We start from the raw sequence: 72,089 nt of genomic DNA on the forward strand, positions 1-72,089 counted from the left end.
GTTGCAGATAGATACTTCTAGATATACTTTCTTAACAGATATGGAAATTACAGAAATGCATTGTGTTTCTATCATTTGTCTGTGTCTACCAGCAGATATGAATACAACAGAATATTATAATTCAAAAGAATCACAGTAAATCAAAAGTAATATTATGTATGAAGAAAACGGTAACATGCACACATTTGTTTTGTTTCTCCGGTTTTAAATGAAATTTGAAACACTGGGGGAGTATATCCCACAAAATAGCTTTGCAAATATAAGCACAGATGCTTTCAAACTGCAAGGTAAGCTCCCAGGGCTTTGCCCCAAATCTGCCTCCAAGTCCATGTTAATAAATGTTTTACAGTGCTGGTGTGTCTTACCCATATCCAACATAGCTGCAATGTACATTCCAAATATATATATATATATATATATATATATATATATATATATATATATATATATTTGGAATGTACATTGCAGCTATGTTGGATATGGGTAAGACACACCAGCACTGTAAAACATTTATTAACATGGACTTGGAGGCAGATTATATATATATATATATATATATACCAAAAGATTATTAAAACATAGCGATTTCCAAGTAAAACTATTATTTGACATTATAACAAAGTTTTAAAGTTTCACTTTTTAAAAAATGAAGAAAAAAAAGTCACAAGACCTTTGTTCATCTTCGGAACGCAAATTAATGAAATCCGAGAGCTCTATGACTCCTCAATACACAGCAATTTAACCACCACTGTCAAGGTCCAGAAAGGTACTAAAGACATTGTTAAAATAGTCATGACTGAAGTGGTTCAACCTTAATTTTATGAAGCGACGAGAATACTTCTCGTCTTCTGTGTCATTCTCTTACGCTGTTTACATCCAACGCTTCCAGTTTCTGACCGTTCTGACGCAAACAGTGTAAGAGAATGACACAGAAGAAAAGATATTGTTGAATAAATTCATTATTTCGTTTTTGCGCATAAAAGTTTTCTCGTTGCTTCATAAAATTAAGGTTGAACCACTGTAGTCACGTTGACTATTTTAACAATGTTTTTAAAACTTATTCGGACCTTGAATGTGGTAATTTCGTTGCTTTCTATAGAGAATAAAATCCACTTGGATTTCATCAAAAATATCTTAATTTGTGTTCCGAAGATGAACAAAGGTCTTACAGGTTTGGAACGGCATGGGGGTGAGTAATTAATGACCGAAATTTCATTTTTGGGTGAACTAACTCTTTATTATTATTTGCAAGTACATTTTTTAAAAATATATTTTTAAGACTCTAATTCGTGTAATACAATTAACCACACTTCTTTTTCACAAGGGTATATCGGTTCCAGAATACACGTCTTTAGATATTATTTATTTGAACGTGGCTGTTTGGCATTTGTTCATTGACAGTTTGACAATTCATTTATATTCGAAACCTGCTGTTCATTTAGGCATTGCATGCCATCAAGAACTACAGACTCGTGACAGGTTGTAGCCTACACTCTTTCTGGAAAATATCTCCTCTTGGAAACGTTCAGCTGCCAGCACGAGGAAGAAAAAGAAAACAAATCAAAATCCATTTAAAAGGAAATCACAACATAGTCATATTTTTAGCTCGCTATTTCTTAATTGCCATAAAGAGAACAATCAGATAAGGCTTGCAGCATGTCTGTGTGAGTAAGAGAGAGAGGGAGAGCAGAAAGCATAGAAACAGGAGAGGGAGTCACGTGCCTTTACTACCATACAATGAGCAACCAACTATTTTCATCCCCCCAGCTCCAGCCTTGATTACAATATGGCATCCGTGTGTTGCATTAGTATTGTGTTTACACTACCATGTAAGAACCATCTGAGATAAGAGTGGTCGCCTGTGGATATAGCCTAGGACATGTCTTCATTACACTGACATGGGATCAGCTTCCTCAAATATATAGAATACACATAAACAAACCTATATATTTTCACTAGGGGTTCTATTTAAAATAGGCTATACAAACTCTAGCAACCACTATTTGTTCATACCCCACCAACTCTACATAATCTAAATTATATTGCTCAGTGTTTTGGTCATGAAAACCGATGATGCAGCTGAAAAATAGTGGGCTTCCAGCTCTCAAAAGTGGGCGGTCATCAGTGGTCGAACTGCGTTTTGTTTTGACTGTCTACAAACCTCGTGTTTTGGTTTTCTCTATCTGTGTTGCGTATACATGAACTGTTGACACTGTACACCTCGTCACCTGCTTCTTCCTGGCGTTTGAGTGAGGAAGAAAATCCGTTGTGAGCGCATTACATTATCTTTCTCAGCCGTTATGACTCTCCAGAGCAGCCAAGCCGATGCTTAGTTTACGACGCCGGATGGAAAGTGTATCGCGTGAAGGGAGAGAGGTGGGGGTGCTAAATGTGACACGACATCCAATGAACTCAAAATGAAGTCAGTCCTCAGTCAGTCTGCGCGCAGCCCAGCGTAGCCTATATATATATACCATGAAACAATATTTGAACACACAGCAACCCCCTCACACACTCCTGACTGTGCGCATTCGAGTAAAGAAAATGCCCCGGGGCTATATAGATTCAAAGTATTCTGTGAACCACCATATAGTCTTCCTCACAACTTATCGACCGTGTACTCAAATAACAAACCCATTTATCCTGTCTTTATTTACATTATTTTCCGTTCGCATTGCTCGGAGATGAACGATACCGCCGCAGATTTGCTTAATAAAGAGGCCTAGAGCAAGTATTTACTTCGGTGAACGAATGTAATTAGGATTAAAAGCTTTTCTTAAGCGGACCAATATAATTATGATGATATGGCGAATGAGGAAGCTGTTCACAAGAGAAAAAAATAATAGCGTATCTGATGAATGCACTGATGGGTAAAAAGTCCCGCCAGACTCGTAAATTATCCCTCAGACTGCACTGACCGATGTTAGCTTCTAAACAGGCAGAATTTATGTATTTGTTTTATGTTCGTGCATAATCAGTAGCCGCTCCAAAAGGATTTGATTCACTAAAAACAACCGGTGTCATTCATTCGGTGCTGGTCACGCTGTTGGCTATTTGATTCACTAAAATGAACCGGCTCATAAGAGTCATTCGTTCGGGAATTGAACTACATTGGTTCCGCGCGCTGTACATTCAGTATAGTGGCACCGCTGAGTATTTTAATACATATCGCGTCAGTCTCGGAGGAAGAACGCACGTTTTAAAAACATTAATGCAATCGAAAGTCATACAGTTTCATTCATATGTATTAAACAGGACCGGTTCTTCGTTCCTAACCCTATCTGTTACTAGAGGCATTTTGAGAGGGGCGAGTGGCTTTATAGTTGGGGAAGATTTACTATGCGCGTGCCAGACTCCGCCCTCCTTACAGTACGTCAGTGGCGAGTAACAGCGAAGGGGAGTCACTCCCCTGCCTACTTTTAATAGCTTTGTCATGTGATGGAAAGCAGTTGTAAGACAGGTGCCCTCGGTTCATTGTCAGTGAGGGGCGCGAGGGAACGAGTGGATTTTCTCTTTTGTCCGTGATTTATTTTTTATTTTTTCGTACCGTCATTCAGGGGCTGGATGGCGTGGGACAGGTGTAATCAGGACTCGGTGTGGAGAGAACTAGAGGTGAGAACTTATTTTTCCAGGGCTGGAACACTTTTTTCTTTTTCTTTTGAGGAGACGGAAACGGAGCGCAGTAAACGTCCAAGACTGGCTTCGGTCGTAGTTCCCCGTTATGTGAAGTCGACCGCTCTTGTAAGATGCACGGAAGAGACGGACGCTCTGAATGCACGGGAATACACCGGGTTGTGAGAAAGTCTAATATGTTGGCAGAAATTGTGTGTGCTGTGATTTATCTGGTGGTAGCGTGTGGCTTTTCTCAAGCCGTGTCGGAGTTGAACAGTGACAGTCTATTTAGGATGTCTTGTCGTGGGAAATTGTTGACATGCCCGTGGATGGAGTGCGCTCGCTCGCTGTAACGCAGGTGATGATGAGACAGGTATCTGCTTCAGTGAGAGCCTAGTGCCACTGCCGATGTGCTGGAATTACTAAAATGTACTCGCGTCAGGTATTGTACATTGAAACTTTCCTATCAGAAAACAGATACAGTCTCGAAGAAGGCTATTTGCATGCATGCGGACGGAGCGCGTGCTGGATTTATTATTGGAGAATGTGCAGGAAATCGGCAAAAAAAAAAAAAAAAAAAAAAAAAAAAAAGCTGCTGATGAACCTCGTTTACTTTGTATTTAGCAAAACCTCATCGCAAGGTTAAGTGTTGCTCCAATGCAATACATTAATAACGATTGCATAGCTGTGTAACGAATCACTAAAACATGCTGTTCGGGACATTTTAGGTTTGTTTAAACATGTTTTATCTGTTTCGCTCAGCGAAATGTAAGGTAACGACGCACTTTCATGTAGATTATCAGTGCAGTCTATCTATCTATCTATCTATCTATCTATCTATCTATCTATCTATCTATCTATCTATCTATCTATCTATCTATCTATCTATCGCGTATTGGTTTATTCATAAAGCAGTGCTTTCAGCATGCTTAGCTGAAACTTTTTACTCACTATATAGAAATATATCGCTGCGCATATGCACCTGTCTACGTTGCAGGGTTTATGCACGTGCGCTGTTGTTATATTCGTTTTAAAAGGTTATAAGTGTCTCAGTCGGAGCATAAATCCATCTAAATACAATCAGCAAATTGCTTCTCGCTTCCAATTGTAATTATATCAGTTTCAACACAAGTAGATATTATTCTCTCTCTCTCTCTCTCTGCATGTGCTCGTGATTAAGCGTGTCCATATTTTTGAGAGGAAAGAGGGGATGTCGAGGCAGAAGCATTTGATGATCAGATTGATGTAACCGCTTTGCATTGCGTCTATAAATCTGTGACAGCGGAAGGACATGATTTGTGTCATTAATAGATCTAAACTAAATCAGATACCAAGTGTGAGGTGCGAGAATCATCTTTGATTTCTTTTGCATAAACTGTATCGTGATGCAAAGTTTCGCTTTTCGTTTAGCTACTGTGATGTTACATTGTGTCGGTACCGAGAAAAGAGCACAGTAGCTAATATGATTTGGGACGGAGTATCAGTATTTAACGCGCGGTGATGGAATCATTTCGACAATTGTTCAAAATAAACATTTCACTGTTCACGAAAAGCATCACTCTACAGCACCCTCCGCCGTCTGTCAAAACTCTACACACCTGTGCGCGCAGGCTCTCCGCTGCTGCTGGTTTAGCTTCTACCTCGTCTCTATTTTACTCACAACGTACTCATTGATATGAAGTACAGTATTCTGACCAATCAGAGGGCGTGGCTGTGGCGCTCTTCCCTACGACGGTCCGCCCCTCCCCTCTCGCAACCAATCACAGAATTATTTGTTTTCTGGTTGGTTATGTTGTTGTTGTGGTTTCTTAAATGCAGCAAACGCGTCTGAATATGCTATTTGGTTAGATTTATGTTTGTATAATTCGTTTCTTTGTATATCTAACTGTTGTAGTTCGTGATAATGAAACCTAAATGAGTACTGGTTATTCAATTCAGCAGTGAATGGAGTAGGTCTGATTTTTTTTTTTTTCATGCTAGGCACACAGGTCGCAATTACGTAGGCAAGTTACACTCCCTTTGAATCAAATAAAGGATGAGCTATTGGTGGTTACATCAGTCACACGCTGTGCAAATAGACAGGTGCAGAGTTTTGAGATATTGTGGTGCATGCTGTGGCGCAAGTTTTGCCTATAAACTGCTAAATTGATTGAATTAAGTCAGTGTGCACAGTGATTCATTTTTTATGGATGCTCAAATAGTTGTTTTATGGAAATGTAATGTTTTACTTTCAGTGTTTCAAATAGTTCATTTTTTTTTGCATTTCAATAATTCTGTTCAAGGAAAAAGATGGGTACATTTTAAAACATTTTCTCATCTTGAATACTGCAAATGCCATCTTGCGAGAACATTTCTTTTTTACATTGTCAGAATTAGAGATACTGTAAAAATGCAAAAAAAAAAAAATTATTGGATTAAACAAATCAAAAGCAATACAAATATAGGTTTTAGTTTAAAAAGAAATAAATAAATGATAAGCGATGAAAAAGAAATAGGTTTACAAGCTTATTCCGGGAACATATGCTGTCCATATACATTGTTTTGCAAAGCCTGACCAGTACTGAATGATTTAATATCTGTTGATCCCACCATCAGCAATTTGATGCTGTTTATAGTTTGTGATTTGAGCTCACACAGCTGCTGCAAAGTTAGAGAGTAAACACTAAATGTTAACCAATGGTAAAATTCCATTTGAACAATTGTACTATCATTATAACTAGTCCTGCAATTAGATTACATCATGACCGAATTGAATAGTGGTGTATGTCAAGCCATGAAACATGGCTTTCATTTCTACATAAGCGCTGAATGAAGATGTTTAACATCTTGGCAAATATGTGCTCAACAATCTCTTCTCTCTTGCAGTGTGCTGCCTTGGTTGGTGAAGACCAGCCCCTTTGCCCTGACCTGCCTGAGCTTGACCTCTCTGAGCTGGATGTCAGTGACCTCGATGCAGATAGCTTTCTGGGAGGACTCAAGTGGTACAGCGACCAATCAGAAATCATTTCCAGTCAGTATGGCAATGAAGCATCAAACCTGTTTGAGGTAAAGAGGGTCATTGTGCTGTGATCTTTACTTATCTGATCATGCATGCTTGTCTTTTATAAAATAAGATATGATGCAGTTTATTGTGCGAGATTGTAACTGCGAGTGTGGAATTCTTCAAAGATGGACTTGCCAATCAGTGCTGTTTATTAGTTAATAACAGAGCTTTACTTATTGGGAATGTGCATTCACCCATGCTGTCTGATAATTGGGGTGAGGTATCATGATAAGCACCCAACCTTTGCCCAGTACCTTAAGGTCAGCGTTTGTACCTTTTACTACAATCTTGGGCCCAAAGCACTGAAATGTATGGCTGTTTGTATGCTTGTTCCTCTTGATGTTCCAGAGTAATGGTCAGTAATAATAGAGTGCGACAGCGTTTGCCCAGTTTTTCAGCGGCCTTGGTTCCGGAAGTATTTTTCCCAAAGGGATTTTAACAAAGTCTTTGTTTAGGAGTTATAAACCATGAACCAAACCAACCTGCTACGATCATCACAAACTTTGATCAAAAGCAAAAATATATATATATATATATTCAAATCAGACAAAAAGACATAGGTACAAGAACTTCACGTGATGCATTGGGAATGTAAATTAAAAATGATAGTGAAATTTGAGAAATTACAAATTGATGGAGGAATTGCAAATTATGCATATTATGCATAGTAATATTTAAGCAGTTTGAGAGTATGACTCATTTGCAGCGCTTCTTGGGATTGGGTGGGCGCTAAAGTATTCTTTTGGTGTGATTGGTGGAGATTGGTGGAGATTTCTCTACAGAATCATCGGTAATGTAAAATTGACAGCTTTAACAAAAGCATATACATTTTATATTGTAGCTCACAGGTCTGTCTTTAAAGGTTTATAAGTTCAAAATCAATTCCCCTATTCCTATGGAGAAAATGAATGGCATTTTTTTGTGCAAATTGATGGAGAAAATGCAAATTATGCATATTATTCATAATAATATTTAAGCAGTCTGAGAGCTTAGGGAGCATTGAGAGCAGCGCTTCATTGGAGTGTGTGGGCGCTAAAGTATCCTTTTGGTGTGATTTGCTTGTTGCAATTTTCTGATGGAGATTTCTTTGCAGAATCATGGGTAATGTAGTTTTTCACCAGGAATTCCACTGTTGAACACAATCATTTTAAAAATAAGTTGGCAGCTTCAACAAGCATATACCTTATAAAAATGTTGTTTCAACGTAAAAAAAACTAAGTGATTATGCTGCCACAAAATTTTAAGTTTATTCAACTTGAAATGTGAAGTTGTACTAAGTGACAACTTGGTTATTTGAGATGACTAAACTTAAATTTTAAGGCAGCATGAACACTTACTTTTTTAAGTTTATTTTTTATTTTTTACTGTGTAGCTCTTTCTTTAAAGGTTTATAAGTTGCAGAACTTATAAATAAATGCAGAAAATGAGTGGCATTTTTACTAATGGAACCTGACTGTTGCACTCTGGCGGTGATGGTACCATCTCCCAGTGAACAAATCAGACAAAATCTGGCCCATTCAACTTAGTCACCATCACTGTTGTAGGTTATTTTAATTATACAACTGATCTCATATCTGAATCATTACCTTAATCTAGATGGTCCACTTTTAACCGGCTTGTTCCTGCGCAGGGTTGTCATGTTGAAAAATGGCAGAGGTAAAACTTTAAACCTGTTGCACTTGCGCTTCTTCGTCACTGACAAAGAAAGCAAAGTCCATAGGAAAAGAAATGAGGCGGCTAAAACAAAGCAGCACTGGCTCTGGCTAGTTCATTGTCTTATCTTGAAAGATAGAGAAGAGAAATGATAATGCCACATTGCTCTGAGTGCTGGCAAATATAGTGCAGGGTCTGCTGTGCAATTTGAGGTTTTGTGTCATGGTGTGATAGGGAATTCTTCCACATTCCTATCCTGGACCATGTGGTGAGATAATGATTTTAAGGGCCCACATGCAAGTGCCAATAAACCAGATAAAAAAAATACTGTGTGTAGGTGGATGTTAATTAAACATGTTAATAATTTACATGCATTACTGCTCCTGTGATAGAAGCATATTTGAAATGCATATAGATATAGAATATTTTTGACAGTTTGCTCTTTTTTTGTAGGTCCTCATCTGATTTAAAATTTTTGTGGTGACGGAATAAGCACAAGGTGCTAAAGCAGCTGGTCCTTGTTCAGTGAGATGGGACATGGGGTGTCAATAGTGATGAATGTGTGAATTGTATATGCATTTCCAATACTGGCCTATGTGGGTCAGTACAGTGCCCAAGAGCAGAGTGAAGACAGGTTAATGAATGGCCAGCTCTTGTGTAAAGCTAGTTGGCAGAACTTTTTCTTCCTCCCCCTGCACTCATTCAAACCCCTGGCAATGTTTTCTTAACCTGTCTGACTGCAGCGTAGTTAATAGGTGGCCTGGTGAGTCCTCTGATGTCACACAACAAGCAGGCCACACATGGATATAGAGACTCAACGCGCATGTGCTATTTAGGGTCTGAGAGAAAAATAAAAAAAATGTGTGTATATATATATTTGCACATTAAATTTACATTGAAGGTCCAATGAAGTGCCTTGTAATGGATAGCATTATTCAATGTGTTGACATAATTTCCACTGAAACAAGAAAACAAGGTGGGACATATCGAACAGATCCTCCCCTTTTTTAAAATGGTCAATTGCTGTTTGTTTATATCACAGCTCGGCCAGAGCCGTTGAGCACAGTAAAGCCACAGTTTCCTTCTAATCTCTAACCGTTTCTCCTTCTAATCTCCTCAATATCGCTTTAAAATACTGCATTCTGTGCAGAATACAAATGGGTCCGATACATTTTCTGGGATGCGCAGACTCGCGCATATGATCTGCTCTGTGCTATTGTGTCTCTGGACCGGAGCAGACTGTGTGAACTGCGGTGGTTCGCATGACACTAACGTGGAACCACACTTCATTCACCCCAATAGAAAGCATGTCTGAATAGTTCCCTGCCCGCTATAGGTTGCACTATGTTCTATTCGCCATTTAGAAAATAGTAAATGTGTGAACAAGAGACCGATTTTAGCTGCAGCTTCAGGGATTTTAGATTCTAGAGAGCATTTGATTGGACAGAAGATCTGATGAGAAGCTGAAGTGCCCGGTGACGGCATCAAAAACATTGATTCTTATTAGCGGAAGTGAGTGACTGTAAGTTTTCAATGCCAATATCTTCTAAATGTGAATTTAGTCATTGTTTTGGAGCACACTAGCTTATACATAACAGTAATTTTCATACTAGAAGCCAAAAAACTTTCATTTTGATTTCATGGGAACTTTAAAGCACAGGTCTCCAACCCTGCTCCTGAAGAGCTACCTGCTCCAACACACCTGCCTGTAATTTTCAAGTAACCCTGAACACCTTGATCAGCTGGTTCAGGTGTATTTGTTTGGGGCTGCAGCTGAACACTGCAGAATGGTAACTCCCCAGGAGCAGACCACTGCATTAAAGCATATGGCTGCATCCGAAAGCTTAAAAATGCTGCCTTCCGAGGATGCATTCCAAGGTAGGAAGGCATCAAGGCATGTCTGTTAGCTTCACTTCCTGTCTCCTGAGATACCTTCATCTGATCGATTTTTCAAGACAGCATAGATGTATCTTTCACTGCTTTTGATATCCCACAATCCTGTGCTTTCCATTCTTAAAATAAAGATAGCGTCAGAACGTTGCGGTTGGTGGTCAGTTTGTGTGTAAATGAAAACGTATTTGACCAACATTTTTTCACTTCTGATGTCATTTCTAGCAAGAAATTACTATTGTAGTAATGAAATATTTGCTTAGTTGTCACCAAAGCTCACTCTATTTTGCTGAAGATTATTAAATTGTTACGCTGCCTCAGATGTCTGTCTGAAATCAGTTTTGTGAGGTACTTTGGTTCACAAACACTGCCTACAAATTCATTGCCTGATAAGACAGTGAGGCAAGGCGAGGTGTCTTTTGTTGAGTATCATATTTGTTACATCAGGCATTTATGACTCAGTGGCCCAAACTGAGCAAAAATATTCAGTTTTAATGCTGATATTTGATATGAAATTCAGACTGCTTACATAAAAATGCATCTAAATATCATTTGTCACTCTATATCTCCAATAGTATGTCTCTGTAAGATGATATTAAAATATGCTTAGTTTTATGATCGATACAATGATTATTGAGAAATGAACAAATAAACGTTTCTCAGTGTTGTTTGCTTCAATCCAGTAAATATTCATCGTGAAATATTACTAACAATAAAAAAAAAACTTATTTTTTCATTTACATAAAAATCAGTAAAGATTTCACAGCAAAAAGACACATGCATGGCCTGAAAGGAGATGTTTTTACAATTATACTAAAAGGCGTTTTACTTGCTAAAAAAAATGCATAAACTATTGTAAGGGAAATATGATTAATAGAAGGCATGCAGTAGATTGTGTAAACAGGTTTTTCAGCAAAGTTTTGATTGTGGTGATCATTTAGAGGACTTAGACAATTACAGCTGCGTATACATGAAATCACGACAAATATGTGTATATATGCACAACAGACACATGGCATGTGCATTTAAGCACGCTCGCATTCAACACAAAGCTTTTCTCACTATTATTATTCATTATTTCATGTCTTACGCTTTCCTGACATTTTGTACATGATGTTCCATTATTGCAGGGCCATGTGGGGCAAGCCGGCAGGCAGATGAGAGTGAGCGATAGCAGCGGGCATGGAAACGCAGCCTAGAGATTTTGTGTGACGTGACGGCTTATGCCTTTCAGTGGCAGTTCAGCCCTAGTTATCAAGCGCATCTCAGGGGCTAAAATGGATCTCTGGAGGTGGGGGCCGACAGGCAGTTCGCTTTGCCCCAGGGAGAGGGACTGACAGCACAGTCAACCTGTCACCGGCAGCCCCTCTCTCGGGAACAGGGCTGTAGGGAGGTTAGAAGTACTCAGACATGTAAAACCATGTTTTGTGTCCAATAGAATTGCTCTTTTAGGCATTGGTTGAAAGTCTACGGTTGCTACATTTGTATTAAGCCACTAAATGGAACATTTAGTTCTCATGCATAGTGATAAATGTGAAGCTGTGCACAAGTTTATCATACAGGATGTTATCTTACTCTTTTTTTCCAGAAATTTCAAAAGCAACATCACATTAGATAGTGCTTTTAAGGATATTTACAGACTATTAAACACATTCCATGGCAGATGATTTAGTATTAGGCTGCTGTGACGAATATTATAACTTTTGTGCTTACAAAAAAGTGCTATGGTGGTACAGTGAAGGTAATATCATTATACATAAATGCCATGGTACTGATAGATTACCATATTTACATACTGTATAATGTAATTTATTATTATTCAACTTGTGCTCATTTGAAAAACATGTCTGTTGTGAAATTTTTGCAAAATAAGATATGATGTTGCTGCTGCATGTTTCGCGACAATTTCAAAGTGAAATATACAAGTGAGTGGCACTAAAATAGATCAACATGAATCTGGCAACATTTTTATTATGCTGGTTGTTGTACGTTTTGCACCAGTTCAGAAATGAAATGTCCGGTGAGTGGCACTAAAAGGTTATGATCAGTGTTGGGGTAACACATTACAAGTAACTTGAGTTACGTAATCAGATTACTTTTTTAAAGTAACTAGTAAAGTAATGCATTACAACAAAATATCTGTGATATTTTTAAGTTACTTTGTTTAACCATGTATTGACTGACAGCTCTCCTGTCCCCATTTTGAGAGAAATCGAGAGCAAGTGCAGATGTGTTGTGTGTAAACATGTCTGTTATTGTAGGTCAGACTAAATGTGAGCATTTACTCATCTTACTTGCAGAAAAAGAGAGTCAGTATTCTGTAGTCATTTTTTTGGAGAGTAGCGCAATATTGTAATGCTTTACTTTTAAAAGTAACTTTCCCCAACACTGGTTATAATGAAAACATAAATAAATAAATAAATACATATGGAGCTGTTTATGTGATGACTTATTGAGTGTTTTGCGGTCATAACATAGTAATATGCAATGAACCACTCAAAAATAAGTCTTTATTAATTGATAATCTGCCCGGTAATCATAATTTGTGTGAAAAGTAATAAAGGCTATTTCTGTATTACTGCCACTAGTGTTTATTTCAGCTGGAAACTGCAGTGAATTGTATGTATAGGTACGTTTTTGGAGTTTTGCAAAAATGTAGATATGAGCCTATGTTGTTTTTATTACTTGTAATATAAAAATAAACACATATTATTTGTAAGACACATCAAACTATATGTCGAAACATGATATTCTTATGGTACCATATCCAAAACACTGGTAAAACCTTTTTACTTTCTGTTAGTGAATAATCAAACAAAATATAAGAATTTGCAATAATGCATTAAGTTGGCTTGATAAATAAGTAAAAAAAAAAATATGTTTGTATATAAAGTGTGTATTTTTTTAAAGCCTTTGTCAATAAAACGTGTAGTCAAGTTTCAGAATAACTGATCAATTTTCAGCCATTAGTTTGATGTAATTCTGCCCTCAACTCCAGCAGTCCTGTGACTAAAACGGCATGTAGGTCTGATTGTGTCGCCTTGATCCCTCTCTGATTTGATAAACAGGTGACTGGAGTGTTATATGATGTCTTTTTGGATGGCCTTTAGCTCTGAATCCTGGTAAGAGTTCTCACTGTTCTGTCCACTGCATGGACAATGTGTGGAATGGAACACTCCCTGACTCCAAGTGATTGCCGCAGCCTTTTATTTTAAGAACACTTGACACCTAGTCAAATTAACTCCCTATTTAAGACTGTACTGTATTAGGTCATCCAAAAAGGGCTGTGCGGTCGGGTTGTGTGATGTTTATATCCAAACACGAAACTATGCTGCCAACGACTGTTTAGAATTACAACTTGGTTGTGGGGTGAAAGCACTGGCTGTGCTTTGTAAGGTGAGTGCAGTTACTGATGACCGGACAAAATTTTGACCAGACTTTGACCTAGCTATAAGAGGTGAGCCAAAGTATGTGTGTATTTGGGGGGGGTGGGATTGTTCGGATGTCCAAGTGTGAAAGGGACTCCGCAGATTAATTGCTGAAATAAATCACACTCGCACTCAAGTACACACATTCACTTACACATAAACACATCCATGTAAACAAGTCCTATTTGCTTCTTGCTTGTCTAGTAATTTGTAAATCTATCAAACAGAAAACTAGAGCAACAGCAAGGAACCGTGATTGATAAAATTGGCCAAATGTACTGTAGGCCTACATCTCTCAGAAGACAGAAAAATGCTCACAAGCACATCCACGCCAAGACACACACGCACATGGTGTTAATGGTGACTGCTGATGGCTTCGCATTTTTAATTTGCAAATTTATGCTGACATTTGAAAACACACCATCAGTTTAGCTGCACAAGTTCAGCTGGGCCAAGCATATTATCATTTTGTGCTGTATAATGTGATTTCCTCAAGTGAACACTTACATGCACGCGCATTCACACACGCACACACGCACACACCACACTTTGACTTATCTCTCCATCAAAACCAAGACAGTTTGCATGTTGTTTGGTGTTGGCCTCCTCAAAAGCACCACCAAAGCATCTTTCGTCATGTTTTGTTAAGTGTTATTTAATTAGTTAAATAACTATAAGAATATAAGCGCATTAAACAATATTATTTGTGCTTCAAAACGATATTGATGATTTTACATTTTAAATAATGACAACAATATTGGTTAGCATCAAGTTTTTCATCTAATATTTATATATTTTATTTTTTCTACTTTAATTTGTTTACCAAAAATTATTTTTTAAAGTAAAAAAAAAAAAAAATGTGGTAAAGTTTTTTCTTTGTATAGATGACCACGCTATCAAAATGATCCCTGTTCACATGGATCCATGGAAATGACTAAAAACACTGTATTATGCATGCCAGGCCAGTAGTTGGCGATGTCACTTTGTAAAGAAAAACATACGCACACATACGCATTCTTTTACAAAGCACTTGCGCCAAACGCGCATGCCTATAGACTACACACGTGATATGAATGCACAGATCCATGTTTTTGTTGTTTACATGGAGGCAGTATCATTTTCAAAAACTTGCACTTTGAGAAACCTGTTTTCAAAAGTTTGCCTTTTCAGGCCCCCAAAATACCGTTGTCATGTAAATGAATGGCCAAAACACGTAAAAAATTTTAGTTGAATACGGTGTTATGTAAACAGCCCAATCAAACACACCTGATTCAACTCATCAACTCATTAATAGTGACTCCCAAGGCCTCAAATATGTGTGTAGGATATAAGCGAAACAGCAAATATGTGCACTGTTGGGGGGTACTCCAGGACCAGGATTTGGAATCACTGGTATAGTGAATTTCACTGGTTATATCTCTCATTTTGCATGAGCTGCAGTTATATTTATAGGTATATGTCATGACTCCATCTTGCTCCCAGAGGGCCACCTTCCTCCAACACACCTGCCTGGAGGTTTATAGTAATCCTGAAGACCTTGAGTAACTGCTTAAGGTGTGTTTAATTAGGGTTGGAGTTGAGCTCTGCAGGATGCCAGATTGGACATCCCTAGCATATGTAATATTTTTCTGGAATGATAATGTCTATGAGAGCAGTGACACTGGGGCCATGTACCATTGGGCAGATCCTTGGTTAGGGCTGTTTTGTCACACTTTTGCAGTGTTTGACTTCTGGTGTTTCTCATATGCAGTGAATCAAAAAAAGAATTGAACCAGGCTGACCACTTAGTTGCAATGGTTGTGAAATGCAACAGAGCCTTGTCATCAATAAGAAACCTCTGAAGTTTTGGAAGAGAAGCTTGTCAAACAACCGTCGAGAGTCTGAATTCCAGTGGGTATAAGCAAATTTATTCACTTTGCCATGAAGGGAGGGGAAAAAGCAAGGGAGCGCTAGGCAAGGAGGAGGGAAAGAAGAGGGAGGGTAACATCACTTGCAGTTGGAAAATAGTCCCTGCAGGGCATGTTTGGAGAAGCACAAGTTAACATAAAGCTTGTTGCTCGGCTTGCTTGCGTACTCTTGCATTCTGCTTCTTTCTCGGGCTCTGGTTTCCTGTCCTGTATTCATTTCCGTGCTTCTGTCATCTTTCTCTGTCCATACACCCATCTTTTATTCTTTCATTCTTGCTTTTCCATTCACTGCTCTCTAAAGTGGTGTGAGACCTTTCTTCAGAGGCCTGTAGCATCAGCTGATCTTCATTCTTAGCCACCTGATGCTCATCACAGAGCCAATTTAACACCCCACACACACCTGTGAAGGAGAGAGAATGTGGGGAATTTGTTACCAAGAGAAATTGAAGTCTGTATGTGCAAGAGAAAGAGTGGGAAAGTAGGAAAGAGTTATCATTATTATTATTATTATTACATTTTGTGCCTATTATTGGTGTGTGTGTGTGTGTGTATATATATATATATATATATATATATATATATATATATATATATATATATATATATATATATATATAACATTATACATTCATTTCGGTGTTGGTCTTTCTGTAAAAAAATCATTTTGATGCATCACTGAATATTAGTATAATTAAGAGTCTTCATTAATGACTGCAAACAATTACTGCATTTCGTATAAAATGCAAAAAGGCACAGAAAACTCACTTTTTCTGTAAATATATCTTGACACAGACTTGCTGAGCTATTTTAGTCAAGTATGAAATGAACCTTGTTTTAGCAAAATGCTTGATTGACAGGTGAGGAGGCGGTCTTTTCTGGAGCATATGAGGAAGGATTTCCATTTACACTACAAATGTAATGTGGTTGCATCTGTTTCAGACTACCTCTGAGTGAACCGATACCATGATATTCTTTGAAGTACTTTGGAGTACCATGTAAATACCTTGGTAAATTAAGTACCATGGCATATGCTGCATCAAAGTATTAATGTGCTACCACCCCAATACGTCTGGCTGTCATCTTTATGTTGTAGACACATCTGATTACAAATATAGGTAACACTTTATTTTACAGTGCCTTTGTTACATGTTAAATGTAGTTACTACATTTATTACTATAGATTATTCTTAATTACATGCAACTAACCAAAACCACATCCTAATCCTAACCCTAAACCTAAGTACATGTAGTTAATTATTATTACTCTGTACTGAAATGTATAATTACACTATAACACCAACACTTTAAGATAAAGTGTAACTCACATGAATCTAATTCCTTTAAACTAACTATATGAATTTAAGTTTTGATCTTAACGCATATCTCCTGTGTTTGTTTGTGTACAGCATTTCAAATGGCCGTTACAAGGTTTTGCTTCCTTTGCTCTGGGACACACTATGTCCTGCCAGTTAAGTGTCAGCTGAAGACCGCTGCCCAGAACTGAAGCACCACAGGTGGTGTCACACATGAGACCGTTTTTCCATGTCTGGGGACAAGTTATACATGGGATTTCCCATGGACATGGTGTTCAGCCCCTTAACTCCCGTTTTATGAGTCTGGCTTAGACAGCTCATGGTGGAAGTTGCACTGATCTGGTGCCAAAATTCATCATGGAAGTGATAAATATCCTACATCGACAGTACAACCAGTACTATCCGAGGATTTAATGGTGACTTATATTATGCTGATAAATGTAACAATATATCATGTCACAATATATATTACAATACAAATATTCAACAGTACTGATTATAGTTTACCTAAATAAAATTTCAGACAGATTTAATTTTGCATCAAATACGGTAATGGCACGTCAAATATGACAAGAGTCAATAAATTAAAAATTAAAATACATTGTTGAATAACATGCAATATTTAAAATGGTTTAAATGGATCCAAGCATGTGTCTAATGTAATTCTGTATTTTTAGCTAAGCAGAATCATGAATATATCTATTCTGGTATCACCATTGCCTTGTACATGGTGGAGAAGGACCAAGTCCAAACTTATTAAAGTCTATTCCTGATTTAATACCAAATGTATCATTTGAAATAACAGTACTTTTGTTAATGTCATATGTTTGTCATATGATTTAGAATGAATAAAAAAAAAAAAAAAAAAAACTTTTTAACTTTGTTTAAAGTTTAGTGAGAGTATCATATCACGAGATCAGTTTTTGCCTATCAAACCAACATGAGTGTATTGTTACACTCCTACTGATACTTTTTAATGACTTGGTATGTACATGCTATGAACATAAGCCTCACAGTGTTGTGTGCATTGACGTGCACAAACGTCCAAACACACATGCAGTTGCCCTGTACAGTAATATTCACATTTTGAAACGTGTCACCAATCGTAAGTGCGGGATAGCCATTGTGGGCTATTTTTAGTCTGGGACGGTAATCTCTTCTAAGAGCCTTTCAGGGCCTGTCTCTTTCTAACCTGGCCGGAAATGCTAAGCCAATAAGCCCCAGGCGTGTGGCTCAACTCTAGGCCGGGAGAGAAAGTGAGTCCCGGTACAGGCGTTTCCTGGATTATTTAATACTTCAGCATTGCAGGGAGGGGGAGTTTGAATCTCTGAATTCCAGGAATGCTGGTTCTTTTAGGGCTTACGCACTGCAGGGTACAGAGTGTTTTGGACATAGCTTAGTGGCGTCACACTGCACAATTTTATGGAGTGGGTAAATTAACAAACAAATGCTACATTTCTGCAAAGAGGAATGAGCTGATTGAGTGCATTGCAGTAGACAAATTTGATACATGCTCAGACTTGAATGGGCACTTTTTAATAGCTCTGTTTGCAAAGTAAAATGAACCACTGTAACATATATTCACAAAGTTTTGATTGAGGATTCATTTTCCAGTTGCCAAGAGACTCGTAATTTCCAGTCTTACTCCTCCGTCCATCTGTAGTTCATCCTTTCATTCCCATGATATTCAATCAAGGATAATAAGTGTGAACATGCATTTTGAGCAGCTGTGACTGTGAATGATGCATCCTTGTCACTTTTTGATGGTTAAAAGATGATTTCAGTGCTGTACAAAAATATTATAAAAAATATATATTTGGTTGGTGTTTTAATTTGTGGCCCAGGCGAAGCCAGACCTTTAAAATGTTTACATGCATGCATATACATTGCCTCCAAAAGTTTAGAAATGCTCAATATGAGCATAAGTACTTATCATCTCTTGGCATAGATGTATTTTAAAAAATTTTTTAAAAGTAAATTATCACTGAAGACCAGCAGATTATTACATAATAATGGCAATATAGACACGTCACAGTCAGACTTGCCCCTTTGGCAGCTGTAATGCCTGATTAAACTTGGCCAGATTTCTTTTTTAAAGAGAATCGGGTCAAGCACACCTTTTAGCTTTACTGATTGATTGCCATTTAAACTTAGCATCCAATAGACCAATCAGAACACAGTGTAGAGATTTACATTTTACATTTACATTTATTAATTTAGCAGACACTTTTATCTAAAGTGTCTTACAAATTAGGAATACAAGAAGCGATTCATCTTAAAGGGATAGTTCATCCAAAAATGAAAATGTTGTCATCATTTACTCACCCTCATGTTGTCCCATGAGTTTCTTTCTTCTTTTGAACACAAAAGAAGATATTTTAAAGCTGCAGTCCTTTTTTTTCTTTTTGCTTAAAATTATCCAAAATCAATTTTTGAGCAAGTACATAACTAGGCATGTGACGGTATCAAATTTCCATGTTGCGATTAATTGATGAAGCTTTTATCACGGTATACGGTATTATCACGATATTAAAATAAGTTGCAAAACCATTTTTGTCATAGTTTAACAGGTTTAAGAACTCGTTTTGTAATAAAACAAAAACAACTCTGACTAAAATTTTCAAACAGATTAAAATGCAAAAGAATTAGGCTATAAAGAACAACAGATAACACTTTACTCTATTTAATGCATCAACTAAGATTGAGCAATAGCTACATTTGTTACAGAAAGTGTTATCTTTAGAAACACAACTGATCATTGTTAGTTTTATCTCAGGTCCATTAAATAAGTTATTTTGATTTTAGTAATGTATTTAAATAGTAACTAAGAAATTAACATTAATTAATAATAATTAATACTTGATAAGTATTTTTATTGTCAGTTTAGTGATAATGAATTAACATGTTAACTAATGAAGCTGTATGTTTTCAAAGTTTTACTGAACAATAACAAATAATCCGAACATTTCTAATTATTAGGGCATGCTGTAGTCCAGATTAAAATATAAAAATGTTTAGGTTTGAAAATAAATATCCTTTTAAGTCTTTTTTAAGTATTCAGTATTTGGTTCTGTGATGAACAACACTGAGATTACAAAAAAATGAATGGCTGTTTGAAGCATTTTAAAAACTTTGTTTGCACGGTTTCCGTGGTAACCGCTGCACGCTGCTGTTCCATCAGTGCCCTCTGCTGTCAGAGAGTGAACGCGCACTTTCATTCAGCTCATCTCCTTGTTCCACCATGTGCTTCTCGTGCACATTGGGATTGTTTACATCTGAGCGCATGTCCTTTTGACGCAGAATACAGCGGTTTTGTGCATTTTATACGATTGATGGGTAAAGTATTCTTAATTTCCCTATAAAAAATTAATAATTGGTAATAAATTATTATTTACGGTATTCTGAAGTGCAGACGATTACAATATCGTGCATATTCATTATCGCGATTTATCGCATTACCGAATATCGGCACAAGTCTATACATAACCAGCCAGTGTTCAAAACTATCTCCTTACCCTAACCTACAACGGTAAACTTGTAATAATGTTTTATAATTCGAGTGGTACTGGTGGGTTTTCGTGAGAAATTAGATTATGCGGCCGTTCGTCTTTGCATCATTATGTCACGTCTGTTTACATAAAGAACGAGTCCCAGCTAGTAGGCTATATCTCATGTGAGGATGCTGCAGGTTGCGGATCATTTATAGCCTTTTCTCACAGCAGCTGAAATAATTAAACTTATCTTTTTGATGGCAGATTGTATGGTATGACAAATTAACCTTAGAGATTAGACTGTACAGAAATTGAAATCTACAGGTAACGCTAATGCATACTAAATACACATAGTCATGAAATGCTGATGTTGTTAACAATAACAATTTGAGAACAAAGTATAACAATAATAATTTGCAAGGTTTGATGTGATATGAGCTAAGCGATCATTAGGTTTAATCACCATTGGTAGCGCAATTCATTGTAATGCCTTTTTTTTCTCAGTTGTTCAGAACAAAACTGGCAGATTTGTTACTTACTTGTTCAGATGACATTCTCCGGTGAAAATTCTTATTTTGGTCATACTTCCAAGACTACAATCTGTGATTCCGAAGTACAGTATCCACCAGTGACTGACAGTCACACATTCTCCTCAAAACATTAGATTCATCCGCGCCGAGGAGCCATGCCAATGCACAATCCATGTAAAGATGATAATTCTGAAAATAACTGCAATTGCCAGTTTCAAACAGAGATGGCACCAAAGAGACAAAACTTACAGACTGCAGATTTAAAGAATGTTGGTAACCAGAACGTACCAGTTGAACGTAGCCAGTGAGTTTCATAGTATGTATATATATATTTATATATATATATATATATATATATATATATATATATATATATATATATATATATATATACTTTTTGGTTTGCCCATATTATTCAAAATGTCTTACTTTTTGTCCAGCATAAGAAAGAAATTCGTACAGGTTTGGAACAACTTGAGTGTAGATAAATTATATAAATAGATCTAGTATATATATAAATAACTCTAGTGTGTGTGTGTGTGTGTGTGTGTGTGTGTGTATTATTATTATCTAAATATGTTTTCATTATTTGGGTTGCAAAGTGATGATCAGGATTTATGCTGATTTTGTCCAAAATTTGCGTGGTACATACGTTACATACAAACCGACAGAAAGGGGAAAAGGGCGAAACATGTTTGACGTGTAATGGGAATAATCGTCTCACAAAGTCAAGGTCTGGTAGATCTTCCCTCACCTACAGGAGATGGAAGTCAAGGTAAAAGATAATGCATTTATTTAGTAATCAGCAAATAGCTTTTTATCCAGTGTGGTGAGAGCGTTGCGGTGGGTTCTGATAAGATCATTTGCTTTCAGGTGTTTTGCTGGCTACTGTACTCAGCATTGAGTGTAAATTGAATAGCATGACCTTTTGCAGCCAAATCAAATTGACTGCATTTCCACACACATTTGGTGGTTTCAATTACCATACATTTTTTGATATTGGAGTCTGTAACCCCACTCGTTTCTCATGGATACTCGAATGAGAGCAGGTGTTCATGATAAAACACGCACACATGCAGGCATGCAATCTGTATGTGCTTGTTTTGCTCTCTGCTTTCATACAGATATATTCAGGCAATTGACTCTTGTGCAGTTAACACATATGCTTTATTATAGAAAGAGAACTATAGTCCTGTCTTTCTCCTTTGCTGTCGCTCCTCCGCGCACTTGGTGCAGTGCCGGTGATGATGTGCCCTGCTGCTGATATCAGGGTGACAAATGACAGGCCGCCCTGCGATTTGCTGCTTATAAGCCTGCTAACAGCCGAAAGGTCAGAGGGGGATTCGGAGGGTAACAAAGCACTTTTAACAAGAGGAAGAGGACGACTTTACATGCTTAAATACTAGCTTTATATGTCCACATTTCCACATACATGGCTGTTCCTCTGCCCTGCTGCATTGGAATAAGACAGGACTCTGTTTCCTTTTATCCTCCCCATTCCTCTTTGCTTGCATTTTCTTCGGCTGTCTAGCACATCATAGCATGATCACCATCCTATATATGTTTATTCTCACAAAAGATTGCCTACCTCTGCAGATTCTGCTCTGTTCACATGCACGTTTCAAAAAGGAATAACGATGTGTGTTTTGTTTTGTTTTTTCTTTTCTTCACTGCATTAAAATATTTAGACTCCAGCCCTTTAGGAATCCAAGCACCCTAGTGTCAGCATTATTGGGCAAGCTTCTAAAATAAGTAGTGCATCAATATGTCTGAGCACCGAAAACTAAGTTTATTCTAATTGCATTAGAAACAGAGCTGTGGACCATCTGTTGCACCACAGCTAAGAAACAGCATGCAAACTCATCTTTTCTCTCTTCATGTTCAGTGCATCCATTTAGATTATGTCAGTTTGTTGTAGTCCCTTTCATCTCTTTCACTTTGTGTCTTTCTATTTGTGAGAGTGATTATCTCTCAGTAGAAATTGTTTGTTTTTGGTTCTGAATATCAGGTCATGGACACTTGCAAGCACATATAAATTTGCAATATTATATTTTAATGTCCCTCTGATTACTCTTCCCTAGTATGCATTATTCTGATTGTTTACATGCTAAAATAAGCAATGGTTCGTGTTGCTGATGAGTTTGACTGGTACCTGTTCAAGCTCCTGGTTGTGGTGTTCAGACAGAGTAGTCAGGGGGGTGGTAATGTTGGTGAGGGTTATGAAAAGTTAATCTTTGCCATACTCCGTCTCTCTGTGATCATTGCCTCTGGAGCAGGCATGCCTCGGTGCCCAGCTTGCAGGATCATTTGCGGGGGAAATGAGGTTTGAAATAGTTCTAGTGATTCCACTGGCAGAATCCTATTTTTGAGTATGACATATGACTGCTGTGCCATTTACGTATACTGTGACACAATCTGGTTAGGCTTATTGAAGGAGGCTTACATTGGAATGTTTTTGATAATGTCAATATAATGTGTGACTTATAAAAAGTATGGTGGTCTTTTTTTATTACAGTTCTAGATTTTTGACAAAAAATGCCTTTGCAGACCATGAATTAAATTAGTGTCGTATTCAGTGCTCTGTACAATAATTCTCTCTCTTTTCCTGCACACAATGATATGACCAGACCCAGCTCACATTGTGCAGCATGTTACTTGGATTTATTGGATTTATTTACCTACTTGTAAACGCATACTATTGTCTATGCTCTAGACAATGATAAGCCCTTTTCACCATCCAATAATCCTTCCCTCTTTCCATAAGGCCTATAATCCTTCACAGTTTTTAAATCTTTTTCAAAACTTTCAGATGAGGCTTTGTTTAACCAGCATTCAAAGTTATAATGTACAGTTATAAGAACGACCAATTCTGCAATCTCCATCTTGCATACCACCTCTATTCAAATTCAGAATTTGAACTGAAATTTAAAAGGCATTCTTAATCCATTTCTGAATGACATACAAGCTTGTTTGTCACAAAAAGAAATGATAGACATATTGAATGGCACAAAACAATTTTCAGAGATGTGAAAAATATTTTTTTTGGTTTCAGAGAGAATAAAAAGAGAAAGAAAATTCCATCAATCTTCACTTTAAACTTTTTCCACATATTCTAGGTCATCCATATATTCAATGTTTTCCTTGTGATGGTGCAAGGCTTTGGTTGTAAAACCCACTCTGAGTAATTGACTTTCTAGGTTTTATTACCTGCAGAGTTTTCCTTCTCTGTCATTGCAAGGCCGCAGACACGCAGAAAAATACAAACCTCATATTTTACTATCTTTTTATTCTTTCGTTACCTGTGGGATATTGGCTCAGATCCGCAAATAATATTGGGTGGATTTTTTTTTTTAGTTTGCAGTGAAGTTGCAATTAAGGGGTAAAAGAAAACCTACTTGTTATCAGTGGCATAAGTTATATCTTAGGAATACAATGGCTTAGGTGAAACTCAATAAAAGAGTTAAAGCAAGGACAATTTCAAAGACAACCTGTCTGATAACAAAAGAGCGCACCTGATAATGAATGAATGGTTAATACTGGCATTCCTCTGAAGTACTGGGACAAGGACGGGAGCTAGATGGACTGTGACTACCAAGCGCTTGCCAGTGTGTTTTATGGCTAATTGAAGCATTTGTGGTAAAACAGCCATGAATGGCACCCTTTAGAATTAGAGCAGGTTAATATATTGTGATCCCACAATTAGCCCACGATTGTTAAGATCTGTTTAATTCGGTTGGGTCCATTAAGCGGAATGGGAAAGGTCCTTTCTATTTTTCTTCCCTTCTTACTCAAGGCCATTTCTCTTTGGAGCTGCCAGAGTCAATCGATGGCTGCGGACACGGCTCAAGAGGTTGCCAGGCAAATCCGGCTACTCTGGCACTGGGCTGGATGTACTTTGCAAGTGTTGGTTACACTTTGAATTATGTGTCTAAAAGGAGGACAAAGGTCATTGAGCCTGTTTCATAGAATACTGAGAGATAACCAATGTTGTAAGAGGAGTGCAGGTTTTGGCAGGACTTTTGATTGCTGTATAAACCCTGGAGCACCCTCTGTCATTCTAGATAAAGTCTGACCTAGAGTTCACACTTAACAAGTAATTTTTCTAACCACTAGTCCATATTTGCATGCATGCTGCTATTGAGAAGTCTCTTTCCGAAAAGAAAATCCTCAATTGTATAAAACCTTTTTGCTGTAAATCAAATGATGAGCATCTAGGGGAAGTCACCTGAATAACCAGGATTATAATTAGCTGGAAGGAAATACTTATTGTTATTGCCCTCTGTTTTAGTGGCTGCCTGGGTTTTTATGAAGTTGCAGAAGACAAATTGCGGGAGACAGCAAAAGCGTAACTCAAAGAAAGGATATTATTAGCCAACCATTAAACAGCAGCAGGCTAAGTCACAGGCTGTGAATTTCTTTCTAGCTGCTTTACGTCAGAACTCAGGTGTCCCTGTGAATGTTTTGTTATCTCTAGGAAATATGCGCTGATATCAAATCCAATACAGAATTAGGAAACATGTCCCAAGGAGGGCATTATGGACTTGTTTCCTCCCTGTCAGTGCGCTAATCAAACGTTAGCATTATCAGTACTGAAATCTCTTAAATAGAGTGAGATAAGAAAAAAGGCCTTGTTTTGATGTCTCAAAAGCTGCTACCGTGAGCATAGGGACATGCCTGTGTGTAATCGTGGGAAACTATTAATAGAAAAGGGATCAAACGGGGTGATCGTTGCACATGGGACTGGAGGCTAAGCAATGCAATACTTCTATCTAAAGAGGACAGTCCCCCTGCAGCCACCACGATTGTGCCCGAACGCTATCAGCAAGCGATGCTAATCCGGTGGTGTGCATAAAAGGATTTGTTCTTGTTGGCCTGCATACGCTACGTCCCCCAGCAATTTTGGTGTTTATCTTTTGCAATTGCTAAGTCCCGTGGGTTTTGGTGCTGGAACTTCCAGTGCCTGTGACTTTTCCACAGCCACCGCTCTACAGATACTGCCCCTTCTGTGTTACCATCTGCAGAAGAGACAGAGACGGGAACATCAAAGACTAGAAGCAGCGTTTAGCGTTTAGCATTTGATTCTGTAATCACACTTCATATGCTCAAAAAATATTGCATCTATTTCAGTTCACAATAAGGCTCCTTATCTATGGATTGCCAGCTTGAATTTTGTTGATGAGCTGTTTGAGACATCTGAGTTAGGGATTGGAGGAACTTAACTTCCCTCTTATTGTTTCTTACCTCTTTCTCGCTACTTCCCTGGGTAGTTGCTGTGTGTCAGCTCAGTTAATGGGTTTCTTAGGGGAGATATTATTTTGGTCCAGTAAGCTGCATGTTTAATGTATGACTGACAGTGCTGACTCATGTGGCTTAGGCAATTTGTAGTTGAAAGAGATTTTGTAGTAAAAAAAAAAAAAAAAAAAAGTGTATGCAGCAAGAAAAAAATCTCCATCCTCTATTAGTGATTATAGAGCACTGCTCCACCCAGTCTGAAAACAAAATCCACTTTTCCAGACTAAAATGTCCTATTTTCTTTCACTGTTCTTTCTCTTTCCCCTTTTCTTTTCACCCCCTTAAGAAGATAGATGAGGAAAATGAGGCCAACTTGCTGGCAGTGCTCACAGAAACCCTGGACAGTATCCCAGTGGACGAAGACGGTTTGCCTTCGTTCGAGGCCCTGGCAGATGGGGACGTGACCAATGCCAGTGATCAGAGCTGTCCTTCCACCCCTGATGGCTCGCCACGGACCCCAGAGCCAGAGGAGCCTTCCCTGGTAAGAGACGCTCCTCCCGTGCTTCCTGTGTGCCCAATCCTATTTCGCCATGAAGCATGGCCCTCTCATTCTGTTTCCTTCCCTAGCTCTTTCTTGGTCCCACAGTGTTTCACTTTCCCTGACTCCCTCTGTCTGGTCTTCACTAGACCCAGATAAGGAGATGCTGCAGGCCTGTCACCAAAAATGGGTACAGACTCGCCAGACAGCAACTCTGGCAGCCTCCTATTGATGTCTGTGCACAGAACATAACCATAGCCTGTTGAAAAAGCAGATCAAAGTAGATCAGTGTTTCTGAGGTGTTAATTGCATTGTTCATTACTGCAAAAAGGAACATGCACAACACATCAAGCTGAAGCAATGGAAAATGTGCTGAAAGAATCGAATTTAATCAAGTAGACTATTTTAATCTGCATTTTCTCTAATGAACCAGCAGTAAACAGCAAAAGTTAAAATCCACATAGCATTTGTTTTGTTGTGTATCAGCACATTAATGCTCATCACATCAGAATCCATAGTTACATTCTGAGTATCACAGAAAAAGCATTGCACCTGCTGTACCTGACATACTGCCACAATATTAGGCTAATATATCTGACTTATATCCTACAAAATTAAATCTTTAAAGTTTAAGTTTGCAGCACACATATACAGTCATATATTGCATAAATGATTTTTTCCCCAAAATATGCACATGATACTGCTGTCATCAAATGAATTATTTTGTCTACTTACAAGATGCTTACAGAGAGAATCTTATGAAAACAAGCATGTAAATGGCTTGCAAGAGACAGTATTCTCAAACGTCAGAGCATGGTGCATGGTAACAATGCCACGGTCATGGGTTTGATTCTCAGGAAATGCATGAACCGATAAACTGTATACATTGGATGCAATGTAAGTGGCTTTGGATGAAAGCGTCTGCAAAATGCATAAATGTAATGTAAATATTGTTTGGAGTTCTTTGCATTTTGTATTAAATTCATAGCTGTAATCCTTATGATCTGTTTCTCTGCTCTGTTTGTAGCTGAAGAAGCTCCTCCTGGCGCCTGCTAACTCCCAGCTCAGCTATAATCAATACCCAGGTGGCAAGGCACAGAACCATGCAGCCAGCAACCAACGGATCAGACCAACACCTGCTGTTGCCAAGGTAGCTGCTCGCTGCACTTCTTGCATCAAAGGCCTGGTGTGTGAGCTCATCTGCTAGTTTCATGTAATTTTTCCTTTCTGATAAATTATACAAATAGTCTGCTCCCTCCAGGGAGCTAAAGCTTGATTAAGTTGTGTCTGTGACGGAGGAGTTATGGCTGTCTCATCTAAAATTTCGTTACCCTTAATGACGTTCAGGACTTCTGAATGGCACCATCTCATTTCCATGAAAAAAGAAATGTTGAGTTGTCTTGATAGAATTAGCATTGTTGGTCTCATTGTCACAAAAACAATGATTTATTACCACAGGCCCAGTCATGTTGTAAACTAGAAAAATGAGTAGTTATTTGAGGTCAACATCATGCATAATTCTCTCCCCTTCACACAAACATGCTCACACACATGCACAACTCTCTTTGAGGAGTTAATTTTCCATAATGACTTTGACTCCTCTGTTTCTGGAGCTCTGCACATGGCAGTATCCCAGAGGACACCGCTGTCTTCTCCTGCTGCCTGTGTGTAGATCTTCCTGGAGCCGTCCCAAGACCTTGTAATTAAGATGATGGGCAAAGCACACTCACATTGCCTTTTGGGAGACTAAACCACCTCTGTGCTAACCCCCTGTTCTAATCTCCCTATGTTACCAGTGTCCCCTGTTACATGCCATACTCATTCTGCCCCCCCCCCCCCCCTTCTCTCTCTCTCTCTCTCTCTCTGTCTCTCTGATTCCTGTTTTTTAGACAGAAAACCCTTGGAACAGCAAACCACGAGGGGTCTGTCCCAACCGGTCCATGAGACGCCCTTGCACTGAGCTGCTCAAGTACCTCACCTCTAGTGACGAGGCCTTCCAGACCAAAGCCAGGGAAGCCAAGAGCACCTGGACAGGTTGCGGCAAGGACAGGGGAGGGGCTTGCACCTCTTCCTGCTCATCTTCTTCCTCTCCATCGTCCTCGTCCACCTCCTCTTTCTCGTCCCTGTCGTCCTGCTCCTCTTCCACCGCCTCCAAAAAGAAGACATCCTCTGCCTCCCCATCATCACAGCAGCAGCAGCAGCAGCTGGCATTGCAGGCCCAGCGAGGTGAGAGCCAGGCAGCCAGCACGTGTAGTGTGGCTGGTGAGGGGGCGGGAAAGTGGCGGCGGTGTACTCAAGGGGAGCAATCCGCCCCCGTTGTGCTGTCCCGTGGAGGCGGCTGTGGCCATGCTTGCTCCGGCGAAGAGGGGAGGCTGCCAGGCCTGCAGCCAGCTGTTGACCCAGGCAGCCTGGCCGCTGCCCGCTTTATTAGGTACATGCACTCTTACTCTCTCCCGCCTAGAGAGACGGGTCATGCAGGCAGCTGTGGTCATTGCCTTGAGGCAGGCGGCTTGGCTGAGGCTGGCCGTGCTAATAGGCACATCACGGTGACCATTAGGAAAAGGAGGCAAGAGCTAGAGCACCCCATGCTCAGTCAGCTGCTTACCTCCAGGCCCAGACCGGCCCGTTACCGGGCTCACCTGCAATTGCCCAGTGTCCCCCAGAATAAAAGGCGAGACCTACCTTACTTGGCTCCTAAAGACAAAGAGAGCCACGGACACTTAGAGCAAGCTAGTCATGAGCACCCTAGAAAAACACCTAGCTTACACAAACAAACAATTAGTGTTGCCAACACTATTGAGTGCTCAACAGATCTTAAATTAGACCTAGAGAGCTGGTTAAGCATGCCAGAACAGGTGACAGGAGACAGCTTGCATGATCTGGTGGGCCAAGCTGGGGAGGATGTTTTTGAATATGTCATAGGCAGCCCCATGTCATTCTCACAGGGCCTGCCAAGCCCATTGTTCCCAGACTCTTTAGTTCCAGAGCACACGCCCTCCGACTCACAAAAACAGGCACTCTGCAGGCACCTTGATGACCAAGTCCCACCAATGTTAGGTAATCATTGCTGCATCCCTGCCCTCTCTCCTTTGCCTCTCCTCCTTTAACTGCTTCCTAGTTTGACCACACACTAACCCCAGCGCTAACACAAACCTAACATTTACTTGGGAGCAAAAACAGAAGCAGCCAGCCACACGATTCACTCCAAAGGGTAAACCTCTGAATTGGCACAAACCTTTGTATGTAGATTAAAATGAAAGACAAGGTATGCCTGTAACACTTTGAACTATCACGTGCCCAATTTGCTGAAAAGCTTCTTTGTCAGGCTGCCGTAATATAGCTGTCTAACTGAGAGATACTCCCTAGCTGCAGTTGGAGACGGTCGCAGCCTCAGGCAACTGCACACGCTTCCTTGACTCTTCTTTCTTCCTCTGCTTTGGTTTCAATTGCATGCAAAATATCTTCTTGTTAGACATAATTTTAGCAGTATGAAACATTTGTGCCATTCTTTTTCATGTCATAGTCTGTTTTACGTTTCTACTCATTCTGACTGTTGGAATGTGGTGGACCTTGTATGATGGGCTGGGAAACTGAACACATGCCATCACTCCATCCTGCCTCACAAAGTATGCAGTCAGATAAAGACAAAAACTATGGGGTCAAGTTAATCCAACTATTGGTTTTTCTCAAAATTTCTGGCTGGAGAGTCATCTAGCCTTTCAGTGCAGGGTTGGATTTGCAACATCATTGCTGTCACTGATTGAGTCTAAGATATTTAGTTGTAGATGTGGACCTGAAATATCTTGGGCACAGTGTGAACTAGTAAATTAATTACCCATGCTCCTTTGTGTTCTGCAGCCAAACCAACCATCTTGCCACTTCCTTTGACCCCAGAGTCTCCAAAGTAAGTGAGAGAGTTTTTACACAACTTTTGTAGAGCAGACAAAATCTGAAACTAAAAAAGAAAAAAGAAAAAAGATGAGGCATTTTTGTTAATTTCATTTCCATTTGTAAACTCACACAAACACTTTCAGCACTCCATTCTTGTTCTCATATATTTTTTCCCCCCTTTGTGTTGCAGTGACCACAAGGGATCTCCGTTTGAGAACAAAACCATTGAACGCACATTGAGTGTGGAGATCTGTGGAACCCCAGGTAAATAAACACAGGGTATTTGCTCATGACCAAGAAAAAAATATCTTTTCAAAACAGACAAATGAATGGCACAAAAGCTCCCTCTTTCCTCCATTTGTCTGATTGTTAATCTGAAATATCTTGCTGGGGGTTTTTTTATCATTCAGTAGTAAAGATAAGACTTCTTTGGCAAAGGGCAAACTATCCAACAAGCCTACTTTGATAGTTTAATTAAACCAAAGGGTTCAAGGTGAACTGATGGAACATGGTCAGAATTTTACACAGTCCTCCATTTTTCCATTCTTTGTGTGATTTATTGGAATTTGAAGAGTTAATATTCTCTCTTTTTTAATTTAGACTCTAATGCTTTTTGACTGGGCAGCTCACTGCTTCAATACATCAGAGATAAACTGTTGTGGCATTATTATTGTTTTAATTGGTTTTGCCATGCAATTTGGTTTTGCCAATATTATCAGCATCTTTTTTTCAGAGAGTCTGGCAATTTGATTAGGGACATTAAGGTAATTTCCTCTGTTAATTCTGCTATTTATGAAAAGGGCCCATTTGTGAAATTGAGCCAAAGCATTTTTAATGTAATGTAAAGAATATATTCCCTCTTTGTCTTTTCATATATATATATATATATTTAAAATTTTAAAGTAAATTATACCCACTAAGTTTATGTCAGCTAGGGCTGAAACACAACTCTTCAGCAGTTCTCCCCTTTCTCACTTTCTTTCTCTCAGCATAAATCATGCAGGTAATTATTTCTGTATCCCCCATACAGAGATTAATCATTCCAGGTCAATAAAAACAAAATGGCTGCCCTTTCCCTCTCACAATGTGTCATGGTGAATGGGCAATTTGGTATTTACTTACTACAAGGTAATGGCCCTCATTGTGCAGATTTGACCTAGCCGTGGGGGTAAAATGTAGCTCTATGTTTGGTGTATTTGTTCAAACATGGATTATGTCATAAATGTTTAGCGAAACTACACATTTTGAGGAATTTTGTCACTTCTGCAAGCCATTCATGTTCTTTATTCCCTGTATTAAATATGTGTGTTAGCTTTAAGACTAAAAAGCCATGTGAGGTCACCTTTACAGCCTTTTATGCAAGGCTAAAGGATTAATGTATCTCTGTATTTAATGCACAAGCTTGTGCCTACTAACCTGAGGCCAATTACAGCACTGTTTAATAAAATAAAAATAAAAAAACTCAGGAAGGCTACACTTTTTTTTAGCAGAGACACTCTTATACAATTCAGATTTAGGATTCGGTACTACAGCTATGTTGATGGAAAGTGCTTTGAAGTTGAAGGTCTCTGATGAGGATACGTTTACATTCTCCTAGTGTCTGCTGTCCTATAGACTACCCTAAGCCCTTCTTACTCATATGTGTTTACTGATAATCATACAGATTAACTGATCAGTGTACAAATCAGTGTAAAGCCAGATGAGACTATGAAGTCATAAAATAAATTTCCGTTCGTGTAATCATGACAGCTGTGTGTGAAGCCATATTTATGGAGCTGGTGAATTAGAAAATGGCCAGGTGTTTCACTGCAGAGCAAAACACCTTGACACCTGCGGAATAGCCAGCGCTATGAAAGTGCCAAATTTAATACCATTCCCTAATCCCCATCCCTCTAATAGATTAACTTGAGCGGGGGTTCCTTTAATTATGGTATCATATGACACCCAGGTCAGTCTGTGTTACGCTCCTTGTGTGGCATTTTAAGATTAACAGGAGGATCAGTTCTGTAAGCTTTAAGTAATAATTCGTTCAGAGGTCCCTGCGTAATTCACACCCTGCCAGAAACAGACGAGAGAACCCAGCAGTATATGATTAGTGTTTGTATCTGTGTGCATTCATCATGGATACCTTGAATTGAATGGCACATATTTATGTAATGCTATGTTATGTAATTTATGTAATGTAATGTAAAGGCGATAATGGTCCTTGGTTTATGACCCTGTGTGCATTGTTTTGCCCAGATGGTGTTTGATTGGTGCAGCAGAAGTTCCTTTGGCAGTGCATGCTTTCTTTTCATAGCTCATTGCATTGGCATAATGATAAATTTAGTCAAGGCCACTGTTGTTTTGTATGCCGAATCAGGCTCGTGACGGCTGCAGTACTGTATCCATTTAGTTTAGTGACTGACATAGACAGACGAAGAAAGAAAAGAAGAGGTGAGGTTGTTTTGTTTTTTTGTTTTTTTTTAAATACCCGTTTCAGGACATTTTCGTAAAAGGATGTGATCCTGAAAATATTCAGAAAATGGCTGTAGCTGTTTTTAATCAAAGAAATAATGTATAGAAAGGTCATAATATGTGTATGAATCAGGAAAACAGAAATCAAGAGAGATCGTGAAATAGAAAGAGAGAGGGAGAAGTAGAGAAAAATAAAGAGGAACTACCTCTGGTTGTTTGTGCAAGTGCATTATCCATGCCATAAAGCAGCACATCTCAAGACTTCCCATATAAATGCCATCTGTTGGCACATAAATCTGTCAAGATGGCTGGGGTTCATGAGGAGAAAAGGTGGCAAAGATGAAAAGAATGATAACTGCTCCTGCATCACTGTGCTTTCATCAGAGTCCCAGGAGTGAGGCATTCATGCATCTGTCGAAAGCACCAGTATTATTATAAGATCTGACTGTTTACTTTCTAATGAATTGGGATTGTTTACGGTCTGGAGGAAGTTTAATTGAGTAACTCTGTCTGTATCATAGTGCAATCTGAGGTCACATTAATCTGTCAGGGTTGCAATAAAATGTGGATAAGGATTAGGTCTAAATGAAAGGGAATATTTTAATCAGGCTCAAGTGTGTGCACGTTCAATCACTTAGAGACAGACCAAGCACTGTTAAGGAACTTGAGGGATCTCATTTGGTAAATCTTCTGTCTCTTCTTCCCTCCAGGTCTGACACCACCTACCACGCCTCCGCACAAAGCCAGTCAAGAGAACCCTTTCAAAGTATCACTCAAAAACAAGCTTTCTTCATGCTCTCCCTCTGCCCTGACAAGCAAAAGGCCCAGGCTGAGCAATGGGGGCTCTTGCCCTCAGCCAACCAGCGGTTCTATTCGGAAGGGCCCAGAGCAGACTGAGCTCTATGCCCAGCTGAGCAAGGCATCCTCCACAATGCCCCTAGGGGGCTTAGAGGAGCGTCGGGGCAAGCGGCCCATGCCCCGCGTCTTTGGCGATCACGACTATTGTCAGTATACAAGCACAAAACGAGACAGCACCACCACAGCTACAGCGGTAACTGGGCCAACGGAGGGCCGGCATGTGGAATGTAAAGACTCGAACATGCCGACCTCCTCTACTTCTACATCATCATTGTCTTCCGCCTCCCTTTTGTCTTCCTCTCTGGCCAGGCAGCTTCAGGGCCTTTCCCCCACAGCTCAGGAGGCTTGTCCGGACACGGATGCTCACGGACAGGACCATATGTCGACTTCGGACTCCAAAACGTCAGTGGATTGCAGTTCTGCTGGAAGGAAACTACTTAGGGACCAGGAGATCCGGGAAGAGCTCAACAAGCACTTTGGAAAGCCTCAGCAAGCCTTCTATAGTGGGGTAGTGGGAGAGCAGAGAGGCAACCGGCCACTAGAGGACAGTGACTCTGGGGATGAGTACCCCGGTCTTTTCGGTGACTACATGCACCCAGGTCTGCCTGACTTTGAGGACCTGGAGGTAGGCCGGGAGCGCCTGTTCTACTTGGGGGAAGGTTCTCCACTCGAGCTGCTCCTCGAAGGGTCGCCCTCCAGCTCCCCTTCAAGCAGTTCATTCTCATGGAGCTCTGTCTCACCTCCTTCCACTCAGCTCTCCCCACAGCACCTCCGCTGGCCACGCTCCATCTCCCGCTCCCGTTCCTCATCTCACTACAGATGCAGATCCCTCTCCAGGTCTCCATACTCCCGCTCCGAGTCTCCCGACAGCCGTTCTCCCTCTCGGTAAGTTCTGTTGTGAGCCTACACTGCCTGTCTCAGAAACACGTTTACCTAGCAATCTTTTTGGACACAAATCCACATGTCTCAGCAGGAGGGGCTGTAAAGAAGGTAAACATCTTTCTGTGGCTGTCATTGCGATAAAGCACCAGTCTGGGTCTCACAGCATGGACACTAAAGTCATTACGGCTGATTTTGCACAACCAGAGAAAAATGACGTACAGTAGACAATAAGCGTTGGCTTTGAGAGACACAAGATGAAATGAGCTTGGAAGATAAACAGTGTCTTAGATGGTAAATTGCTCATCTACACACTTGCAACATTCTTGCTGTTACACCAAATGAGCAGTTCCAATCCTGAGTTCAGACATTCGCTCACCATTATAGCGATACACTGACTTTTCATCAATTGCAGAAAAAACTTTCTGAGGAGTTTTGAATTTTCATTTAGAACATTTTTAAAACTCATCATTCTCAAGCAGTGCGAATAACAAATAGAGTCCAGCATAGTAATTTCTTGGGCAAACAAGCATGTGTCATGCTTATGGAAGTCTCACATTGTTTTCACAATGGGCCTTCATCCCTTTAGCTTGAATTTTAGATTAATTTCTCTCCAGCACTCTTTGATGGGGCTCTGTTGTTTTTAGTAGCAGCTGTTGTTTTGCTCGACAGCGTTGCCTGCTCCATCCCCGTGAGATGAAAGAAACGCCCAGTAAGTGAAGTCCTGGACACTTTAAAGTGGGTTACATCCAGATAGCATGCAAGCGAGACAATATTTACAGTGCCTCCTTTTGATATATATATATATATATATATATATATATATATAGTAACACATGATAAAGTGATTGTACTGATAAATGAGACTCCAAAACCTCTATCCAGAACATTTCTCAGATTTTTTACCCCATTTTAAATATCTAGTGACATTCCCTTTGTTCGTGTTTACATGCTCCTGGAACATCTTATGGGCTATATATCTAAACTTTGTCCCCTTGGCATCGTTTTCCCCTTTTTTATTCCAAGGTTCCCCCTTTATTTCCCATTTTTTATTGCTTATTTCAGTTATTAAAAGTTATATATAGATTTCAGTTGCTGATCATCCGGTTACACTTTATTTTACAGTGCTGTAGTTGCATTGTAATTACTCAAATAAGTACTGAGTACTATTAATTACTACATGTACTTACTATAGAGTTACAGTTAGGGTTATGGTTTGGCTTAGGGTTAGTTACTTGTAATTATGCATCATTTACTGTTATTACTATAGTAAGTACATGTAGTAACATGTAACTATACAGCACTGTAAAATAAAGTGTTACCAATCATCCTTTATAAGTGTTCAGTTTAAGACTAAGGTACTTAAAGTCTTAAAGTGGTGTTACAATTTTATTATGCTTATTTTTTCTGCTTATACACAGGTCTCCTCGCAATATGGACGATAGCACTTTTATTCCCAGGATTTATAGAAGCCCTCGGCCCCAGTCTCATTCTATTTTTGGTCGGAGACCCAGGTAAGTGCTTGTGCATAGTAAATGCTTTTCTATTTTTTACTCTTTAATATACTCTGCATAAATGTATGATGTGACACTTATAAAAATGCATATATGCTGATATTATAGACCTGTACCTGAGACAGACTTAAATAAGTGCTGCAAGATAATGTACTGTGTCTGCAATACTTTCAGAGTCTGTCCTTATGCAAAGGAAGCAAGTCACTTGCTGACTCTGTCTAATTGATATGATGAGTTATGATGATACATCATTTCAAGGCCTTAACTTTTCAAACTTTTACAATAAAGCTTTCGTTGGCAAGAGCAGCTTGCATTAGAGACCCACTACCTCCCAGCTACACCTTTTCCCTGATGGTGCTTTAGTCCGCTCATATTGTGCTTTTACACCATGTTGCCTCTGTTGCAAATGGCTGTAGAAAAAAGTTGCACTTTTTGGACGTAAAGTTCAAACTAAGCAAAAAGTAATGGCATGTGAAGTTGTGCTGACAGACACAGCTGCCAAATTTCTGCCATATTCCCTTAAGAGTCCCGCCATTGGGAGCTGTAACCTTTTGCGATGTAATGAGACATCTTATTAATGTGTTTGTTTGTCTTCCACGCTAAGAAGAATGGAAAGCAGTCTGCTCTGAGCTAGCTGATTCCCAAGGCCACTTGAGCAAAACAGCAAACAATACATCTATGTACTCAGAGAAAAATTTTATTGCTCAGGGGTTGCTCTTTCACAGCTCAGAAGGCTTAATTGAGTTCTAAGTTATATTTTATTTAAGTTTCTTCAACAGTCCCTTTGAAAAAAAAATAAAAAAATACAACAAAAGACCTAAAATGTATTTTTTTTAATTACTTACTAAAGATAATTTAGTCCTTGAAAGATTTGACAAGTAATCTCTTTTTTATTTCTTACAGTTGCGTGTTTAGAGAGTGTGTTTATTTTTTATGGAATGTTTTGTCCTTCTTTTCAACTTCAGGTATGACAGCTACGAGGAATACCAGCATGAGCGTCTGAAGCAGGAAGAGTTCCGACGCGACTATGAGAAACGGGAATGTGAGAGGGCCGAGCAGAGGGAGAGACAACGGCAAAAAGCAATAGTAAGTACACCTACTTCAGTATTTTATTAAATTATTGGATGTTTTTTTCAACTATGGACACATTTATATCCCTGGGGTTGTTTTTTATTAAAACCTATAGATTAAAATACTTTCTTTTTGTCATATAAAGGGCATATAAAACATTCTTGGAAACTTTTACTCTGCCTTCATGATTTACTTTTATAACTTTTCAAATGCCTTTTATGCATAGATTTTATGACCCTGACGTTTAATCAAAATTCATCATACAAATATTAATATTAATTAATATTAATCTACACAGCCAGGCCAAAAGAAAAGAAAAAAAGTTGCTGTCCGGATTTAAAAAGCAATACTTAAAAGTCTATGACTGGATCAGTATTGCTGTGATTATTATGATTCTGGCATGTTATATGTTTGGAACTGTAACTGATGGAGTGTGTAGCTTTTGATTTCTTAAAAAAATGTAGGAAGACACATCATGGCCATATTCCATGATGACAAAGCCACTATTCATCAAGATCAAATTGAGAAAAAGTGGCTGGGAAGGAGAATGAAGAATCATTTTCACACATGAACTGACACCTTAAATTCATTGAAGGTCTTTGGGATGTGCTGGAGGAGACTTTACAGAGTGCTCGACTTGTCAATACAAGATCTTGACCAAAAATTGATGCACCTTTTGATGGAAAAACATCACAGCATATATTTCCATCAAGCGGTACATCAATTTTTGTGTGAAATAATACCAAATAGCAATGAAAATAATGTTAAATGCGATGGTAATGTCTCTGGGATTAAAATGTTTCAGAAAACATGACAGAATTATTTTATAAATGTATAAATGTCTTTCCACTGTTGTACATTATTAGTGGACAATTTAAACAAAATATTGAGTGTGTTTTAAGAGTGTTGGTTTTCTAAAAGTCCACAGGGCCAAACATGCCCATAGTTGACAAAAACCCTATTATGCTTGGAGGTGTTTTTCAGTTGTGGTCTCTCTCCTGCTGGCAGAAATCGTACATTACCACAGACGTTATCCTTCTCTCAGGCTTTCTCTGCCTCCATCACTGTGTATGCCTAAAGAAAGCTCGAAGCACACAGTCATCTCAATGCGCTCTCTCTCTCTCTCTCTCTCTGTATCTCTGTCTCTCTCACTCAAAAAGTGAACTCATGCAAAGACGGCATTCTGAATCATTCAGGCTACACGCGTTTCCTCTTTATCTCCCAGTTGTGTATTTTTAACATCTCCGAGGCGTTTCCGAATGGTGCCAGATTCTATTAATCACACCATGGGCTAAATGCTTTCGACCAGACAATCGAAAGAAAAGTTGAAATAAGATTGCTCAAAATCAAAGGTATGTTAATATGTGGGCTCAAAATGAGCAGTTTAATTTCGAACACTTACATATTTGAAATGCAGTTCTCTGAGATGAAATATCAGTTTTGTTCTCTCTCGCTGTGCCTGACCAGACTGTGAAATGAGACGGCTTTCCAACTCAGTTCACTGATAAATGCACACGTCAAATAATGCACGCATGACTCGGCCCTGGCGTACTTTTTTTTTTTCTTTTTCTCTTTTTTCTTCATGTTCTGTGGCAGCGAGACAATTACTAGCTGCGGCGGCTGAGCTGTCAGAAGAGGTTTTGGGGGGGCAAAGGATGTGAGAGCTTCATATGAAGCGCTAGTCTCAGGGTGTCATCTTTAAAACCTCACCACATTTATCAGCTGTCAGCAACAAAACCACCAATTCAGCAAACACTTTTGTCTCCTATTGTACATGATGGAAGCGTGAGGGGAGGAAATGCAAAAAAGAAACACCCCTCCCAGGTGTTCTAGCTAATTTGTAGGTTTTTGTTGTAGCTGTCGTTGTTGTTGTGACACGGTGACATCATGTACACAGGTGAATTATGACTCTGTTGTGGGGCAATAGATATGAATCATAATTTTATGTATGACTTACAAGAGACCTCTGGTTATTGTTGAGGATCATAAGTATATTTTGTCACACATAATGGCAGGTACATGCACATATGAATAAGTAATGCCACGAAATAAGGCCTGAGGCTTGTGCTTTGTCTCAAGATTAGCCAGCTAAATTAAATACCACCATTTTATATATTCAGCCTGGTGGGGTCTTTACGTTTTCTCAATCTATGTGTTCTTTTTCTTCAATGAATAATGGAACAAAGTGATATTAGCCTGTAGCTAAAATTGATGATAAACTTGACTGTACATCACTTGCTTTCTAATTTAATGTGACGAGTTGCTTGGCAACTGTAAACACCCTACATTTAGGCATTTTATTTGGATAAAAGAACTGATTATTATTAAATGTTTGGTTCATCACAATGCTGTAGCTTAGTGACAATCTTAGCATTATCACATAATTCATCTGTGAGTAGGGCTGGGCAATATATCAAAAATTCATAACGCATTTATGATAATTTTGTTGGCGGTGTAAAATAAGTAAGTATAAATGAATGATAAAAGAATATTGTTCCTTTCCTTTACAGCGGTGCGCTTTCACTCTTCCTTAAATCCCAAAATGTATGTGCAAATCAGTCAAATCATGTAACGTGTATATATATATATATATATATATATATATATATATATATATATATATATAAAATCAGTGTGAATGAGTACACCCCCTTTGAAAAGTAACATTTTAAATACTATCTCAATGAACACAAAAACAATTTCCAAAATGTTGACAAGAATAAGTTTTACATAACATCTGTTTAACTTAACTTACATGAAAGTAAGGTTAATAATATAACTTAGAGATAATTGCTCTATAATATAACTTAATTATTCATTACACAGGTGTCCAGCAGACAGTTGAGTATAAAAGGGTGTTAAAACCCCTTCCCATTTCATGCTGTCAGCAAAGCTTTACTTATCAGTCAGAATACTGTAGCAAAAGTGGTACAAACATTTAAAAAAGATGGAACTGCAACCATCTCACAGAGACGTCCAGGTCATCCACAGAAGTTATCACCTCGACAGAAGCATCTTCTGATGAGAAGGTTTGAAAAAATCGGCGTGCAAGTTCACTGCAGTTATCTAAAGAAGTAGAAAGCCAAACTGAGTGACTATTTCCTGTGATACAATACAGCATACACTGCAGAGGAATTGCATCTATGGGTGCTGTCCTCAAAAGAAGCCTTTTAAAAAGCCCAGGCACAAAAAAAGCCTGCCTAGAGTTTGCCAGGGCCCATGCTGACAAAGATGAAGACTACTAGGACTCTATACTCTGAGTGAGACCGAGATAAATGTTTTTGGAACTGATGGCTTCAAAACTGTATGGTGTCGCAAAGGTGAGGAATACAAAGAAAAATGCATGGTGCCTACAGTGAAACATGGTGGTGGCCGTGTCCTTATGTGGGGCTGCATGAGTGCTGCTGGTGTCGGGGAGCTGCATTTCATTGATGGCATCATGAATTCACAGATGTACTGCTCTATACTGAAAGAGAAGATGCTACCATGGTCGATGTGCACTTTTCTAACATGACAATAATCCTAAACACACATCTAAGGCCACTGTTGGATTTCTGAAGAAGAACAGGGTGAAAGTGATTCAGTGGCTTCTGATCTGAACCCAATCGAACACCTATGGGGAATTCTGAAGAGACAAGTTGAGCATCACTCTCCATCCTTTTTAAAAGAGGTCATTCTTGAAGAATGGAAAAAGATAGATGTTGCAAAATGTTGCCAACTTGTCAACATTTTGGAAATTGTTTTTATGTTCATTGAGATATTGTTTAAAATGTTACTTTTCAAAGGGGGTGTACTCATTTACGCTGAGCACTGTGTGTGTGTGTGTGTATATGGAATAATTGACAACGGGCCATTGAATTCTTGTGAATTCTGGTAATGCTTCACGTCATGGCCATTACACCTCTGGTGTGCATTATTTTCTAAGAATTCAATGGCCTGAAGTCAATTATTCAACATCTCAAGACACTGTTCCGATGTTATATTTCAAGACATTTGTCAGGTTTTTGTACTTAAAACACTCTTGTGTGTTGGACTAATTTCGTACGCATCTCATCCCAAGCCTCCATTACTAATTCCATGATGTCATTTCAGAACTAGTAACGGAGGCTTGAGCCTTGATAGCAGAATAATACAGTTGATACAATTATTAACACAGTTAAGAGAGAGAGAGAGAATATGTGAATTAGCCTACCCGAGTCTGTGTGTCTATCATGGCAGCAGTGTCTCTACTTATAGCGAAACTATAAGTTTATCTACCCCAAGAATTGTGGCAAAAACATTGACAATAATTTGTCGTTTTTATCCTATTGTTTACTATATTTATTTACTTGGTCTGTGTCATTGTGGGTTTTGTTTCTTTTGCAGTTGCAGGCTGTAGGGCCTATTGAAATAACTGAAATCAATGTTGGTGAAGTGATATGGAACTGTAATGCAGTCAAGACCTGCTAGAACTACTTTAGCCTTGCGTTTCCCTGAAAATAATTGCACAACTTAGAACATTGGTCAACCAATCAGATTCGAGCATTCAACAACCCTGTAGTATACATATATAAGGGCTCCTCCTAGTACCCTTTAAACCATTTCACAGCAAAAACATATATATATATATATATATATATATATATATATAGATATATATATATATATATATATATATATCTATATATAGATAGATAGATATATATCTATATATATATATATCTATATATATATATATATATATATATATATATATATAAATACATATATATATATATATATATATATATATATATATATCTCAAAAAGACTGAAAGATATTGAGAGATAATTTTTTTAGCTGTATCACCCAGCTCTAGCTGTAAACACAGTAGAAGTTAAAAGATTGATAAAAGTCATCAACCTGCAAGTATTACAAATCCTGCACATACTGTATAAGAGATTTGCACTCAATCCAAAACACATTTGCAACATTTATAAAGCTCGAAAGAACCAGGTAATTTTTAATTGATAATAATGTACTATAAAATCAACAGAGATTAAAGTTATATGTATTGTAGCTCTACTAATATGATGCACTAATCTTGTTTGGATAGTCCACCGTGATATGCTAGACCATTCTGTATATGAGCCGCTCAAAGCTGATCTGCACATTAAAGGGTTAGTTCACCCAAAAATGAAAATTACGACCATTTACTCACCCTCATTCCAAACCCGTAAGATGATCGATCAATTTTCGAAACAAAGGTATTTTTAATATATTCTGAGAGATTTCTGTCCCTCCACCAAAGTTGAAGCTTCAAAAGGACACACGATCACATTGTATGATGAACAGATTTAATTTAAGCTGTTATTCACATTTATACATCCAACAACACACACATCAGTTATGGTAAATGGAAGCTTAAGCATGTTTGCTTGACATGCGAGAACCAATGAGGTTCATTCTTGTGTTATGCAGCTTCCACAAAGTTTGTTTTTGCATCTCAAAGCAAGTACGGTTGAGCTTCTTTTTATGTTTACTGATCAATGTTTATATGTGAATAAAAGCCTAAATTCAATCTGTTCATCATATAAAGCAAACATGTCTCTTCAGAAAATTTGGAATAAACTGCTCAATTCATAACTTTTAACGATCTCTTTATGAACTTTTTGAAGCGTTAAAGTGTCAGTTGTGTAGACTGTCAATGGGGGAACCGAAATCTCTCAGATTTCATTAATATTATCTTAATTTGTGTTCCGAATGGTTCCTAAGGGTGAGTAAATAATGACATGATTTGAATTTTTGGGTGAACTAACCCTTTGAGTGAGAGACCAACTCTTTCAGTTTATATTGTTCGCACACACACACAAATCAGAGCGAAAAAGATAAAGGAGAGTCCTCCAGCTATTTTCTCCAGACGGTTCTTGGCTTTCCCACAGTGGTGGATGTTAATTACAGTCATGGGGTGAGGTTGAGAAAAGTCAAGGAGAGGGGGAAGAGGGAAAAAGAAAGCAGAAGCACCATGTTAGACTAATCTCTTCTCTCTCGTTCCCTTTATGACCAGGAGGAGAGGCGAGTGGTGTATGTGGGACGTCTCCGTGCCGACAGCACACGCACGGAGCTCAAACGCCGCTTTGAAGTCTTCGGCGAGATTGAGGAGTGCACAGTCAACTTGAGACATGACGGGTAAGATCGTAGGCCTGTGTCTGTGTGTTTTTCTGGATTGTGTGTGTGTTAAATGGTTAAAATGAGTCAATATTTTCCTTCAGCATAAAAGGAATCTTCTAAATCTAGTTAATGATGTACTTGTGGCCATTGGACGGTGATTAGGAGAGCAGACTTAACTGCTTCTCATTGCACACGCAACATCTGTCACAGACAGCGCAGGCGTGTTTGAATACAAATAGGATCATACTGCAACAAAGAGCGAGAAGTCACATATTTACTGATTCCAATTTTGCATTTTGAATGGGGAATGAAAGATGCTTTGCTCTAATCGACTGACGCTTCACTTTCTATTTTTCAACCCAGAGACAACTTTGGCTTCATCACCTACCGCTACACTTGTGATGCGCTTGCTGCCCTTGAGAATGGACACACCTTGCGCAGGTCGAACGAGCCTCACTTTGAGCTCTGCCTTGGTGGACAAAAGCAGTACAGTAAATCGAATTACACAGACTTAGGTAAGTAAACAGCCTGGCTGCATTTGTGTACAGCTGACTAGAGACACAAATAATAAAAACTGCTGCCTTAATACAGAAAGAAAAGAAAGGCTCAACAACAATATATTATATTATATTATATTATATTATATTATATTATATTATATTATATTATATTATATTATATTATATTATATTATATTATATTATATTATATTATATTATATTATATTATATTATGTCCCACTTTATATTCAATGTCTTTAACTTCTGTGTACTAAAGCATCACTATAGAGGGTATGCACTTGACATCACTGTCGGCTGTTATGACTGCGGTTACACCCACTGAGTGGCAGCATTGGTTTTCAGAGTGAATGCCACAAAAAAAAAACACAAAATACATCCAAAACAGGAAAGAGCTTTGCGATTGACTGTACAAATAGATTTGACACAAAATTTGAGGGATATTTTTACAGACTGGTGAAAGCTACAGAAAAAAGAAGCAAATGGATTGCTGCAATTCACAGAAACAGCTGGACTCCAGGCAGAGAAGCGTGGATTTGCAGTTATCATTTTGTGTCAAAATTTTGGATTTTGGGATAAAATTATACCCTATATATTATATTGTCAAATACTGTATTGACAACTCATCAATTAAATATATTTTCCATCTTTATTCTGCATAATTGGGTGTTTATAAATAAACACTGACAAAAACTATACAAGTTTTAGGGCTGGACGATATGACAATATATATAACATTGATATGAAGTGATCACTCTGATTTAGACCTACCGATTTAGACCTTTTGTTGTTATGTAAAGTGTTCACAGGCAAATTTGCTTTATGTATTTCCCCAGCATCGAAATCAGGCACATATAAGTGTCTTGGCTGCATGTCAATATCCATGGATTATGTTTCTTTGACTGGTTATAAGGAACATTTTTGAGCCCAACCTTTAGTGTTATCATTTGTTTTACTCACGTTTTTGCAGTTTCCCTTATTAAATCCAGTCATGCAACAGGCTCTTTTGCCACTCAGTCCAGCTGAGGGAGCGTGTTCCGGCGGGAAAGTGATGTCAATGCATACCCTCTATTGTTCTCTTGCATACTTATTATTATTCCAAAACGTCGGCGCGCTTCTTCTCCCGCAGTTTTTGTCATAGACCCATGAATGAGGCTTCAAATCGACTGGCTCATTGAGGAGAGGTGTGATATGACTTTCCTAAGCAATCAGACTTACAAAGTTTGCAAAAGCAGGAAAAAACATCCCATAGACTTAACATTGATTGAATTTTCATGAATTTAAATCCCAACTGCCATTTTCTCTCTCACACACACGCAGGGCCTTAGAACCTCTCTTTCTCTCTCTAACTCTCTCTCTCTCTCTCTCTCACACTCTCTCACTTGAGTTATCTTATCAAGCAGAAAATAAGTAACGACCCAAAATCTTCATAGCCACACCCTAGCAACCGCCCCATAGACTTCTATTGAAAAATAGATGAGAGAGATATAAATGAATCAGAACACATGAGACACATGAGTTTGGCTCTTTTGATTTGGGCAGACATGCAGTCTGTTAGTTTAACCTGCTAACTGTCTAGCCATGCCCTAGCAACCATTCAGATCACTCTAGCAACCGTGTAACTTCATGAATAAGCCATATTTCAGAACCAGAACATTATACAAACTTACGATTTGGCTGTCTTGCTGTTACATGCATCACTGTAGCATCTGCCCAGTGACGAATTTTGCCACTGCAGGGACCACTCACATTTTCTTCAGGAAATGTACATTCTAGTTGCATCTATAATTAGAATGTTGAAACTTTCTTTAAATCTTAACCCACCCTTAAACCTACCCATACCACCAAACCTGTAACCTTAACCCTATCCCACCTCAATACAGCAAGTGTTTTGCAACACAATAAGTACATTGGACATAACTGTATTTTTTGTTGTTGTTGTTGTTGTTGTTGTTGTTTTTATGTTTTAAGACACCTAATATAAAGAGTGACTTTATATTATATTGCATATCATGCTGGTTGACTGGTATTTTTTGCTAGACGCACCGGTTAGACCCGCTTGAACCAACAATGTGAATTTATGCAATTTTGTCGTACACTATTTTTATCATGTCTTTTTCTGTTGTCTCCAGTGTTGTTATTGTTAACTAAAACTAAATCTATTTCCATGAATTGAAATAAATCTGATTAAAATATGAATACTGTTTTTGTTAACTGAAATACAAATAAATATATTAGATTAGATGAAAAACTTAAACTTTAAATGAAAATTAGAAATATTTCCTTGGCTACTAACTCATTAGTTTGAGCTGAAGTACAAAATGACCAAAACTAAAACTTAAATAAAAAATAATGCTAAATAGAAATATTTAAGCTAATAAAAGCAACTGACCAGGACTCTCTAGGAGAAGAGGTTGTATTATCTCACAAGCTTTCCTGACTGAATAAAGGATAAAAAGCACAAAATTAACGAAAAAAAAAAAAATAGCTAATAAAAATATTAATAAAATACTGTAATAGTCTACAAATAATACTAAAATAACAGTGGTCATCTCTGTCCGATCACGATGCATTTCTTTCTTTCACTCTCATCCTATCACTCTCTTTCTCACAAAATACCCAGCATTCCTTCTTTTCATATGCACCATGCCCTCTGTCCAGGATTACCAAGGTGACAATCTAGATCAGATTTATGGATCTGTGAGTGACAAATTCCTTTGTAAAATGTTATGGGGCTTTTTTTCTACTCATGATGCCTAAGATATGATTGTGGCTATAATAGGCAATCATCTCCACCCAAAGGGGAAAGTGTCTTTTGGGGGAAGGGACAAGATACAGTGGGAGGCAAAGGAATTGAATCTTAAGGGCAGCGCCTTTACATGTTGGCGAAGGGGGAATTCTGCTCTGTGCAGCCATGCAACATGAGCTCATTACTTCCTGTTATAACAGGAAAAATGGGAGGCTGGAGAACGGCATGCACTTCAATATTTAGTCAATGCTCCACTCCACATTTATTTTCTGCAAAATGTGAGGTCAGGGACGTGTAATGGTCGGGACGTTGGGATGATCCGTCTCAGTGGCGTTGATGGTGCTGCAGGTCAATGGAAAGGAACAAGAGCACTTTCCCTCAAATAATGAGGACATTACCTTGTATTTCAAAGGCTCAGGGTAAGGCCAAAGGTATTCAGATTGTGGACATAATACACTCTCCAAAGGTGAGCATGAAAGCTTTGGATAAGGGCCATATAGCAGAGTCATTGTATTGGGAATCTACCCCCGCCTCAGGCAGATGGATGAGTTGACCTTCATTTTCTTGAGGCCTTTCGCTAGACACAGGGTTTTACGGTGAGTGTAGGCTGAAGCGCAGCGACAGGTTCAGATGAAGAGGGAATGGGGGGAAAAGAGGCAAGTGACTAGAATAATGCCACGCCACAATAGCCTGAGAAACTTCCTCTCAATCTTCTGCCTTTCTCTTCCTCTTTCCTCCTTGTTTTCCGAGACACCGTCCATTAGTTTAAAGTAGAGAGCAGAGGCATTTTTCATCTTTCAAGGTGCGCGGCGTGACGCCATTCTCCCCTTAGCCATAGTATTAGATCACGACTGGCATCTCCTTCATGCCACGGTCATTCCCATTTCTCACGTGCTTCGACTTTGCCGCTGTGCATGTGAGGGCACCATTTGTGAAGCTGTCTGCCACTAGAGATAAGACAGCCGTATTCGTTATCCTGGCTGCAAATCAAACTGTATGTCTGATGGCCGTTCGGCTCTCATCTTCAGGAAGTTGCTCCTGACTGTTTAATAATTAAACTAGGCTGTTCAAGACAATGGACAAGTATATTACAGGAGAGGTTGAGACGGAGGCCTAGAAGACTGATTTGCTGTGTTTTAAATAGACGACCCCTGCATTTTAGTGCAAAATATATATAATATTGCATAATATTGACCCACGGGGACAAATAAGTGTCCACGATAAAGAAAAGGACAAACTATTTTAAAGTTTAAAACAAATGTGCCAAGTACTCAGAGATGTACTCTTTGTGTTCATGTTGGTTTCAAATGGTTTTGAACTTTTATAGCATTTTCTAGAAAAGAAACCTTTTTATCATAGAACAGGAAACAGGAAAATTAAGAAATTATTTATCTGACTTTGTATTTTTGATATGACCAAACAATCGAAGCACTATGGAAGCCCATTTCTGCTACATAATAATGCATAATAATCATAATAATAATAAAAATCATGATTTGGTCAGTAATAATTATGACATATATACTAAGTCATTATGACATTAAGAAATTATGACATGCTAATCAATTATGAGATAAAATGTTAAAATTACGACATCTGGCGAGATAGAAAATGCACCATTGTGACATAAAAAGTCCAAATTATGACATTCAACATTAAGATAAAAATTCATAATTTACACTCAAGATTGACAATCATTTTTGACACTAAAAATGGTCAAAAATCATGTTAATTGTGTCAAAAATTATGTCAAAAATCACCCTGTCTATAAATATCAAAATGAATTTTAATTCAGAAATTAAAAACCTTTTTATCATAGAACAGGAAACAGGAACATTAAGAAATTATTTGACCAAACAATTGCAAAGCACTATTAAAGCCCATTTCTGCCACATAATAATGCAAAAAAAAAAAAAAAAAAAAAAAAGATTTGGTCAGTAATAATTATCACATATTTATGAGAAAAGTCAAAATTATGACATGCTAATCAATTATGAGAGAAAATGTTGAAATTCTGACATCTGATGAGATGGGAATGCACAATTGTCACATAAAAAGTTAAAATTATTACAAAAAGTCACAATTATGAGATAAGAAGCCGAAAATATGACAAAAAGTCAAAATTATGTGAAAACATTTCATAATTGACAGTCAACATTGAGATAAAAATTCATAATTATGACAGCCGAAATTAACAGTCATAATTTTTGATGAAAAAAGTCTAAATTGACAAAACTGACCGATTATGCCATAGTTATAATTAGAAGATAAAAACTCAAAATTATGACCTTCGGAATTATGAGATAAAATGCATAAATGACGTAAAAATTCATAATTATGACAAAAAAAACTAAATTATCACACAAGTCAGAATTATGACTTGCCACAGCACTTTATGTACATGGCGGAATCAGGCTTCCATACAAAGGAGCAACACAAAGTAGCACCTTTTAGAATGAATCCAGCGTCCCTGATTTCCACAGATGTTCAAATGTGCCATTTTCTCCTTTCAGATTCCCATTCTGACGACTTTGATCCAGCCTCCACTAAAAGCAAGTACGACTCCATGGATTTTGACAGCTTGTTGCGAGAGGCCCAGTATAGCCTGAGAAGGTAATGAGCACCACTGCACCGGCTGGCTGCAAAGAGAGGGATTTGCAATACCTCACTGTTGTTTCTGTTCTTTGAATACAAGACTACAGACATTTTACACTTTATGTAAGTGGAAAGAGTATATGTGGATGATAAAGTTCTACGTATATGAAGGGATATATGTGTATATCTGCAAGCAAAGTTTACATGAACCTAGCTGCTGCAAAAGCCGAGGAGAGACATTACCTGTGGGGATAACCAGTGAAGTAGCGCACACTACTTTAGTGGACTACACAGATCCGTGCGCTGCGTGAGGCTCTGAAAGAGACATGAATCTTCATCAGAGTTCGCTCCACACACCGCATCACCCTCGGCACTTTGAGAGGGGAAAAGTGCAGCTCGTTCAGTCTGTTTTTATTGTTTGGAGTTTATTTTTGTGGGCTTTTTCTGTTCCTTTTTTAATCTGGTGTTTGGATGTGGTGTTACATTAACGAGAAGGGTTTGGGGAAATCTCTTGGATGTTCAAGGTAACATTGTCGCCTATTTACAAAAGGAATATTTTTATTTGATGTGCATATCAGCGTTCTTTGTTTGTTACAGCTATGCACTGTAAAATGCAGCCTTTTTAAGACGAAATTTTCTTAATCGAGAATGTTGATCTGTAGTCCATACGATGATGTATAACCTACATGGCGTTTAGATGACGTGTTTTGATTGTAAAAATATGTATGGAGATTTATTGCTCTTTTTGGGGGAGCATGCAACAAATTTTTGTCTCTGTTTTTCTTTTGGTTTTTCTTGTTTTGCTTTTATTATTATTTTTTTTTTTTTCATTGAAAAACTCCATGTGCAGTTTTATCCGATTTTGAAGTTGATAACTCAGTGTTTTACGTATATACATGCAGTGTAAGATAGATTTTCAAGAGTTTATGTTCACTACTGTGTAAAAAAAAAAAGAAGATAAACCCCAAGATATTTTTTTATCCTTTAATGTCTGAAGGAATCAAGAGCTTTTATTAATTTCTCTGTGCACACTAATCATTGTTATTGTTCCTGTTTGATAACACTTTCACAGAGATGATTACTCTTCTAACACAGAATTAATCATGCTTATTTATGTATTTATCTCAGTATTCTAATCAAAATATTTATGGCAGCCATCTCACGTGATGCGCCTTACAAATTTTGCTATTTATATTATTTGTTATTCAACAATCACTGGAAAGGATGTAAATTTACAAGTTCTAAAGAAATATCGTTTTTATATGCCTTCAGAGATGGAACAAAAAATATATTCTAGGCTCATGATGAACTTTGCTGCTCCAAACTCAAGTGATTTATTTGTTTTTCTAGCTCTAAAACACTTTCATCCACCTTTTTCATCTCTTTTTTTATTACATGAAGCAATAAAATAATTTTGCAGGTATTTTGTTGTACCACAGAAAATCTGTTTTTGCTCCACACTTTTGATTATGTGAATGCCAAACTAAAGTTTACAATTTTCTTTCCTGAATTTTTTAAAAAGAAGAAGAAAAAAAAAAAAAAAGATGTATTTGATGTAAAAAAAATAATAATAATAATAATATATATGATGATACTAATCTTGTCATTACTCACAATAACTCGAAATAATGAAAAAGTAATAATGGAATATGAAAATGTGAATAAAAAAAATAAAAAAGCAATAAATTATTTTTCAAAGCTGTATTTTAGCTCATGTTGTTGTATGGTTTGAGACGTGACAATTACCCAGACTCTGTTCAAAAACGGGGGATCCGTTCCAGTGCCTCAACACAGATCGCATGACCATCGTTGGAAAGAGATGTTGGTTGTGAATGCAGCTTATGTGTGTGTGTGTGCGAGTGTGAGCGAATTTAAAAATTCAATACAAGCAATGACTTATAGGATTGAAAAGCCAAAAATTGCATCTATGAGATCGAGTCGCTTTCCAAAGCAAGAGCTATTTTTGTCTTTGCTGTGGTTTGAAGGCACCTGAGAGGAACTGCTAATAATTCGAATCACTAAAACACTGCAGGCACTTGTCATGGACACATAAAAGGATAGTTCACCCAAAAATGAAAATGATCACATGATTTACTCACCTTCAAGCCATCCTAGGTGTATATGACTATCTTCTTTCAGACGCATATTTTGAAGCCCAAAATAAATGCATCCATCCATCCATCCATCATAAATATAATCCATACAACTTCAGAGGGTTAATAAAGGCTTTCTGAAGCGAAGTGATGGGTTTTTGTAAGAAAATATCCATATTTAAAACTAGCTTCCGCCAGATGACCGTACGCATACTGTGCAAATGAGTAACCCCTGACGCGATGTATGACGCACGATGTAGGAGTATTGTAAGCTTAGATGCCTCTCGCGGTTCAAACAAATATGGCTGGGCAACGAACTCAAGCTCCTCTTCTCTGCTATCGAAATCCTCCAACATTTTGCTTTAAAAATTTCTCATTTTAGACTTCTAATTCGTGACCGGTGTTTTGCTTTGCTCTATCCTCTGTGCTTCCACGTTCGTCGTTACATCATGTGCCGAGGTCAGTGTTTACTCTTCCGCCGCAAATCAATGCATACGGCTGTAAGTTTTAAATATGGATATTTTTCTTACAAAAACCCATCACTTTGTTTAAGAAGGCCTTTATTAACCTCCTGGATGAATGCATTTTTTGAAGGGGCTTCAAAACATGCCCCCTGTTCACTACCATCATAAAGCTTGGAAGAGCCAGGATATATTTAAATATATCTCCGATTATGTTTGTCTGAAAGAAGATAGTCATATACACACCTAGGATGGCTTGAGGGTGAGTAAATCATGGGATAATTTTCATTTTTGAGTGAACTATCCCTTTAAGGTAATCTTTTTATGTCAGTTAACAGCAGGTTTTGTTGTAGCCCATTTTAAAAGATTCACAACCCATTACTGTCAATGTAAATGTCTGGTTTCAGAAATGTTTTGTACATTATTTTCTGCACAGAGCTTGGGTATGGAGTCATGTCACGTTCGATATGTGTGGCTTTAATAATGCAACATGTATGTTGCAAATCTGCTTTGTAAATTGCTGTAGCAATATGTTACAACACCTGATGGGGTGTATCTTTTGGAGTGGCAGACTTTTTACCATAGTAAAAACTACTACTGAAGGATTTGCCACTGCTTTGGACGATTTTTTTTTTGTGTTTCCATAAAGAAGCAGATATATCTAAATGAGGCTGTGTGTGGATTTGTGTGTGGATTTGATAGAGTGTGTGTGTATTTCGGGGTCAAGGGGACTGTGTTTGGCTGTGTTATCTTCTATTTGTCTCCTATCCATGTTGCCTTCTGCTGAGTCCTAACCAATGCCTTTGTAGTTGTACGTATTGTACAATCTTTGTTGTGAATTTTCTTTTTTATGTGTAGTTTTCATCAGCCTCACCATGCCAATAAAGGGAATTGTGTCTAATTTATTCTTTTCCTCCTTTTTCTTGTACATTCAAACTGAATACATTAAGAAGCAAACGATGTCAAGAACGTTGTGACGTTCGTATTGACTAAAGCGCGCATATGAGCATCATACGAACCCTGCCGGGTGATGCTGCTTTCTGCGTATCATCACTGTAAGCTGTAAAGCACATTGTTTTGGATGACTCACTTGCAGAGTCAGTTATTTTTGGCGGATGCTCGGGTTTTTGCCAACTCTGCACGACCCTGGAAAATGACTGATGATAATCCCGGGGAGCTTGTTTCTTAATTCCCATAAACTCTTTTTGACAGGTTTTGCATGTACATACGAGCGAAAGCGTTCCTATAAAGGGGCCGAGAGATTTTGATGGCACATCTGTCCAGCTGAAACGTAATACTATATCATTACGATTCAGCCTGTGAGTATAGGGAAGGTGAATAACCTCTTCTCTTCTTTGAGAGATGTGGCAGGAGTGGACATTAAATTTTAAAAGAAGAGGATCCAATTGTGGATTTATTTATTTTATTTTATTTTTCATTAATGGTTCAGTTTAGCCTCGGAGAAAAGAGAGACTTCTTTCATTTTACCGTCACAATCATGCAGGCAGGAGGTCTTTTGCAGTTTGCCCTTTTCCACACAATGAAGCTGGAAGCTCGAGAGCTTCACTTCACCTCACCTCTGTCTTTTTGTGTGATACAGGTACTTACTCTGGCAATCTATATATTTCATTTCATACAGCAATTGGTGAAAATGGCCATGTCTGCAGTTTCTGAGTGTCTTCTACCTGCCATCCTATAATATATACGACTGTACTTGATATATATATATTTATACACTACTTGTCAAGCCGTATGGATTACTTTTATTATGGATGAATGCATTTGTTCACTACCATCATAAAGCTGGGAAGAGCCAATATCTTTTTTAAATATATCTCCGATTATGTTCATCTGAAAGAAGATAGTCATATACACCTAGGATTGTTTGAGGGTGAGTAAATCATGGGATACGTTTCATTTTTGGGTGAACTATCCCTTTAAGGTAACCTTTTTATGTCAGTTAACAGCAGGTTTTGTTGTAGCCCATTTTTAAAGATTCACAACCCATTACTGTCAATGTAAATGTCTGGTTTCAGAAATGTTTTGTCATTATTTTCTGCACAGAGCTTAGGTATGGAGTCATGTCACGTTTGATATGTGTGGCTTCAATAAAGCCTTAATTATAATAAATATTTCATTTCACAAAGCCATTGGTGAAAATGGTCATGTCTGCAGTTTTTGAGGGTCTTCTACCTGCCTTTCTAAAATATACGATTGTATTTGATATATAGTATATTTATGCACTACTTGTCAAACATCTGGAGAACAGTCATTGAAACACAAAATCAAATGACAAACTGCAGTGTGAAAAATACGCAGTGTGTATGTGTATGTGTATGTGTATGTGTGTGTGTGTGTGTGTGTGTGTGTATACACTATTTAGCCAAAAGTATTGGGACACCCCTCCAAATCATTGAATTCAGGTGTTCCAATCACTTCCATGGCCACAGGTGTATAAAATCAAGCACCTAGGCATGAAGACTGCTTCTACAAACATTTGTGAAAGAATGGGTACCGTGATAGGTTGCGACCTGTGCAATAAGCCCATTCATGAAATTTCCTTACTACTAAATATTCCACGGTCAACTGTTAGTGGTATCATAACAAAGTGGAAGCAATTGGGAATAACAGCAACTCACCAACAAAGTGGTAGGCCACATAAAATCACAGAGCGGTGTCAGTGCATGCTGTGGCACACAGTTCGCAGAAGTTGCCAACTTTGTGCAGAATCAATAGCTACAGACCTCCAAACATCATGTATCCTTCAGATTAGCTCAAGAACAGTGCATAGAGAGCTTCATGGAATGGGTTTCCATGGCCGAGCAGCTGCATCCTAGCCTTACATCACCAAGTGCAATGCAAAGTGTCGGATGCAGTGGACGTGTTCTCTGGAGTGACGAATCACGCTTCTCTGTCTGGCAATCCAATGGATGAGTCTGGATCTGTCGGTTGCCAGGAGAACGGTTCTTTCCTGACTGCATTGTGCCAAGTATAATGTTTGGTGGAGGGGGATTATGGTGTGGGGTTGTTTTTCAGAGGTTGGGCTTGGCCCCTTAGTTCCAGTGAAAGGAACTCTTAATGCTTCAGCATATCAAGACATTTTGGACAATTTCATGCTCCCAACTTTGTGGGAACAGTTTGGGGATGGCCTTTTCCTGTTCCAACATGACTGTGCACCAGTGCACAAAACAAGGTCCATAAAGACATGGATGAGTGAGTTTGGTGTGGAGGAACTTGACTGGCCTGCACAGAGTCCTGACCTCAACCCGATAGAACACCTTTGGGATGAATTAGAGCGGAGACTGTGAGCCAGGCCTTCTAGTCCAACATCAGTGCCTGACCTCACAGATGTGCTTCTAGAAGAATGGTCAAAAATTCCCATAAACGCACTCCTAAACCTTGTGGAAAGCATTTCCAGAAGAGTTGAAGCTGTCATAGCTGCAAAGGGTGAGCCAACTCCATATTAATCCCTACGGATTAAGAATGGGATGTCATTAAAGTCCATGTGCACATAAAGGCAGGCATCCCAAAACTTTTGGATATATATATATATATATATTTTATATATATATATATATATATATATATATATATATATATATATATATATATATATATATATATATATATATATATATATATATATATATATATATATATATATATATATATATATATATATATATATATTATATATATATATTATATATATATATATATATATATATATATATATATATACACACACTGCCAGACAAAAAAAAAAAAACTGTTCACTGTTTGGATTAAATAGGCAAATACTTAAGAGTCTGTGACTGGATCATTATTGCATTATTGTGATTATTATGTTTCTAGCATGTTATATCTCTGATATAATAACTATATGTTATACCTCTTGATGGAAATAAATGTTGTGATGTTACTTCCATCAAGAGGTGCATCAATTTTTGGTCAAGCTCTTGTATTGACAATGCAAGAGGTGAGCACTCTGTAAAGTCTACTCTATCACATCCCAAAGACTTTCAATGAATCTAAGGACTCTAGAGGTATGAATGTAAAAGTGAAAATTATTCTTCCTCCTAAACATTCTTTCTCATTTTGAGCCTGATGAATATTGGCTTTGTCATCCTGGAATATGGTCATGATGCATATTCCTACATGTTTATTTAAGAAATGAAAAGCCTCACACTCCATCAATTAGTGTTAGAAGAAGTTTTCCCAAACAAATAACATGCTAGAAATATAATAATCACTGTAATAATGATCCAGTCACAGACTCTTAAATTTGCCTATTTAAATCCAAACAGCGACTTTTTTTTTTTTTTTTTGGTCGGGCAGTGTATATACAGTATATATTTAAAAATGCAAAAGTCTGTTCTGACACTTTTAATACATCCTTGATGAATAAAAGTATTAATTTATATGAAACAAAAATAACATTACTGTCCCCAAACTTTCTGATCACTATGTTGTTTGAAAATACTTGTTCTTTCAAATGCATTAAAAGCAAATAATGGCAGCAGAAATAAGGCAACAGGAACTGAATTCACCGTGAGATTTATTAGGATGGAGTTCAGAAGCTGTTATGATGATGATGATGAAACTACATCAAAGGAGCAGTGGCGAGCTGATACTCCCGGATTCCAGTGAGCTCACCAGTGTGTTATTTTGAGGCGTCATCGACACTGATCCCCAGCCTCATGCTCCATCTCTTTCTGTTTATTTTTAGAGTGCTTTATGAGTGCCATGCAATTCCATTGTCTCGAGGTCTATCAGATTTACTTTCTCATGTAGGACAACAGCTGCAATTCCCCAGAAATTCAGACAATCACCACCTTTAGAAATGAGTATATGAGAAACATGTAGGGTGTTTACTCAATATTAACTTTGAAAACTTTTAAATATCACTGTGGGTAGCAAATATGATGTTATGTGGTCTAATGCATAAGATATAAACTGCAGTGAGGTGGGCAAGGGACCAGATTAATGTCAATGTTTTTATAAGGGTTTGATATGGAGCGGAAAAACATAAAACTGTTTGAAGTTAACACTGTCAAAAGTTATAAAGTAATAAAAAGTGGTTGTGTCTAGATGGTAAATCTGTGAGATTCACATTTGCTGATACCAAGGTTAAAGTTGCCATTAGCATTCATCATTTGCATAATTCCTTTAGTTAACTGAACAGTCAATACAGAAAGCGCAATACATTTTTTTGACAGTGTTGTTATTGTTAACTATTAAATACTTATAACTTTTTAAAGATAAATAGAAATTAAATGAAAATAAGAAATAAAATAAGTAAAAAAAATAATAAAATTGTAAATAATAAAATTGAAGTATACTAAAATAAAAAACAAAAAATAAAAAAAGCTGAAATGAAAATAAATTAAAGCTAAGTGTGTAGTGGTGCTGACATGGAGCAAACTGCAGCAACAGTGTAAAAGTAGCTTAATTCTGTGTGTAAACCGCAGACTTGGCAACAGGTAATCATGTAATTAACTCGTAAATATGAGTTTCCTAGGTAAATATTTCACATGAACGCCCTCCCATTTCGAAACTTGAATGAAATTAATAACTTCAGAAGTGGGACTTATCAAATATCCTATAGCACATGAAGGCAGCATTAATACATGATCGAGGGGAGCACATGAATTTAACAACCTATGAAAAAACAGAACTTGACACATAAAACAAAGGAACAAATGAAAACAAAGGTGTGTTCACACCATGCTGTAATTACCGTAATGATTCTGAACTGTAAAAGGCCACTGTTCCACCTGACCACTGCAGATTTAAGGTGACAAGAAACATGACTGATTAAAAAAAAAACAACAACAATAAAAACCAAACCAAAAACAGATGTGACAAAGTGAAGCTATATCTATAAAACTGAAATAAATATGAATAATAAAAAACTAATAAAACAAAAAAGAAAAAATAAGAAAAAGCTACTTACAAATATAAAAAAAAAAAAAAATACTATAATAGTATAAATACTAGGTATCACTTTACAAGGTCTCATTTGTTAAAGCTGCAGTCTGTAACTTTTTTGGGTTAAAAATTAAATTTTTGAGCAAATACATATCCAGCCAGTGTTCAAAACTATCTCATTATCTTAGCTAGATTCACAATGGTAAGCTTGTAATAATGTTTTATAATAAGAGTGACATGGTGGACTTTGAGCATGAGGGAAATTTGAGCATGCAGCAGTTCGTCTGTGCGTCATTACGTCACGTCCGTAAACAGAAAGGAAGGAGTCCAGGCTAGTCGGTTTTATCACGTGAGGACGCTGCTGGTAGTGGATCATTTATAGCCTTTTGTCACAGCAGCTGAAATAATTAAACTTATCATTTTGATGGTGGATTGTAATCCAGAAAGATCCAAATGACAATCATCAGTGACAACTGGAGATTCACCCAAAGTCACTAATATACACTAAATAATCACGACATCATAATCATGATGTTGTTAACATTAACAATTTGAGAACAATATAACAGTAATAATAATTTGCACGGTTTGACGTGATCCAAGCGAAGCGATCATTAGATTTAATCATCATTGGCAGCGCAATTTATTGTAAGCCTAATGCTTTTTCCTCATTTGGTCAGAACAAAAGTGGCAGACATGTTACTAACTTGTTCAGATGATATTTTCCAGTGAAAATTCTTATATTGATCATACTTTCAAGATGTAGAATCTGTGATTCTGAAGTTCAGTATCCACACCGGTGCGGTGACAGACAGCAAGCATTAGATTCATCTGCGCTGACGAGCACAGGGAACATACAGATAACTGTTCCGCATATGACTGCAATTGCAGGTTTCAAACTGAGATGGCGACAAAGAGGAAAAATCACGGACTGCAGCTTTAACATTAGTTATTATGGTAACACTTTACAGTAAGGTTCATTAGTTAATTTCAACATTTACTGATACATTATTAAAATCTTGTTAACATTAGTTAATGCACTATGAACTCACATGAACAATGAACAACTGTATTTTTATTAACTAACGTTAACGAAGATTAGTAAATACAGTAACAAATGTATTGCTCATGGTTAGTTCATGTTAGTTAATACATTAACTAATGTTTAACTAATGAACCTTATTGTAAAGTGTTACCATTATTATGAACATTTATTAAAGCCCCCCTGTGGTAAAAATCAAGTTTTTAAATGTTGTTTATATGTCAATTATGTTTTTAACATGCTTTAAGACAAATCATGTGCAAATTCATAAGTCAACTCCATTGACAAGTATTTTCTCTTAAAAACTGCAGTGATCTAAAAAGAGTTTCAAAAACGTGTTTTGAAATCGCTTGTGTCCATTACATCACAAACTACCTTGTAACCAATCACGTCAATGTGCCGGCAGGCTTTAGCATATCCTTAACTATGCATGAAGCAAGGGAGTCTCAAGAGAAGCCAGGTTTTCCCAGTATATTTTTCTGTTGATGTGAAAAAACAGGTAGATTTAGCAATACGGCAGGTGTATGATGTTTATTACGATGTAATGATGAATATGCTTTTTCCCACTGACATTCTAAGGTGTTCAAAGTATTTCAGATACTGATTTTTAGAAGACAGCTGTCTGACTCAAGAATGGGAACATGGTTTATGTAACATTAGCACATTATTAGCTGTTTGATAATGTAGCAAAAGCAATAGGCTATTCATATTAATTACCGTTATGTGTCCGACATTGTAAAAAAGCGATACTGTTGTGTAGCTTTTACCTCAGGAAGTTGCCCGAGTGGATCAGAGTTGCCATGTTTTCACAACAAAACCCATCCAATTGCTACTCAAAACTAGCCCAATCGCATTTCAGGGGGGTCCCTCTGTATAATATGTGTTTCGGGGGGGTAAAATCTGCATTTTTGACGGGGTTCCCCTAGTAAAATTCATATTACAGGGGGTAAATATCATGTTATTTGGCGTTGCTTAAACCGAGAACATGAAAAACAAACCGCAACAACAGTGTTAAAGTCAAGCATGCCACACGATTCCTGTGAAGCCAAAGCTGAGATTGACTGCTTCATTGAGTGAAGGCATCAACAGACTTTAACCTTGATCTTCATGAGGAGATTAATGTTAGTTAATTAAAACTGTTCATTTGTGCACATTAGTTCACTACGGAAGAGGATTAGGGCCAAGCAATAATAAAAAAATAAAACAATCGAGATTAAAGTCGTTAAATTTAGAGAAAAAAGTCATTGAATTATGACAACAAATTCGTAATTTACCGAATTTGTTCTCGTAATTTAACGACTTTTTTCTCGTAATTTAATGGCTTTATTCTCGTAATTTAACGACTTTTTTCTCGTAATTTAATTACTTTATTCTCAACATTTAATCTCGACGTTTTTCTCGAAATTTAACAAGTTTTTTTCTCGTAATTTAGTGAGTTTATTCTCAACATTTTATCTCGATTTTCTTCTTGAAATTTAATTATTTTTTTCTCGTAATTTAACAAGTTTATCCTCAACATTTTATCTCGACTATTTTCTCAAAATTTAACAATTTTTTTCTCGAATTTTAACAACTTTAATCTCGAGATGGTTTCATTATTGCTTGGCCCTAATCCTCTTCCGTAGTTCACAGTGCATCAACTAATGTTAACATTTGATTTTAAAATCTATAAGTAAATGTGTAAATTAACTAAGATTAATAAATGCTACAGAATTATTGTTTATTTTTAGTTCATGTTACCTAATGTAGTAAATTGATGATAACAAATGGAATCTTATTGAAAAAAGTTACAGTACCAAATAATACTAAATTAAAACTGCTTTGACAAAACTTGCCGTGTTAAGTTTAAGTCAACATCAAATATTTTATGGAGTGTGTTAAATAAGCTAATAAAGCAATATGTAAAACTAAACAATTAGTCAAGTAATGAGCAAAAAGCTGAGTGTGGGATTTCTTGTGCCTTCTGCCAGCTGCTCAACAATAGCCCTCCCTCCATCTCCATCCACACGCTGCCATTTTAAGCTTTAAAGAGTAATGAGCGACAGAAGGGACGGTATTCTTCTTCTCCCAAAGTATCAACTTTGGGGACCAAACGTAAACTTCGCTTGATAATTAATGACACCAGACAAATGGCGGCTGATTGAGCAACTTGCCTTTATTGTCAATCACCATCTGGTCCACAGCGCCGACGCAACACAATGCTAATTGCCTCGAGTGCGCTTAAGATGCCTTTATTAATTAAAAGTGAAAATAAAAACGATTTTGGGGACAGTTCCAAAGCACGAGCATCAAACCCTTTGATGTGTGGGTGGGAGTGAAATGCTGTGGACCGGATTTGGTGGGTCGTCTGAGGGGAGGTACCCATCATGCCCCGAGGCCAGCGCAGGCCTTTCAGAATGCTGTGGCTGGCAAGTCTCACCGCGCACTGGGGACATCAGCAGAAAGTCGCGTGACCGAGGGGACCGCCGCTGACAGAGCCGGTTAGGACAGCGACAGGTAGATGGGATGTTCTTTTTGTCAGTGCTTTACCTTGGAGACCTGTCGGGAATGGATGGATGGATGGGTCGAGGGAGAAAGATTGGAACAATGGAAATGAGAGATTGACACAAAGGTAGGGGAGTGAGAGAAGGGATTTAACGTATCTGACATAGCTATTTAGTGCTTTACGAAGGACTGAATAGGGCTGAATGATTAGGGGACAAATCTAATCCACTTGTTAAATCGTGACGTAAGGAATACTGTTTCTGGTGTTGTGTAATATTCAGTTCCTGTGAAAAACCATTCCAGTGGGTGGAGTATACGTGAATATTCATGATATGTCCCCTGTTGTGGCCTTGAGACAACATACAGACGAATGGAACTGCAACTATATCTTTAATCTTTTTAAATTTTTAAATATAAAAATTATGATTTTGATTTAAAATGCTATTTAAAACATTCCAGGTTTACTGGGCTTCACAATTTGGCCACACTTTTGTGATTATCAATAATAATAATAATTGTTGTTGTTGTTGTTGTTAATAAAATATTAATAAATATTCTTATATTTAGTAAATCAGAAGAAGAAGAACAATAATATTATATTATTATTGTTATTATTATTACTAAAAAATAAAAATAGTAAATCAAAACAAAATAATAAATATTACTATTTTAATATTTCACTGTAAAACAAACAAAAAAATAATGTAATAACTATTTTAGTTTACATTACAATTGTAAAATTACAGTACTAAGATTTATGGCCATCTACTGAAATTTTTCACTGTCAAATAAATATTATATTATATTATATTATATTATATTATATTATATATATATATATATATATATATATATATATATATATATATATATATATATATACAGTGCCCTCCACAATTATTGGCACCCTTAGTAATTATGAGCAAAAGAAGCTGTGAAAATAAATCTGCATTGTTTATCCTTTTGATCTTTCATTCAAAAATTCACAAAATTATGACCTTTCATTTAAGGAAAATAATTGAAAGTGGGGGGAAACTTACATTATGAAATAAATGTTTTTTTCTCCAAAACACGTTGGCCACAATTATTGGCACCCTTTCATTCAAAACTTTTTGCAACCTCCTTTTGCCAAGAGAACAGCTCTGAGTCTTCACCAATAATGCCTGATGAGTTTGGAAAACACCTGAGGAGAGATCAGAATCTCTCCAGATCCTTCAGATTCCAGCTCCATGTTGGTGCTTCTTCTCTTCAGTTCACTCCACTCATTTTCTTTAGGGTTCAGGTCAGAGGACTGGGATGGCCATGGCAGAAGCTTCATTTTGTGCTCAGTGACCCATTTTTGTGTTGGATTTGATGTTTGTTTTGGATCATTGTCCTAATAGAAGATCTAACAACAGCCCATTATTGGATTTAGCAGAAGCGGTCAGGTTTTGATTTTTGTATCTGTTAGTATTTGACAGAATCCATGATACCGTGTATCTGAACAAGATGTCCAGGACCTCCAGCAGAAAAATAGGCCCACAACATTAAAGATCCAGCAGTATATTTAACCGTGGGCATGGGGTACTTTTTATCCATGTGTGCACCGAACCCATCTGGTGGGTTTGCTGCCAAAAAGCTCTTTTTTATTTTCATCTGTCCATAGAAGCCGGTCCCATTTGAAGTTCCAGTCTTGTCTAACAACTGAATATGCTGGAGATTGTTTCTGGATGAGAGCAGAGGATTTTTCTTGAAACCCTCCCGAACATCTTGTGGGGATGTATGTGCTTTTGATAATTTTTTTAGGCTTTCTGAGAGTCAAGACTCAACTAATCTCTGCAATTCTTCAGCTGTGATCCTTGGAGAGTCTTTGTCCACTCAAACTTTCCTCCTCACCTCACATTAGGACGATTTAGACACACGTCCTCTTCCAGGTAGATTTGTAACATGTTTAGTTGATTGGAACTTCTTAATTATTGCCCTGATAGTGGGAATGGGGATTTTCAATGTTTTTTTTCTTGCAGCCACTTTCTGTTGTGTGAAGCCCAACGATCTTTTGCTGCACATCAGAACTATATTCTTTGGTTTTACTCATTGTGATGAATGATTACGGGAATTTGGCCTTTGTGTTTCCTCATGTTTATATTCCTGTGGAACAGGAAGTCATGGCTGGACAATTTCATGCTCCTAGTCACCCTGGTCTGCCAAAAAAAAAAAAATGTAAATATGAATGGGAATATACTTCAGAGATATTTTACTCAGAAGGATTTCTAGGGGTGCCAATAATTGTGGCCAACATGTATTGGAGAAAAACATTTATTTCATAATGTGAGTTTCCCCCCACTTTCAATGGTTTTCCTTCAATGAAAGGTTAGAATTTTGTGATTTTTTTTTAATGAAAGATCAAAAGGATAAACAATGCAAATTTATTTTCACATCCACCTTTGCTCATATTTACTAAGGGTGCCAATAATTGTGGAGGGTACTGTATATATATTATTTTAGAAAAATAATAATTTTATTTTACAATAAAACTGTAAAATTACAATACTTATATTTTTGGCTGTACTGATTTCTCCAGTTTCAAGCATTAAACCATCTTTTTAAATCAACCAACATTTTAAATCAAACATTTATTTTGGTTGATCATGATCTACTGACGTGTAAATGAACACAGTGCTGCCCTTCACTCTGAATCACATGGAGCATATATATATATATATATATATATATATATATATATATATATATATATATATATATATATATATATATATATTTTTTTTTTTTTTTTTATTTATTTATTTATATATTTATTTATATTTATATTTATATATTTGATTAAATCGCAGCCTTTGCAATTTGATAATCACACTAAGCCAAATTGTTTTTTTGATTTTGTTTATATTTTGATTAATCATGCAGCCCTAGGACAACGTAACATTTTATGTTGGTGCCAGATCCACTCGTGTTGAATAAAACATGCAAATCTAATGATGTGCAATTATTTTCCATATCATCAGTAATTTGGTTTAATTTGGTAATTATCAACTGTCATCAGTTCTCATTAATGTAATAGCCAAGAGTCACGTTGCTTGAAATGACAAGCAGCGACAGGCTAAATGTCTTCACTTTCACTGTGGGATGAAAGGATCCATCCATCCAGCTACACAACAAAATGCTGCCGATCTTAAAAAAAAGTGAATATTTCCAGGCTGTCATAACTTGAACATTTTGACATGAATAATTCTTTGACATGGTTATGTCCTTAGCTTTCTGTCAATATGATTTGACATGCAAGGACGAGAGAAAATATCACACTGACTGCCTGCGTGTGTGATGTCAGCCACTTCTGTGGACACTTTTTAAATGCATCTCGTCAGTGAGGTGTTATTTCATTGTAATTTTAGGAAGATATCAGAAACATCCCAAAGTAAAAAAACAAAACAAAAAAACATTCTATTCCACATTATGCTAGCTAAGCCGAGTGTTTAGTATGACAAAACAGCTGACAGAAAGCCACATTATTATATATATTTAATATATATATATAAACAGATGTGAGTGCATAGACACTGAGACCATAATTGCTTGTTAAAAATATTGGTGACCTTAATCCACATGCTAATAGTATAATTAAAGTGGTGTTTCATGGACTTTGTAATCTTCTGTGACAAGGCTTAAAATTCAATTAACCCCATTTTAACACTTTTGTTTCAACTGTGTTTAGAAGGCTAATTTGCTTCAGATTTAACTCCACTAAACGTAATTATGATTTGAAAATAATTTGGTCTCTAAGTATACAATCATAGGATGTTTATGTCTGAAGTGCACTGATTTGCTTTGCTTTCTAACATAGAGGATGGCAAAATATGTATATTGTAGAATAAATTATTGGAATTAAATCCATATTAAACCTCCTTGCACTACATAATAATAATAAAGTAAATGCTTCATTAGATGCAGGTCAATATAATATAGCTTGTTAAATTTACAGTAAAATATGCAGCTGTGGTTGCCAGACATTTAAATACTACAAAATAAATAAATTATTAAGCAATATGATAACGTAATCTACTACAGAAATCTGAATTTTACCTTTAAAATGTACTGATAAAAAAAAAAAAAAATGAGAAGCAGCAATTCAAATGAAATATATTCTTATACAGTGGGTACGGAAAGTATTCAGAACCCCTTAAATTTTTCACTCTTTGTTATATTGCAGCCATTTGCTAAAATCATTTAAGTTAATTTTTTTCCCCTCATTAATGTACACACAGCACCCCATATTGACAGAAAAACTCAGAATTGTTACAGATTTATTAAAAAAGAAAAACTGAAATATTACATGCTCCTAAGTATTCAGACCTTTTGCTGTGACACTCATATATTTAATTCAGGTGCTGTCCATTTCTTCTGATCATCCTTGAGATGGTTCTACACCTTCATTTGAGTCCAGCTGTGTTTGATTATACTGACTGGACTTGATTAGGAAAGCCACACACCTGTCTATATAAGACCTTACAGCTCACAGTGCATGTCAGAGCAAATGAGAAACAAGAGGTCAAAGGAACTGCCTGAAGAGCTCAGAGACAGAATTGTGGCAAGGCACAGATCTGGCCAAGGTTACAAAAAAAAAAAAAATCTGCTGCACTTAAGGTTCCTAAGAGCACAGTGACCTCCATAATCCTTAAATGGAAGACGTTTGGGACGACCAGAACCCTTCCTAGAGCTGGCCGTCCAGCCAAACTGAGCTATTGGGGGAGAAGAGCCTTGGTGAGAGAGGTAAAGAAGAACCCAAAAATCACTTTGGCTGAGCTCCAGAGATGCATTTGGGAGATGGGAGAAAGTTGTAGAAAGTCAACCAGCACTGCAGCCCTCCACCAGTCGGGGCTTTATGGCAGAGTGGCCCGACAGAAACCTCTCCTCAGTGCAAGACACATGAAAGCCTGCATGGAGTTTGCTAAAAAACACCTGAAGGAATCCAAGATGGTGAGAAATAAGATTCTCTGGTCTGATGAGACCAAGATAGAACTTTTTGGCCTTAATTCTAAGCGGTATGTGTGGAGAAAACCAGGCACTGCTCATCACCTGTCCAATACAGTCCCAACAGTGAAGCATGGTGGTGGCAGCGTGTTTTTCAGTTGCAGGGACAGGACGACTGGTTGTGATCGAGGGAAAGATGAATGCAGCCAAGTACAGGGATATCCTGGACGAAAACCTTCTCCAGAGTGCTCAGGACCTCAGACTGGGCCGAAGGTTTACATTCCAATAAGACAATGACCCTAAGCATCTTTCCCAAAAAGACTCATGGCTGTATTCGATCAAAGGGGTGCTTCTACTAAATACTGAGCAAAGGGTCTGAATACTTAGGACCATGTGATATTTCAGTTTTTCTTTTTTAATAAATCTGCAAAATTGTCAACAATTCTTTGTTTTTCTGTCAATATGGGGTCATGTGTGTACAATAATGAGGAAAAAAATGAACTTAAATGATTTTAGCAAATGGCTGCAATATAACAAAGAGTGAACAATTTAAGGGGGTCTGAATACTTTCCGTACCCACTGTATGTAATATGTGTTACGCAGGGACTTCTGAGAATGTCCTTTTACGGTTATTCACTGTAGATTATACATTTTTCTTAGACTTTACTTGCAAAAAACTGACAAGGGACATCTTGGGCAAAACAGGAAGCCTCCAGCAGGAAGCCATGGTGGTGCTGGCAGTTCAGGAACCCATGGCGGCGCTGGCAGCTCAGGAGCGGACTCTGGAGAATATACTGGACCGGACTCTGTACCATGCTCAAGGACTTGAGCCATAAATGGACTCTGGTCAGGGGCTATAGCCGTATCTGGGCTCCAGGTCATTCCCTCATACTCCACAAATACGAATCATTGATCTTCAATGAGGTAGTGGTCATAGCTGGCCAGGTCCATTGTTGAATCTTTGTTTAGGTTTAGCGTTTTGCTACGGTATGTAGCTGATAAGGAAAGCACGAAGAAGGAAATCTTTACAGAGAACTTTTAAATCAGTAAACATCTAGAACAGGAGAATAACTAGGAGAAATTAACAGCCAAAACGCCATAAACATTCAGCAACGCAAGCCAAGGGACTAACTGAAACAGAGGGCTTAAATAGAGCAAACAGAGAGATATACTATCTAGATAATTAATACAACACACCTGAAACAAGGAACCTAATCAATTAGTAACTATGGAAACAAACAGGGAGAGAACAAATGAGAACTCATCTAATCAACAAACTCAAAACAAATCTAGAACCTCAGACATGAACAGAACAAGAAAACAGATCAAAGAACAAACTCTAAACATGAACAAATAAACCAAACGTGACAATTTCAGGGATAACTGTATATTAAAGGTGCTAAAGAGGATCTTTTTGTCGACTGAGAAACCAAAGACTGTTACTGAGTTTTTTAAATGAGCGCATGCGTAAGAACAACCCCCCTCCTTTCGTGGGAACGCCTCCCAAAACTCGTGCACGAGTATTGAAACACGAGTGTTTGTTTACCACCGGCATTCGCTGTATCGTGTTAATGGATTCATTATGTTGGACTCACCGCAGATAACTCATAATCTGCAGTTGTTACTCCTGTCTCCAGACAAAAACATCGCATGCGGCGCCTGTGGAGTGTGGAAAGTCACTGGAGCGCGCAGCCGCACACGTCTCTCATAAGGAACGTCACGGCAGTGATTGGCAAGCCAGAGGGCCAATCGTTTACGCGATCATGGCTGATGTTTTTAAGGCCCTACCTCGTGCACAGATGATGTATATTAATATTATTCCTTTCAGTGCACCTAATAAATAGTCTTTTATCAGTTAGTAAAGACAGTTTCAAGTAATATTGCAAAAATGTATAAAACAAAACATCCTCTTTAGCAGCTTTAAGTGATATAATGATAATATACCAATCTACTTACATTACCAAAATCTGCTTTTTATCTTTAGAGTTTACAAGTTTAGAAGTATGTGTGTCACACAGGGACTTCTAGGATTGCCCTTTTACTGTTTTTTTGCTATACATTATACAAGGTTTATTTATTTTTATTTGCAAAAACCATTAATTTGACAGTATTTTACAGTGAAATTACATATAATGCGATGTTATCCCATTTGCAGTTTTTCACTGTATATGTTAACTAATTACAGTTAACCATTAACAGGTTTATACTGCCGCATTTTTACAGTTGAAGTTACAAACATTTTTCTCGTGTTCTAGATAATTATTTGAGGACAAACTTTTATATCTCATTTTACATCTGTCAAACGAATGCCATATCATCTCACATTTTCTTTAGTTTTGCCCAACTGTCCTGCTGCAGTTTTAAAATGATCCCGGCATCGTTCTTGTCTTCCTCTATTAAAGCCGCTGTGACATATTGAGCAAAGACGTTTTCCATGTTCTTGTGGAGAAGGTCGTCGGGCCAGCCCAAATCTAGTCCCTTGAAAGTGAGCCAAGATTTCCATCGGTGTCATTCAAATTAGCATTAGACTTGAATGCGGTTTGCGAGCAGATCAGACAGTGTGAAGGACAGAGCCGTCTCCCGTTCGCTCGCTCCACTCCCCCACTGTCACAGCACGAGGTGCAGGCCTTGCCGTTTCTACGCTATCAGGGAAATTAATTGTCCTCAAACCACTTTTATCACACCCTCAGGTCCGTGGCTCGATTGAATAAAGAGTTTTATTAATGCTACAGCTTGGGACTTGCTATTGACATGTTGGATCAATGCTGTGGACTGCAAAAGTGAGTGTGCTACTAATCAGTATTGATAGACAAGAATACAGGAGTGTCTTTTTTGAAGCTTTCTTGAGCAGTTCGTCTGTAGATGGGATTATATTACAGCATATTATATTAATTCAATTCACATTTATTTGTATAGCGCTTTTAACAATACATATAGTTTCAATACAGCTTTACAGAAAATGCATGTCAACATTACAATTTAGAGTAATCTGTTATCAGAGGTGACTGTGTCCAAATTATGTAATTTCAGAAATGTATCATACATGAAATCATTGTAGTTCTTTTAGTCCAATAAGTAATACTTCAGTTTTATCTGAATTTAATTGAAGAAAATTAGGCCTACTGGTCATACATTTCACGTCTTTAACACACTCTGTCAATTTGGATAATTTAGAAATTTCATCTGGTCATGAAGAAATATATAACTGAGTATCATCGGCATAGCAGTGGAAACTAATTCCATGTTTTCTTATAATATTACCAAGTTGAAGCATATATATATTGAAAATAGCAGAGGTCCTAACACCGATCCATGTGGCACTCCATAATTTATCTTAGATTTTTTAACATTAGGCATCAAGTGCAACCAAAAACAACAAAATTTCTTATCGTACATTCATAGATAAATTATCAGGCATTTATGGCTCATATATGATAAATTATATTGTGAGAATTTGGAGCTCATACTCGAGGAGGAAAAATAACACCTTAATTTTATTCAGAGGTCCAAACTGAGCAAAAATATGCAATTTGGTGCAGATGCTATTTATACGGCCAAAAAGATGTACAGTAATTCTGATAGCTTGTAATGTATATCAATGAGATTTGTAACAGCATAGCAGACTGCTTACAGAAAATGCATATAAATATCAGCTGCACTCTACACTGTATCTCCAATAGTATGTCTTAGTAAAATGATATTTAAAAGCTTAGTTTTATGATCAATGTGAGGGGCAAAACATGTAATGCAATGCAATACAATGATGACTGGGAGATAAATAAACATTCCTCAAAAGCCTGATGGATAGTTTTTGATTTTAACAGGATTTTTCAAAAAAAAAAAAATATGCATGGATAATCAAATAAACTAAAGTTGTTTCAGTCCAGTAAGTGGTTGTCTTGAAATATTATTGAATATTGTCTTGAAATATTATAAACAATATAAAAGTTAATAAGAGCCAGTAAAGATTTCAAAGGAAAAAGACACCTGAAGGGGGATGTTGTTACAATTATACACTCTTAAGAAAAATGGTTCTAAACAGTACCAAATTAGGGTTCTTCGGCTTGTAACAAAAGCAGAAGCCTTTTTATAAGGTTCCATGAAGAACCATGCTTTGGAAGTGCTATATACGGCCTTATTAATGGTGTTATACATATTTTTTTCATCAATATTAGTATATTAATATCTTCATATTATTAATATTAGTATTATTCATATTATTTTTATGTATAATTTATAAATATTGTTTTTGTTACTCTTCTATCTGCCTGGTCGTATCATATGAATGCTGCCTCTATTTAAATTTTATAGACATTTTAAGAAAGAAATAATTTACCTGTTGAGAGTGTGCTGACAGTCTGTGTAATTGAATGGCTGACCTACAGAGAATCAGTAATGAGGTGGCTTTGACAGTTACACATTTGAAAAACAAAAAAAGTGGGAATAAAGAACCCTAAATTCTAACACAAAGAACCATTTCAGCATATAAAGTGTTCTTCAGGATGATATGGTTCTAAATAGAACTGTTATACGTGTAAAGAACCTTTAAAGGTGCCCTAGAATTAAAAATTGAATTTACCTCGGCATAGTTGAATAACAAGAGTTCAGTACATGGACAAGACATACATTGAGTTTCAAACTCCATTGTTTCCTCCTCCTTATATAAGTCTCATTTGTTTAAAAAACCTCCAAAGAACAGGCGAATCTCAACATAATACCGACTGTTGCGTAACAGTCAGGTTTACGCCCCAATATTTGCATATGCCAGCCCATGTTCCCAACATTATGAAAGGCATTGCACAAGGGCAGCCAGTAACGTCTGGATCTGTGCATAGTCGAATCATCAGACTAGGTAAGCAAGCAATAACAACAGCAAAAAATGGCAGATGGAGCAATAATAACTGACATGATCCATGATATCATGATATTTTCAGTGATATTTGTAAATTGTCTTTCTAAATGTTTCGTTAGCATGTTGCTAATGTAGACTACTGTTGGTTAAAGTTACCATCGTTTATTACTGTATTCACGGAGACAAGTATAGTATTCGCTATTTTCTTTTTTAAACACTTGCAGTCTGTATAATTCAAAAACACAACTTCATTTTTTATAAATCTCTCCAACAGTGTGTAATGTTAGCTTTAGCCACAGAGCACTATCAAACTCGTTCAGAATCAAATTTAAACACCCAAATAAATACTATACTCACATGATCCGACACATGCATGCAGCATACATGACGAACATCTTGTAAAGATCCATTTGAGGGTTATATTAGCCGTGTGAACTTTGTAAATGCCCTGTATTATAGAGTCGCGAGCTCGATGGGCAGGGAGCATGAGATTTAAAGGGCCAGCAGCCCCTGAATCGGTGCATAATTAATGATGCCCCAAAATAGGCAGTTAAAAAAATGTATTTAAAAAAATCCATGGGGTATTTTGAGCTGAAACTTCACAGACACATTCAGGGGACACCTTAGACTTATATTACATCTTGTAAAAAAACGTTCGATGGCACCTTTAAAGGACCATCTTTTTTAGAGTGTAAAAGGCCTTTTACTATAATATATCAGTTATTCGACAGAAGGCATGTAATATATTGTGTAAAGTTTTTCAGCAAAGTTTTGATCATGTCGATCATTTAGACCTTTGAAATTTGTGTATCAGATATAATACAGTAGGCTTTATTGGGTAAAAATCAAATTTTTATATTTTTAAGCTAAATGCAATATCTGAAAAATTACTTTAGAGGGCAGAATGCTAAAATAATGTATACAATACTTGCATACAAAAGCTAATATATATATATATATAT

At 37.4% G+C, this 72,089-nt stretch overlaps 1 protein-coding gene across 6 annotated transcripts; it reads left to right on the top strand.

Annotated features, from left to right (window-relative positions):
* The first annotated feature begins 3,417 nt into the window (after window positions 1-3,417).
* On the top strand, window positions 3,418-52,968 carry ppargc1a (peroxisome proliferator-activated receptor gamma, coactivator 1 alpha). 6 transcript variants are annotated; one of them, XM_067399999.1, is made up of 13 exons: window positions 3,418-3,612; window positions 6,478-6,657; window positions 26,449-26,640; window positions 27,665-27,823; window positions 28,527-29,694; window positions 30,496-30,541; window positions 30,719-30,792; window positions 33,696-34,728; window positions 36,144-36,236; window positions 37,202-37,322; window positions 43,334-43,455; window positions 43,801-43,952; window positions 49,218-52,968. In XM_067399999.1, exons 1-13 carry the CDS (start codon window positions 3,565-3,567, stop codon window positions 49,319-49,321), a joined length of 3,492 nt encoding a protein of 1,163 aa, XP_067256100.1. In that variant the 5' UTR covers window positions 3,418-3,564; the 3' UTR covers window positions 49,322-52,968. The 6 variants fall into 6 exon arrangements, with proteins under 6 accessions (XP_067256100.1, XP_067256099.1, XP_067256103.1 ...); XM_067399998.1 differs by having other exon boundaries at window positions 3,419-3,612; window positions 26,446-26,640; window positions 49,218-52,967; XM_067400002.1 differs by having other exon boundaries at window positions 3,419-3,612; window positions 27,665-27,787; window positions 49,218-52,967.
* Window positions 52,969-72,089: the final 19,121 nt, after the last annotated feature.

Source organism: Chanodichthys erythropterus, chromosome 11, assembly GCF_024489055.1.
Source record: "Chanodichthys erythropterus isolate Z2021 chromosome 11, ASM2448905v1, whole genome shotgun sequence".
Taxonomy (NCBI): domain Eukaryota; kingdom Metazoa; phylum Chordata; class Actinopteri; order Cypriniformes; family Xenocyprididae; genus Chanodichthys; species Chanodichthys erythropterus.

What these genes read in the sequence shown, in the direction of transcription:
- ppargc1a (XM_067399998.1), top strand. Translation starts at nt 3,565, where the DNA reads ATGGCGTGGGACAGGTGTAATCAGGACTCGGTGTGGAGAGAACTAGAG. An exon ending in CCAAGTCCCACCAATGTTAG is followed by an intron (nt 29,695 to 30,495) that starts GTAATCATTGCT and finishes TGTGTTCTGCAG; the next exon opens with CCAAACCAACCATCTTGCCA. An exon ending in GACAGCCGTTCTCCCTCTCG is followed by an intron (nt 34,729 to 36,143) that starts GTAAGTTCTGTT and finishes GCTTATACACAG; the next exon opens with GTCTCCTCGCAATATGGACG.